This window comes from Nicotiana tabacum, chromosome 2 (genome assembly GCF_000715075.1).
Source record: "Nicotiana tabacum cultivar K326 chromosome 2, ASM71507v2, whole genome shotgun sequence".
Taxonomy (NCBI): domain Eukaryota; kingdom Viridiplantae; phylum Streptophyta; class Magnoliopsida; order Solanales; family Solanaceae; genus Nicotiana; species Nicotiana tabacum.
Window position 1 is genome coordinate 97,011,762 of NC_134081.1, and position 72,089 is coordinate 97,083,850.

Below are 72,089 nucleotides of genomic sequence, written 5' to 3' on the forward strand. Positions count from 1 at the left end.
TAACATAAATGTAGCTACAAGAAACTAATCTATCTAACGAAAACAAAGCTAAGGCAAGAAATTAGAAAAATGCCCGAAAAGTCTCCCCGGGCCCACGTCTCGGAATCGGGTAAAAGTTACCAAATATGAAAACTCATTCACTCACGAGATCACTCGTACCAAAATTATCCAAATCCGATATCTAAATCCCACTCAAAACTCAGAAATTTAGTTGGGGAACTTTCCCCCATTCTCCCAACGTTCTCACTCAAGTTCTTTAATTAAATGAAGAAAACAACAATAGATTAATGAAATATGATCAAAATCAAGTTAGGAATCGTTACCCCAAAGCTCTCTCTGAAAATCCCTCAAAGAATCGCCAATTTCTGAGCTCCCAAGTCCAAAAATGGAGAAATGAATCAAACCCTCGATTTTTTCCATTTTCTGCCCAGGAAATTCGCTCTTGTGACCTATTCATAGCACCTGCGGCACTGCACCTGCGAAAATTCCATCGCAGATGCGGAAATAACTTAAGGGACCTGGGACCTCTTCTGCGAGAAAATGGCGCATCTGCGCGTGCGCACCTGCGGAAACTGGTCCACTTCAGCGATCTCTCTTTGCACCTGCGCTCCATGGTCTCATCTGCGGGCCTCGCAGATGCGGAATACTACCTCGCACCTATGATCCCTGAGCTCCTCCTTCCAAACCGCTTCTGCGCCTGATCTTCCGCACGTGCGAGTCCGCACCTGCGGTTCCCCAACCGCAGATGCGAAAACACCAGCAACCAGAAATCTTCAGCAATTGCATAAGTCCAAATTTCAACCCGTTGAGCATCCGAAACACGCCCGAGGCCCCCGGGACCTCAACCAAACATACCAACCAATCCTAAAACACCATACAAACTTAGTCGAGCCTTCAAACAGTCACGACCCAAAATCCTTGAAAGGTCGTGATGGCGCCGGACTCCACTGTCATACAAGCCAACACTAAATAGTTAATTAAATTTTCATTTTAGTATTTTTGAAATCATAAATTTACTTCAATTTATCTAGTAAAAGATGAATTTATAGAATAAATAATAATGTTTTCAAATTCCAATAGTGAACATCCCATAATCATCCCAGAACCCGATGTCACAAGTGCATGAGCTTTTTGTAGAAATTTAAAATAAAATACAACAACTGTCTGGAATACAACTTGGACAGGAAAGAAAATACAATACTCTAAAGGAGACTCTGCTGGCTGCTGTGCGTCGTATAGAATGCAACTCACCTAAGTCCCCGCCATAATCGCACCTCTACACCCACAAGGCCGCTAAACATATGTGCACCTACACAAAAATGTGTAGCAAATGTAGTATGAGTACGTAAATCAACGCGTACCCAATAAGTATCCCGCCTAACCCCGAAGAAGTAGTGACGAGGGGTCGACTTCGACACTTACAATGGGCTATAAATGGGATATCACTGATATAATTAAGTATGGATTATATGAACGGTTGCAAGCTCAATATTTTGAAGTAAGCAGTTCTCTCATAATTAAGAAATCTCCAAATTTATCTCCCATAATTTAACAATTTAACTCAGGTCGATGAGGTAATATCATTATTTATAAATTTCAACGCAAGCAATACAAGCATGCGCAAATCATGCCAAGGTAGTACGGTCCGATCTAACAAATATTTAAACTGTGCAGTGCCAGAGGGTCGAATGGCGCGAATCATAGATGCATCTATTTAATCTGCCGAGGAGTTCGGCCCGTTCTACAAAGATAAACACATTCAAACAGTCAATCAAAACTTCATCAAGGGGGAGTTATCCAAGGAAATGGCAATTGCTCTCTTAACAGTCAAGAAATGATGTTTAGCTTTTCAGAAAATTTATTTACCAAGTTCGATACGATTTAGGCATTTTAAATTGACAACAAGGTTGCGAATATTACAAGTAGAGCATGCTTTTGGGTCCTAGACTACCCGGACTTAAGCATAATAGTAGCTACGCACGGACTCTCGTCACCTCGTGCGTACGTAGCCCCAACAAATAGGAGCACATATTGATTTATTTCATCTATGGGGTAAATTCCCTCTTACAAGGTTAGAAAGGAGAGTTACCTCGCTTCGAAGTTTCATAACCGGCTCCCAAGCCATTCAATCAACTCAAATCGATGCCCAACGCTCCAAAACTAGTCAATAAGTAAGCAAATCCATAAATATATACTCTAATACTTTATATAATCCTATTTACAACAATTCTCAACTCCGTTCGAAAAGTCGATAAAATCACACTCGGGCCCACGTGCCCGGATTCCGAAACTTTTTGAAGATAATTATTACCCATAGCCTTATGAACTCAAATATATGATTTATTCCCAATTCCATTCCCAAATTTCATGGCAAAAATCAAAAATACCAAGTTCTAGGTCTTTCTTCAAAATCTCAAATTTCTACTAGTTTTCATACTAAATCCGTATATGAACCTTGTATTTACCTTGCAATAGGTGGAAATCACTTACCTTGATGTAGATGATGAAGATGGAGCTCCAAAATCGCTCCAACACAGGCTCCCATGGAAGAAATGAAGTGCAAATGAGCCAAAACCTCGATTTTAAAAGAACACTGCCCAGGTCTTTCCCATTCGCGATCGCGAAAATCTACTCACGATCGCGAAGGTCAATCAATCAGCTGCCTAAAAGCTTCCCTTTCGCGAACGCGATGCCCAGAATGCAATCGCATTGCTCAGCTCCCTTCCATTTTCGCGATCGCGAACACCTCTATGCGATCGCATAGAACAACCTTCACCAAACGGGCCAGCCCCATTAACACAGCGCGTTCGTGATAGCCACGACGCGAAGGCGAATAACCTCCCGCTCGACCCTCCGTGAACGCGAACAATTATACGCGATCGCATAGAGTAAATATCCCACCATCTTCATGGAGGAAACTAGATGCCCAGAAACCAGCAATTTCTCAAAGTCCAATATCCGTCCGAACTCGATCTGAGACATACCCGAGGCCCTCGGGACCACAACCAATTATGCCAACACGTTCCAAAACACATTACGAACTTAGTCGAGCCTTCAAATCACATCAAATAATATCGAAATAATGAATCGCACCCCAATTCAAACTTAATGAACTTTGAAACTTCAACTTCTACAATCGATGCCGAAACCTATCAAATCATGCCCGATTGTCCTCAAATTTTGCACACAAGTCACATTTAACATTATGGACATACTCCCACTTCCGAAATCGGATACCAATCCCGATATCAAAAAGTCCACTTCCGGTCAAACTTCTCAAAAACCTTTAAATTTCTAAATTTAGCCAAATGACTCCAAAATGACCTACGAACCTCAGAATCCACTTCCGAACACGCTCCTTATACCAAAATCACCATACGGAGCTATTCCTAGACTCGGAATCCCAAACGGACATTGAAAACATTGAAATGCACTTCAACCCAAATTTATGAAATTCTTCCAAAATGCCAACTTCCACAATAGGCGCCGAAACGCTCCCGGGTCATCCAAAACCCGATCCGGACATACGCCCAAGTCCGAATTCATCATACAAACCTGTTGGAAACTTCAAATCCCCATTCCGAGATCATTCACTCAAAAATCCAACCTTAGTCAATTCTTCCAATATAAAGCTTCCGAAATGAGAATTTTCTTTTCAAATCAACTCTGAACTTTCGAAATTTTAATTCTGACCACGCGTACCAGTCATAATACCTGAAGTGAAGTTGCTCATGGCCTTAAACTACGGAACGACGCGCTAGAGCTCAAAACGACCGGTCGGGTCATTACATTCTCTCTCACTTAAACATACGTTTGTCCTCGAACGTGCTAAGAACTGCTCTGGGTTGTTCGAAATCACTGTTTAATACCTCATGCACTTACCCATGCTGCCACAACTTAGTTGAGTACACTAGCTCGAGCCAGTCTGAAGATTTTCCCTTTTTACTTAGCCAAATAAGCCTTAGAGTCCAATTCCAACATCTGAAATTCTCTGCCAGGCATGTTCCCATCATATGAACACCATATCAATCACTACACGATACACCGATACATGATTGCATACCTATATTGAATTCACACTATGCACTGCATAACTCACATGACCATAATAACGTCCTCTGATAACAATAGCTAAAATTCCGCGAATCTGATGCTCAAAATGCACCCCATGACATATATAAGTCTTCTTCCAACTCTTGCAATACCGCCACGGCAGAAGAGATGTATAGATATTCATTACCAACTGCAGAGTCAACAAATCATTGAATCTCTCCCTTTGTCTAGAATCATCACCCCATTATGAACCAAATAATGGTATTTGCTCTTTAATATACTTCATATAATCCGATCGCACTGATCCCAGATCCAAAAATCTCGTCTCACCCAGTATAAGCTGCTCCGGCAACAAGCCACTCCAGACATGACCAAAAGTCTCATATGATGTCGCAATATGCCAATAGGCTACAAACTCGGACGTGATACATAAGGAAAATGAATCTTTGGAAGGGACTACTCAACCCACACAACTAATTAGACAACCGAAAAAGTGTTATGAACCTTCCCCAAAAAATGGAAAACAAAACACACGAAACTAGATATAGGGGGCTGTAATCAACATCCCACTGTTGCGGCATGCAACCCGATCCAAACAACATACCCGTGGCGGCTTGCCACCTGATCCACACATAAAATCTACATAAAGAGATACTTACCGAGCTAGAATGCTCATTACTACAAAATACCCGAACATCGGCCACAAGAACGCTAAGTGCATAATACCATCCATGGGAGACAGATAGCGCCATACGCTACAAAGCTCAAGCACAACTAAGGTGCGATATATGATTTGAATCTCGAGAGCCATCCTGCTTACATAACACCATCGCTATGCGGAATCTCAACACATAAGAAATTTACCAAGCCGTTTCACAAGTCACACGGCACAATATAGTATTACATGAAATAGCCGAGGACGAAATGACATCCAACGTCCGAATACTCCTCCATAAGGAGCGCTATGCTGAAATGAACACATCTGGCCTAATATAGAGCCCATATTCATATTTAAATCCATCCACAGACCTCAAGCCGATTCTGATCGCACCGTACTAGGCTAATAACCTTTCAAGGATCCATAATAACCTTTTTTCCCATAACACGCAAGAACAACCACCATAACCGGAACAAACTTCTTCAGTCCATAACCAAGTGAACCGAGCGCCTTCCAGGCATAAATTCTCGAATCAGCGATATTACCACAATCTTCATACTTGGTTTCAATCTTCACTCAATCAAGTGACTACATGCCACTCTTACACAATCTTTCTGTGGGACACGCTCCCATGACCTTCCGCACCAGGTAACAAGTCTGCACATCCACACCACCAATCACACTAATGCTGTAAAGCATATCAAGAATCTGCAATCAGTATGCAAAGCCACTTACACAGGACACTGATCTCAGGTGATGCTGGAGACAATACTAGCTTATTCTAAGCATCTAAATTCCTTTTTCCTGCTCATCCGAGCTCGTGACATCCTTTTCAATACCGAACTGCAACCTCAATCCCTAATCTTTCAAATTTCATGCCGCTCACCACACCTATCTTACCAATACGCGAGGACCCAAGAATTGCATCATAGCTCCTAAACCACTAATAGGATACACACTTCACTTTATAGAAACCTTTCACTTTACTCGTTTCAGGAGAATCATTGCAACACATGACTGAATTCTCATAACCGTAGAACACATAAATCCTCAAGTAATGGTCTAAACCACTATAACCCTTTCGGGATCCGCCTACACATAACAGGCCATAATACTCAAATGCATCCAAATAAAATCAATGATGGCGGTCGTCAAGCCTCGCACGTCCTACCACAAATCACATGCATAATCTAATCACACTGGAGGAACTGATCACTGCCACCATCATGCTAATTCAACCATGGCTAACCGGTCCGACTTCTTCTAACCTATCCCTAACTTATCTTAGAAATAATAATAATAACTCCAGTTAACATATAACGAACTCAATCCGCATTCATCCTGAGTGGCCTTGAATCACGAGACCCTGCTGTCTCAAATCCCACGAACCATCTCTTACCCTCCTTGTGCGCATATTCGCATCTTCAACTGGTACACCCATTCTGATAATTTATCTATGAGTCCGAAGTTATTTTCTCTCATTCCTCCAATACTACACCACAGACCGAAGGTAACATAGAACACTCCAAGCCCCTTATCATAATCTGCAAAAGCTCGATACTCAACTATACGACTGGCTCGAAATCCTTAGGCACTGCACTCTGGAAAGAAAATTTGAACCCACTAGAATCATTGTTGCGAGTCACCCACTCCGACCTGGTCCCGAATATAATCAACTCCAAGGCTCTGCTAACACATGAACACTCACTTAATAAGCACCTAACTAAATCGCTTTCCTTGTACATTACATCTACACGAAACATAAACTCTGAGTCTTCCCAAAGCCTGAACATGAATTGATAAGGCCAATTATAGCACACATTCCTCAAATTCTTTGCCCAAATCACCACAGATGACCCTCTTCCTTAGTCATAATATCCTACTAATATGTCGATAACTAGAAATCTCACAATTATCCGACCATGCAATTCAACCGTAGGCGGTGGAACTCTCCCACTTAGCTTGAAGCTACCATTGCATAGCTCTAGAACCCCCAAGATTCTTTCTTCATCGTTGAACTGATCTTGCACAACCAACTCGCCAAATTCCTCGAAATCCTTCCATTTGACCTTTCATGAACACTCTGAATCACTAACCCTATTCACATATGCGACCTCTTACCGGATAACCAGTAGAATTCTTTTGTGACAGTCCCATCAACACCACGCAACCGCTAACTTGCTCACAAGAGATAACCCACCTGTGGAAATTCCATGCCGACATCATCCAATGCCGCTGCACTAGGTACAATAACTATGAAATCAGTAACCCATCCTGAGCCCGTGCTCATTCACCCGCTGTACAGGTCCGTTCACTCCTCATGGACATCAACTAAAGGTGTGACAATACATTCCAATCCAAAGTCATGTTGTATCCTTCTTCATATCAAGCAACTCGCTCTTGTCACACCCAATCTTTCACAATATAGCAGCTAATATTCCAAATTAAGTCCCTAGACCTAGTCACGGTCCACCATGAATCCCAAATCACTCTAAACTTTCTCAAGGCGTGTAGTCATCCTACCACAGAACCCACATGCTACTCTGCCACTCTTCCACTTTGGTCAAACTCACTCTTTTAAGTAACTACCCGACTCCTGATTCTCACGCTCGGCCTTCTATAAGTTTATCCACCGCGAGGCACCTCCCACATGCCCTTCCTCATCCTTCGCTGCCCAGTTGTTGCCTTAAATCAAAATCTACTTCCGTAGCAGTTGAACCGATAGATTTATACCAATTTTAAACCTTTCTCGAGCCATCAATACCAGGAATGTCGATTCGATCCTGAACCCTGCACACTGCGACCTCTGACAGCCACTTTCTCGGTACCATTTATAATACTCTGCCCCAAGGCGAATTGAAGGAAACCATAACACTGGCGTACTTAACGTATTCAACCAGGACAATGACACAACATCACATATGAAAATTCCACCCCGCTCGAAAATACCAAGTCTCATCACTCCATCAACCCAAACTTGAACATTTATAGTCCGATTTCCTTTCCTCCGCCGGAAATAAAATACTGAATTTCTGAATAATACACTAAGTAAACCTCATTTCAATTCATTCACTGCCCCGACACATAGACAAGTATCCTACCATCATATCAATACTATGTGATAGCAACTCATGAGCATCATAGCAACTTGTGCATAGCCTCAAAGTTCTCATAAGTACAGCTACTGAGCTGAAATAACAGAGTATCCTTCCGCAAGGCGACAACAATAGCCCAATCAACTACGTAGGGAGAAACATCCTGCATCGCATCTGTAGTACCATTACAATTCCTCAATTCTCGATCGATAGTAAGCGCTTCACGTCGCATAAGATTGAATGGGAAGGAAATGATGGCATAAGCCTCAAAGGAATTAAATCGCACGATGAGGAATCAAGAAGGGAAATGCTCCTAACAGTCTTGTAGCCTCTCGAAGATAAGTACAGACGTCTCCGTACCGATCCGCAAGACTTTACTAGGCTCGCTCATGACTCGTGAGATCTAAGTGACCTTAGCGCTCTGATACCATGTTGTCACGACCCAAAATCCTTGAAAGGTCATGATGGCGCCGGACTCCATTGTCAGGCAAGCCAACACTAAATAGTTAATTAAATCCTCATTTTAATATTTTTGAAATCGTAAATTTACTTCAATTTATCTAGTAAAAGAGGAATTTACAGAATAAATAACAATGTTTTCCAATTCCAATAGTGAACATCCCATAATCATCCCAGAACCCGGTGTCACAAGTGCATGAGCTTTTTCTAGAAATTTAAAATAAAAAACAATAATTGTCCGGAATACAACTTGGACAGGAAAGAAAAAACAATACTCTGAAGGAGACTCTGCTGGCTGCGGTGTGTCGTATAGAATGCAGCTCACCTAAGTCCCCGCCATAATCGCGTCTTTGCGCCCACAAGTCCGCTAAACATATGTGTACCCGCACAAAAATGTGCAGCAAGTGTAGTATGAGTACGTAAATCAATGCGTACCCAGTACGTATCCCACCTAAACCCGAAGAAGTAGTGACGAGGGTTGAATTCGACACTTACTATGGGCTATAAATGGGATATCACTGATTTAATTAAGTATGGATGATATGAACGGATGCAAGCTCAATATTTTGAAGTAAGTAAGAAGTTCTTTCATAATTAAGAAATCTCCAAATTTATCTCCCATTATTTAACAATTTAACTCAGGCCGAGGTGGCAATATCATTATTTATAAATTTCAAGGCAAGCAATACAAGCATGCGCAAATCATGATGAGGTCTTACGGCCCGATCCAACAATTATTTAAACTGTGCACTGCCAGAGAGTCGAATGGCGCAAACTATAGATGCATCTATGTAATCTGTCGAGGCGTTCGACCTGTTCCACAAAGATAAACACGTTCAAACAGTCAATCAAGACTTCATCAAGGGGGAATTATCCAAGGAAATAGGAATTGCTCTTTTAACAGTCAAGAAATGATGTTTAGCTTTTTAGAAAGTTTATTTACCAAGTTCGATATGATTTAGGCATTTTAAATTGACAACAAGTTTGTGAATATTACAAGTAGAGCATGCTTTTGGGTCCTAGACTACCCGGACTTAAGCATAATAGTAGCTACGCACAGACTCTCGTCACCTCGTGCGTACGTAGCCCCCACAAATAGGATCACATATTGATTTATTTCACCTATGGGGTAGATTCCCTCTTACAAGGTTAGAAAGGAGACTTACCTCGCTCCGAAGTTTCATAACCGGCTCCCAATCCATTCAATCAACTCAAATCGATGCCTATCGCTCCAAAACTAGTCAATAAGTAAGAAAATCCATAAATATATACACTAATACTCTATATAATCCTATTTACAACAATTCCAACTCCGTTCGAAAAGTCGATAAAATCACCCTCGGGCCCACGTGCCCGGATTCCTAAAATTTTCAAAGATAATTATTACCCATAGCCTTATGAACTCAAATATATGATTAATTCCCAATTCCATGCCCAAATTTCGTGGCAAAAATCCAAAATACTAAGTTATAGGTCTTTCTTCAAAATCTCAAATTTCTACTAGTTTTCATATCTAAATCCGTATATAAACCTTGTATTTAGCTTGCAATAGGTAGGAATCACTTACCTTGATGTAGATGATGAAGATGGAGCTCCAAAATTGCTCCAATACCGGCTCCCATGGAGGAAATGAAGTGCAAAAGAGCCAAAACCTCTATTTTAAAAGAACATTGCCCATGTCTTTCCCCTTTGCGATCACGAAAATCCACTCGCGATCGTGAAGGCCAATCAATCAGCTACCTAAAAGCTTGCCTTTCGCGAATGCGATGCCCAGAACACGATCGCATTGCTCAATCCCCTTCCACTTTCGCAATTGCGAACACCTCTATGCGATCACGCATAAAACAACCTTCTCCAAACAGGCCAGCCTCATTAACACAGCGCGTTCGCGATAGCCCCTACGCAAACGCAAATAACTTCCCGCTCGACCCTCCGTGAACGCGAACCATTATACGCGATCGCATAGAGTAAAAATCCCACCAGTCCACTTTACCTTTCGCGATCGCGTAAGAGAAAACCATATGCCCAGAAACCAGCAATTCCTCAAAGTCCAATATCCATTTGAACTCGATCTGAGACATACCCGAGGCCCTCGGGACCTCAACCAATTATGCCAACACGTTCCAAAATACATTACGAACTTAGTCGAGCCTTCAAATCATATCAAATAACATCGAAATAATGAATCGCACCCCAATTCAAACTTAATGAACTTTGAAACTTCAACTTCTACAATAGATGCCGAAATCTATCAAATCACGTACGATTGTCCTCAAATTTTGCACACAAGTCACATTTGACATTACGGACCTACTCAAACTTCTGGAATCGAATTCCAACCCCGATATCAAAAAGTCCACTTCCTGTCAAATTTCTCAAAAACTTCCAAATTTCTAGCTTTAGCCAAATGACTCCAAAATGACCTACGGACCTACGAATCCACTTCCGGATGCGCTCCCTATACCAGAATCACCATACGGAGCTATTCCTAGACTCAAAAACCCAAAAGGACATTCATAACATTGAAATGCATTTCAACCCAAATTTATTAAATTCTTCCAAAATGCCAACTTCCACAATATGCGCTGAAACGCTCCCGGATCATCCAAAACCCGATCCGAACATATGCCCAAGTCCGAATTCATCATACGAACCTGTTGGAACCTTCAAATCCTGATTCCGAGATCGTCTACTCAAAAATCCAACCTTAGTCAATTCTTCCAACTTAAAGCTTCCGAAATGAGAATTTTCTTTTCAAATCAACTCTGAACTTCCGAAATTTCAATTCCGATCACGCGTACCAGTCATAATACCTGAAGTGAAGTTGGTCATGGCCTCAAACTACTGAACGACGTGCTAGAGCTCAAAACGAACGGTTGGGTCATTACACAAACCACATCAAACAATGCTAAAATCATGAATGATCCTCCGATTCAAACTTAAAGAACTTAGAATTTTCCAAATTCGACAACAGATGTTGAAACCTAACAAAACAAGTCCGATTGACCTCAAACTTTGCACACAAGTCATATTCAACCCTACAGATCTATTCCAACTTTTGAAATCGGAATCCGACCCCGATATCAAATATTTCACTACCGGTCCAAAACTCCAAAAATTTGACTTTCGCCATTCCAAGCCTAAATGAGCTACAGACCTCCAAAACACAATTCGGACACGCTTTGAAGCCCAAAACGACCCAACGGAGCTAACAGAATCGACGAAACTTCATTCCGAAGTCATCTTCACACAGTTCCGACCACGGTCCGAATCCTAAAACTTAAGCTTTCCGTTTAGGGACTAATTGTCCCAAAACACTCCAAAAACCAAAACGAAACCTCTCGGCAACTCACAATAGCAGAAATAGATACGGGGAAATTAGTTAATAGGGGATCGGGGCTATAACTCTCAAGATGACCGGTCGGGTCGTCACATCCTCCCCTTCTTAAAACAATCGTTCGTCCTCGAACAAGTATAGAGACATACCTGAAGCTGTGAAAAGATGAGGATAATGGCTGCGCATATCCCGCTCGGTCTCCCAAGTCGCCTTCTCAACCGGCTAGCCCCGCCACTGAACCTTTACTGATGCAATGCTCTTTGACCTCAGATTCTGAACCTGCCTGTCCAAAATAGCCACTGGCTCCTCAATGTAGGATAGATCGTTGTCCAATTGGACTGAGCTAAAATCCAACACATGAGACGGATCGCCGTGATACCTCCGGAGAATCGAAACATGAAATACCGGATGAACTCCTGCTAGGCTGGGAGGTAAGGCTAGCTCATAGGCAACATCCGCAACTCTCCGCAATAACTCAAAGGGGCCAACAAACCTTGGGCTCAGCTTGCCCTTCTTTTCGAACCTCGTAACGCCCTTCATAGGCGAAACCCGAAGCAGGACCTGCTCTCCAACCATGAATGCAACATCGCAAATCTTCCGGTCCGCATAACTCTTCAATCTGGACTCGACTGTACGAAGTCTATCTTGAATCACCTTAACCTTCTCCAAGGCATCCTGGACCATATCCGTACCCAATAATTTGGCCTTGCCCGGTTCGAACCAACCCATTGGGGACTGACACCGCCTACCATACAAAGCCTCATACAGTGTCATCTGAATGTCGGACTGATAATTGTTGTTGTAGGCAAACTCCGCAAGTGGCACGAACTGATCCCAGGAACCTCCAAACTCCATCACACATGCACGGAGCATATCCTCAAGAATTTGAATAGTGCACTCGGACTGCCCGTCCATCTGAGAGTGAAAAGTTGTGCTCAACTCCACCTGGGTACCCAACTCTTTGTTGTACGGCTCTCCAGAATCGCGATGTAAATTACGTGCCCCGGTACGAGATGATAGATACCGGTACGCCATGAAGTCTAACAATCTCACGAATGTAAATTCGAGCCAGCTGCTCGGAAGAATAGGTAGTTATCAAAAGAATGAAATGAGCTGACTTGGTCAGCCTGTCCACAATCACCCAAACTGCATCAAACTTTCGCTGCGTCCGTGGGAGTCCAACAAAGAAGTCCATAGTGATCCACTCCCATTTCCACTCTAGAATCTCTATGTTCTAAAGCAACCCACCCCGACGTTGATGCTCAAACTTTACCTGCTGGCAATTTAGACATCTAGACACATACTCTACTATATCCTTCTTCATCCTCTTCCACCAATAATGCTACCTCAAGTCCTGATATATCTTTGTGGCACCTGGATGAATGGAGTACCGCAAGCTGTGAGACTCCTAGAGAATCAACTCACGCAAACCGTCCACATTGGGCACACATAACCTTCCCCGCATCCTCAATGCACCATCCTCCCCAATAGTGACCTCCTTAGTATCACAGTGTTGGACTGTGTCCTTAAGGACAAGCAGATGGGGGTCATCATACTGACGCTCCCTGATACGATCATAAAGAGAAGACCAAGAGACCACACAAGACAATACTTGACTGGCTAAGGCCTAAACATCCAATGCCATAGGCCTCTCTGCTGCTGGTAGATATGCTAAGCTTCCCAAACTCTCTTCCCGACGACTCAAAGCATCGGCCATCACATTGGCATTCCCGGGATGGTACAAAATGGTAATGTCATAATCCTTAAGTAGCTCTAACCACCTCCTATGACGCAAATTAAGATCCTTCTGCTTGAACAGATGCTGCAAACTCCGGCGATCAGTGTAGATCTCATAAGGAACGCCATACAAATAATGTCTCCAAATCTTCAAGGCATGAACAATAGCTGCTAGCTCAAGGTCATGGACAGGATAGTTCTTTTATTGCACCTTCAGCTATCTGGACACGTAGGCAATCACCCTATGATCCTGCATCAACACCGCGCCGAGGCCAACTCGCGACACATCACAATAAACTTTATAAGACCCCGAACCTGAAGGCAATACCAATATTAGGGTTGTCATCAATGAATACGATGACAAAAGAATCAATATAGGGCCGAAACACACTGTGTATCAAGTGCATAAAGGTTGTTGGCGCATTAGTCAGCCCAAATGACATCACAAGGAACTCGTAATAGCCATACCGAGTCTTGAAAGCAGTCTTCGGGATATATGGCTCCCGAATCTTCAACTGATGATAACCTGATCGCAAGTCAATCTTGGAAAACACTTTGGCACCCTGTAACTGATCAAATAGGTCATCAATACGAGGCAAGGGATACCTATTCTTCATCGTGACTATGTTCAACTAGCGATAATCAATACACATATGCATAAAACTATTGTTTTTCTTCACAAACAAGACAGAAGCACCCCAAGGTGACATACTGGGCCAAATGAAGCCCTTATCAAGCAACTCCTGCAACTGCTCCTTCAACTCCTTCAACTCAGGAGGAGCCATATGGTATGGAGGAATAGAGATAGGCTGAGTGCCCGGCAACAAATCAATGCTGAAATCAATATCTCTATCGGGCGTCATGCCTGGAAGACCAGCTGGAAACACATATGGGAAATCCCTCACTACTAGAACTGACTCAACTGTAGGGGTATCAATACTGACATCTCTCACATAAGCTAAATACGCGTCGCACCCCTTCTCAACCATTCATTGAGCCTTAAGAAATGAAATAACTCTACGGGGAGTATACTCTAAGGTACCTCTCCACTCTAATCAAGGTAAGCCTGGCATAGCCAGTGTCACGGTCTTAGCGTGACAATCAAGAATAGCATAATGGGGCGACAACCAGCCCATGCCCAAGATAACATCAAAATCTACCATGCTAAGTAATAATAAGTCGGCTCTGGTATCAAAACCACTAAGAGCAATCAAATACGACTGATACACGCAGTCCACAATAAGAGAATCTCCCACATTAGTAGACACACAAACAGGGGAACTCAAAGAATCCCGAGATACGTCCAAATGTGCGGCAAAATAAGAGGACACATATGAATACGTAGAGCCTAGGTCAAATAATACCGACACATCTCTATGACAAATTGGAACAATACCTATAATTATAGAGTCGGAAGCAACTGCCTTTGTACGAGCCGAAAGAGTATAATACCTGGCCTGGCCTCCCCCTCTAGGGTGACCTCGACCTCCCCGACCTCCACCTCGAGTTAGCTGAGCAGGTGGGGCGGTAGCTGGTGCTGGAATCATAGCCTGAGGACCCGGTGGAGCACGTGGTGGCTGAGAAGTCTGTGGAGGTACAACCCTCCTAAGTCCGGGGCAATCTCTCACTATATTCCGGGTGTCACCATACTCAAAACAACCCCTCTGAGGGTGTGGCTGTTGTGACTGACTCGGGCCAGGTCTGTTGGACTGGCCGCTAAAAGTACCCTAAGTAGGAGGCACACTAGATACTGGCAGTGCATAATAAGGCTCCTGGAGCCTAGAAGTGGCTGGAACACCACTGGCAGCTGGAAGAGCAGAATGAATGGGGCGGCCCACATAACCCCTACCATGGCCAGCTGCTGGGGCACGAGCTCCAGAATAAGAACCAGTCTCTCGAGACCTCTTGGCCTCTCTCTCCTCTCGATCCCGGGCAAGCATGCCCTCCAATCTCCTAGCAATACTCACAACCTGATGGTAAGGAATATCCATCTCCAGCTCCCTGACCATACTAATCCTGATACTGGGGTGGAGTCCCTTAATAAATCGTTGAACCCTCTCTCGAATTGTGGCAACCAAGGCCGGTGCATGTCGGGCCAAATCACTAAAGCAGACTGCATACTCCGACACAGTCATAGCACCCTGGCACAGTTGCTCAAACTCCGGGCACCATGAGTCCCTGAGGCTCTGAGGGACATACTCTCTCAAAAACATGTCCGAGAACTGAGTCCATGTAAGTGAAGCTGCCTCATCTGGACTACTTAACTCATAAGCACGCCACCAGTGATAGGCTGCTCCTCTAAGTTGGAAAGTGGTAAAAGCAAATGCACTCATCTCCGCTACTCCCATAGTACAGAGAATACGATGACACTCCTCCAGAAAACACTGAGCATCATCTGTAGCCAATCCACTGAAGGTAGGTGGGTGGCACTTCTTGTACCTCTCAAGTCTGAGCTGCTCCGCCTCAGAAGTGATTGTCCTAGTCTCATGCTGAACTGGGGCTACCGGTGGCATAAGAATGAACTCTGGGGCCTGATCAACCTGGACCCTCTGCTCAGGAGTGTGGGCTGTGGGAGTATGTGCCCCTCCCCCGGCATGAGAGGTGGCGGGAGCTAACGCAATCAATCCAGCCTGAGCTAACTAAGGCGCTGAACAAGCTCATGAACTGGGCTAGAGTCTCCTGGAGGGCTGGTGCAGCAATAGGAACCTCCGTTGCCTGCCCTCCAGCTGGAACTACTGGGGGATCCTCTATCGCGACTCGGGCGGGTGCTCTAGCTGTACCGCGTGGCCGTACTCTACCCTGGCCTCTAGCGGCTCTAGCAGGGGGCACAGGTGCCTAGTCGTCAGATCCTTCGGTACGGGTCCTCACCATCTGTGAGAAAGAATAGAATAGAGAATTTTTAGAATTTGATACCAATAACTCGCACGACAAGGAATCAAAAGAAGTATGTTTGTTCCTAACAGTTCTATAGCCTCCCGAAGATAAGTACAGATGTCTCCGTACCGATCCGCAAGACTCTAATAAACTAGCTTGTGACTCACGGCTCCTATGAACCTAGAGCTCTGATACCAACTTGTCACGATGCAATTTATCCCTCCGTGAGTTGTCGTGACGGCACCTAGTCTCTATGACTAGGCCGGCACCTAGTCTCTACGACTAGGTAAGCCTAACACTTTGCAAAAATGAGATAAAACTTGAACACAAACCACTAACAGCAACAAATATCTAATAAGCAACTGAATTCCACTCAGTATATACAATTATCACCTTTGAAATGTACCAAACAATTCCCAAAAACCGGAAACCTGCAAGTCACAAGCTACTAAGAAGTCTTAACTGTTCTATACATCATTTTTTCAAAAAGAGGAAAGAAAAAATGAACATATTGGGATAGAGGGGGACTCCGAGGATCTGCGGGAGCGAGCAAATGTACCTTGAAGTCTCCAATAAGTAGCAGCGACTGCTACTGGTGATGAGGCCGGTAAGATAAACCTGGATCTGCACACAAAAAATATGTGCAGGAAAAGGCATAAGTATACCACAACGGTACCCAGTAAGTGCCAAGCATAACCTCGGTCGAGTAGTGACGAGATCAGGTCAGGGCCCTACTAGTATAAATATACTAAAATAAGACAGAATGAAATATCGCAGTAAAAATAAATACGAAAATCTAACAGGAATAGAATCAATGAAAGACAATAGCTCATAACACAGTGATAACAACAAGGGATCTTCCGAGATACCGTCTCGTAGTCCCAAACGTAGATGTGCTGGGGGATCTCCCGGAATACCGTTCCGTAGTCCCAAAATAAATATACAAAATAGGGGGATCTCCCGAAATACCGTTCCATAGTCCCAAAGTAAATACGCAGTATAGAGAGATCTCCCGGAATATCGTTCTGCAGTCCCAAAGTAAATATGCAGTACATGGGGATCTCCCGAAATACCGTTCCTTAGTCCGAAAGTAAATATGCAGCAAAGGGAATCTTCCGAAATACCGTTCCGTAGTCCCAAAGTAAATATGCAGCGCAACCCATCGAAATAACAGTTACAGCAAGAAATCCTACAGTTTAGACTAAGGTCAAGTTAAGGAAAGCAGGTAATTTCACTAAACATGCTACACAGAGTTCAAATAGGCAGTTAAACAAGTAGGCATGCTATTCTAGTCTAAACAGGATATTTACTTATGCTAGTGTGTTTCAATTAAAAAGAAAACAATTTATGACTTTGTGAAAAATGGAGTTTTACAACAAATATCTTGTGTACGTACTCGTCACCTCACGTACACGGTGCTCACATATCAAACAGTACCAAATGCTAAGGGGAGTCCCCCCCCCCCCCAGGTTAGGCAAGCCACGTACCGTAAACCAAACTCAAATCAATCTATCACAATGCTCTTTCCACGAATATCCGTCTCCGAATGGCTCAAATCTAACCAAAACCAATTACATAATATAAATGTAGCTACAAGAAACTAATCTAGCTAACGAAATCAAAGCTAAGGCAAGAAATTAGAAAAATGCCCAAAAAGTCTCCCCGGGACCACGTCTCGGAATCGGGTAAAAGTTACCAAATATGAACACCCATTCACTCACGAGATCACTCGTACCAAAATTATCCAAATCCGATGTCTAAATCCCACTCAAAACTCAAAAATTCAGTTGGAGAACTTTTCCCCCATTCTCCCAACTTTCTCAATCAAGTTCCTTAATTAAATGAAGAAAACAACAATAGATTAATGAAATATGATCAAATCAAGCTAGGAATCGTTACCCCAAAGCTCTCTCTAAAAATCCCTCAAAGAATTGCCAATTTCCGAGCTCCCAAGACCAAAAATGTAGAAATGAATCAAACCCTCGAATATTTCCCTTTTCTGCCCAGCAAATTCGCTTCTGCGACCTATTCACTGCACCTGCGGCACCGCACCTGCGGAAATTCCATTGCAGGTGCGGAAATGACTTAAGGAACCTAAGACTGCTTCTGCAAGAAAGTGGCCGCAACTACGTGTGCGCACCTACGGAAACTGGTCCACTTCTACGGTCTCTCTTCGCACCTGCGCTCCAGGGTCGTATCTCCGGGCATTGCAGATGCGGAATATTACTTCGCACCTGTGATCCTTGAGCTCCTCCTTCCAAACCTCTTATGCGCCTGATCTTCCGCACGTGTGAGTCCGCACCTAAGGTACCCAAATCGCAGATGCGAAAACACCAGCAACCAGAAATCTTCAGCAATTGCATAAGTCCAAATTTCAACCCGTTGAGCATCCGAAACACACCTGAGGCCCCCGGGACTTCAAAAAAACATATCAACCAATACTAAAACACCATATGAACTTAGTTGAGCCTCCAAACCACATCAAACAATGCTAAAATCACGAATCATCCTTCGATTCAAACTTAAAGAACTTAGAATTTTCCAAATTCGACAACTGATGCTGAAATCTATCAAACCACGTCCGATTGACCCCAAACTTTGCACACAAGTCATATTCAACTCTACAGACCTATTCCAACTTCCAGAATCGGAATCCGACCCTGATATAAAAAATTCCACTACCGGTCCAAAACTCTAAAAATTCGACTTTCGCCATTCCAAGCTTAAATGAGCTACAGACCTCCAAAACACAATCCGGACATGCTCCTAAGCCCAAAATCATCCAACGGAGCTATAGTTTCGACCACGGTCCGAATCCTAAAACTTAATCTTTCCGTTTAGGGACTAAGTGTCCCAAAATACTCCAAAAACCAAAACGAAACCTCCTGGCAAGTCACAATAGCAGAAATAGATACAGGGAAATAAGTTAGTAGGGGATCGGGGGTATAACTCTCAAGATGACCGGTCGGGTCGTCACATTTGGATGTTGTGTATGAGGTGCAGGTGAAAGGCAAGATGATCCCATTTTCCTTGCAGGTGGCTAATCAGATCATGGGGTTCACAGAGCACTCTCATAAGTTGTTCCAGAGGTTGCTGCGTTGGCCCAACTATCCTGATATTAGGCGCCAGCTGTGTGGAGCTGATTCTCTTGCCACGTGGATGCGGGATACTAATGAGTTCCACAAGACATGAAGAAGATCAATTTCCAACATCCTGCCATGGTCCTTTTCCGGTTGATTAATGCAAAGATTATGCCTACACAGAATGACACTGTTGTCTCCAGGCTGAAGGTGTGTCTCATTTATGCCATCTTGACTCGGATGAAGTTCGATCTTGGCAAGATTATGCTTGAGCACATAGCTCGAGTACGATCACTTGGGGCCTGCCACCTGTATTTCCCGAGCATGATTACTTGGCTTCTGCAGATGCACCATGTAGAGGAGGAGTTCCATTATGATTGGACGATTCCGGTGCTGCGGCCTCCTAAGGTCTTTAATGTCACAGCTGTGATAGACCCCCCTACTATTGTTGTTCCTGTGGATCAGAGATCACTTCACGTCGAGGAGACATTGCATGTGCTATTTGCTATTATGGGGTGGGGGTGCTCTTATTTGGTTGTATTTGTTTGTTTTCTATTTGCAAATTGGCTTTATTTGATTTGTTTCTTGCTTTCTTAGACAATATGGTCTGTAATTATAACTCTAAATTCTATCGACTTGTAATAGTTAGTAATCATAATTGTTTAGTTTCGACTCTTCCCGATGATGGATTTTGTCGACTGACTTCTTGAGGGATTTGAAGTCTAACAAGAAAAATACAAAACAGAAAAATGAAAATTCAAAAATATGTCTTTTATTTTTATTTTACTTTCTTAGGTAGTGTAATAATTCCCCTTGGCTTTTCTTTGTGTTGCGGTTCTTTTTCAAGGGTTTTACTTGAACCTGGTGTAGTTAATTTTTTTAGTTTTATAGGAATAAAGAATCTTAACGAGGACATGACTCTCGATATAAAGGTGTGGAGGTCGAGAATTAGGATTGTAGGTTGATAGGTAGTTGAGAGTTTCTCCTAATCGTACTAGTAGTATTAGTACAATTCTTACATTTTCGCGCTCATAGATCTTTGTTATCCCATATTGTGTCATTCTGTGTCATTCTTATCAGTTTTGTTAATACTTAGTAGTATTCTTGTACTTATTACTTTTAGATCTTTGTTATTACACATAGTGTCTTTATTTTTTCTTGTGTTGTTATTGTTGGTTACTTTTTGTTTGTGTTTCTTAAGCCGAGGGTCTATCGAAAACAGCCTCTCTACCCTCACAAGGTAGGGGTAAGGCCTGCGTACACACTATCCTCCCGATACCCCACTTATAGGATTACACTGGGTTTGTTGTTGTTGTTAGGAATATAGAATCTTGAGTCACTTTGCTAATTTGAAGCAATTTTTCTTGACTGCAAATGCCTCGAGAGTGGTGAGTGCCTTAGTTGTGACGCCTAGGCTCAATTCTGGACTCATGGATAAGTACTTTAAATGGTGTGATTGTGACTTTGCTTAACAGCTTTGGCTAGAGAGTCGGAATAGATCCGATCATAAGTGAGTTATGTACCAATATGTGAGTAAGATTTGTGTTGATGTACTGTGCATGTCAGTTGATGTCTAGAACTTGCCCCCTGTGTTTACAAAGCGAAATAGCAGTCTTGTTCAATCTAGAAAGTGATATAAGAATTTCTTTGTTGAGCCAATTATATGTCTGTGACCCGCCTAAATGTTGTGCATTCTAGTTAGCCCTTTTGAGCCTCTAATTCTATTTTCTTTGGCAACCACACTATAAGCCTGACCCCTTTGTTTGAATTGATTATCTGTTTAAACCGTTTACCTCTCTTGAGCACTTAATATATTATAAGCTTGTTAAAAGCTAAGTGGAGGTATGATTGGATTTTTGAGTAGAACTATAGAAAAGGAGAAAGGTGCACTATTTGAAAAAACAATTGGGAGAGCCACTGGTAAAGAAATTAAGAAAAAAAAAAGAAGAGAAAATCTGAATCTAGAAAAGAGAAAAAATTTGGTGTTTGTATTCATTATAAATAAAACTATTCCTTGCTAGTGGTAGATCTTGCTTTGTCTATGGTTAAAGAAATTGGGAGCTTGGGGTTAATATGATGTGAAGGTTGAGGTTTGGTTCAACATAAGTATGGGGTTTGAATTTGTGAAATTGTATGTATTAAAGTGCTCAGGGAGGTATAGCCACTATTATCCAAAGTGTATCTTACCCGTCCCGCAGCTTGCATTGCAACCAAAATTAAGTCCTACTTGATTTTTGACTGAGTGAGCTCAATTAGTAGAGTATTATACTACGGGCAAGCCTACGGTACGTCTTCTGTGGAACATGAATTTTGATTCTAAGAGTGAGCGAATTTTGTCTATTTGAGTTCCTATTTGTTCGTGAATTTTATTGTGTGTGGAACTACTCTCTATTTTTGGTGTGAGGGAATATGACTTGCGAAGAAAAGGTAATGACATTGACTTCTATGTTAGAGTAAGTGAGCAGGTTGTGAAAAATGCGTAGTGTTTTTGAGTCGAGTCTTGAGGCTAGAATGTTATGATAGGGTGTTTAGTCTGCTTTAAATATTCTTGGCACAATGTGCCAGGGAGCTTGTTTGATGAAAAGGTCATCCCTAGGTGAAGTGCAGTTTGATTGCTCGAGGATGAGCAATGGTCTAAGTGTGGGGTGTTGATGGTAGGTTAGAAACCCGTGTTTTAGCCGTAGTATTGCACTCTAATTAGTATATTTTGCATGTGTTTGAGCTTAATTGATAGTGAATTACACTTATTACGTATTTTATGCCTTGCAGGAAGTGATTCCGAGTTAAAATGTTAATGTGGAGCTAAATTGAACAAGTTAGAGCTTTGAAGTCTGAGTAGAAGCCCAAGAAATTAAGTCGGGATCACATTCGGGGGTTGAGGACCAAGTCCGGATGTCAAAAAGCGGAAGAAACAAATTACTCTGAGAAAACAACATCGCCACGCCGCATGGGGTGCCACATCGGACGTCGCATGGCGTGGCGCGTCTATGTAAAAGTGGATTGCATGTTAGATATTAGCCCTCTGAATATCCTCACAAGCGCGCCGCACCCGCCGCGCATATACAAGTTTCTTAGAGTTGTTTCCTGTTTCGGCTAGGAAAGGGTAGTTTCGTCCGGCCACTCCTACAAGGTATAAATACACCAAAAATATATTTTTGAAGGGACTTTTGACCTATGAAAGATTTGAGAAGCAATTGAGGCAAGAAGACACAAGAATTCATCAAGATTTTAACCAAAGATCGGTGCATTACGGGAGTTTGTATCGAATCATTAGCATTGATGTTTTCTATGTTTTTATACCTTATTGAGATGACTTCTTCCATTGCTAGTTTCCATTAGGGCGTTGACAGATACGGTGTTTTGATAACTTGAATAGGGATTCGATTCCTGATAATTGTTTGAATTAATTGATGGATTTTTAATTCATATTGTGAAGTAATTTCTTATTTTGCTTAATCGAAAGACAAACTTTATATTGAATTTTTTTACATCTTGTGCTCTAGTTTAAATTCTTGATTCAAATAGGTAATCAAAAAAGCCTATTGAATTATAATCGAACTAGAAAATAGGGAAATATTCATGAAAAGTTACCCTTTAGATCATAACCATCATTTTATTCGTTGTAATTGTTTACCATGCTTCAATTAGATTAATTACTAAAATTAACGTTTAATCGAAAGAGGAACATTAACTTCAAGTGTAATCTAATTATCTGTTGAATTCATGAGAATCAAAAATATTATAGAATGAACTAACTCAAGAATTGGGTCCCGAGTTAATTATCTTGCACCGGTCTAGTCAATTACCCTTATTTCTCTCATTGATATCTCTTTGTTGCTCATCTGCTATCTTTGGTGATCAATTGTTAGTTGCTTAATTTTTAGTAGTTAATCGTAGTTGATAAGCAGTAAATCAAGTGTTAATTTTTCTGGATAGTAATTAACTAAAAATTATTTGAACACGTTTAAATTCAATCTCTGTGGAGATAATAATTAAACTATACTATCTTTGACTTGCGAGTAATATTTGTGTTGTGTTTTGCACTCCTTAGAACACCACAAAAAAATGATGTTGCAGAACATATGAACAGAATGCTTTGTGATAGGGCACGAAGCATGCTTTCACACTCATGTGTTAGCAAGGTTTTTTGGGCTGAAGCAATTAATATAGCTTATTATTTGGTCAACAGATCTTCATCCACAGCCATTGAGTTCAAAATTCCTTTTGAGGTATGGTCTGGTTCGCCTGCTGATTATTCAAATTTAAGGATATTTGGTTGTCATGATTATGCTCATGTAAGGGATGGAAAACTTGAGTCGAGGGCAAAGAAGTGCATATTTCTAGAGTATGCAACTGGAGTGAACGGTTATAGGTTGTGGTACACATATCAAAAAACTCCCGGGCTAATTATAAGTAGGGATGTAACATTCAATGAATATGTCTCACTGGACAGTTAGAGGGAGAAGGCAATAGCGGAAATATAACGTGATATCAGTGACTGCATAAAACTAGAAATTGAATCTCCACTAGCTCAGCCCAGTAGTTCTAAAGTAGAGAAAGTGGAGGAGGTGCAAGATATTGATCGAGATGATAATGTTGATACAACTGCGCAACAACAACCATATAACATTGCAACAGGCAGAGAGAAGAGAGTGATCAATCGACCGCAAAGGTTTGTAAACGTAGTTGATGGGAATCTTCTTGGATATACAAATCCTGTGGGATTTTCTTTGGTAGTTGTAGAGACTCTTAATGTGTTTGAGTGTTATAGCTATCCCAAAGCTATTTCAAGTACAGAACCAAATCGACAGATTAGTACTATGGCTAAAGAGATTGAGTCTCTTAACAAATTTAGGCATTTCCTAGACTTGGTTGATATGTGCAGCAATGGGTAGAGCCCTTGCGAGGGCTGAGGGTAAGGTAGAGAGACGTTGTTCCTGTTAATGAAGAGAATTCAATCCAAGGGGAAGATTTGCTATTTTGTGGCTTGAATTATTTTTTTGTATTTTTAGAAAACCCATAATCCCTATGGGTTTAAGGTTTAGGAAAACCCATTGTCTTAATAGATTTGGGAAATAAAAACTTATTGTCCTTATCAAATTGAGAAACCTTTCTCTTATTGGTTTGAGACTATTTGGGATCTACATATAAGGGTTGTAGTTGGAGATTTTATAGATGGTATTGTGGTTTTTTTCTCATTCATAGTGGAAAACTCTCTCTGCTTCTTCCCCGAGGCTTAGGCTTAGTCAAACCTCGTTAAATTCTTGTGTTGATTTTTCTTCTCTATTTACTTTGTGTATGATTGTGTGGTAGTTAACCCACGACCTTCGCAACAAAAACTTATACCGCTCCCTCGGCCCATGTATTCTAAGCATCTTTCAAAGATTAAGAGATGATCTTTTTTAATGTTAAGTTGTTTGGTGGGAAGGTCAAAGATGAACGAAAGGAAGCAGGGAGTTTTGTTTTGTGCGAGAAAGTTGTGCATGTGCATATATATGGTAGAAATTGAGACGTTAGTGAGTTCATAATTAGTTGACCTTGTAAATAGAAAGGAAGGATTCGAGACAGGGCCAGTGTCGCGTCCTTACTCGTGAACTAAGAACAGGTGCGACATCTTGCTCACGATCTTGATATGCCAAGTCAGCCTAAAATTCTATACTCAAGATCGCTAAGAGAATATTAGATAAGAAAGACGAGAGAAATTTTTCAAATGAAGATTTTTATTCTAGAAAACTTGATTGTTTTTCTTGACGAATTACAAATCAATAGCCCCCTTTATATACTAGTCTCCTTCGGGTTAGTGAGTAAATAATAATTATTACACAAGGCCTTTATTATTTACAAGTAAGCCCCTTCTCTAGAATTTTTTACATAGCTAGAATCTTCTAAGGACTTTCCTAGCAATTCCATAGGGTTCTAAGGTCTTCCATGAGAAATCTCCATATTTCTCTAGAACTTTCCCACATGTGCTAGTCTATTTCATATATACGCTTTTCATATAGTAAAAATATATACCAAGTGATACCTACGTGGTGTGATAATGTGGCGGGCCATGACACTCTCCCCCACCCAATTTTGGGCCACCCTCGGCACAAAGCATAAACACGTACGCGCACGTCTCGCCTTAGTATCACCGGAGATCTTTGTCCATTAGCCATAATGCCCTATGGAGCGGTTCGCCTTCCCATGTCACAAGGTACTAATCAACTTTCTTCTTTCCTTATTTGAACTTTGGACGGCCGCCTCGATCCTCTCCCCATCGGATGCCTCTCCTTGCTCTTGGCCTGAAGCTCACCATCACTACTACAAAATAGGCATATGGTGGCAATTATTAAGTCACAATAAATTAATTGCCAGTAATTAATTCCATAAAGGCCAATATTAGCGGCAATTGAATAATTGCCAAGAATAAGCACTTTTTCCCGGCAATTAAAAAAATTGTCACTAAGATCTTATGCCTTGTACCGAGCGGGACTTTTTTTGCCCTCCCTCAAAATTATTTTTTGTTTCCCTCCTTAATTTTCATAATTCAGTATTTCATTCTTTTATTCCCTTTTTATCGAGAATGAGATTGAAAATCCAATGAAACCCTAATGCCCAAAATTCTAATTCTTGCTCAATCGATTACCCACTTACTCATCATCGACTTCATCTTCTTCCTAAAAATATTACTCGACAAAGATCTTTTATTCTTCCTATTAATTAATGAAGGAACATCAGAATATTTGAGGCTTTGTTCTTGCTACATCAATGTCAACAGTTGCAGTTCTTCTTTTTTATCTTCAGTATGGGATTAGAAGCGTTGTACACTGAACACGCCATTTTTCTAAAAATTAAGAAGCCAAGAGCTATGTCTCTGAGGTCATGGTCCTTATAAACTTTTTTGTTTTATGTATCTTGATAAATTTCAATTGTCAAACACTTTTCGACATCAGGTGCTTTGTGGAATGTTATTGATTTTCTGAGAAAATTATTTTTATTTGATTTTATAGTCATGTTCTTTTGATTGTTGCATTCTTTGCTTTAGGAGAATGAAATTTAATCTCGAAATACTATATATCTAAAAAGAAATAGCAAATCTTGAGATACTGTAGCTAAAAGAAGTATTAAGATAGAAAGCTTCAGTATGTTAGTAGAAACAAAGAACTATAGCTATGTAGTTGCTATGAATCGTTCTAAATTTTCTTATTGTTGCTAAGTCAGATAAAATAAAGGAGGACAAACTAATAAATTATTTGATGATTACAAAACAAATTAAATATGAGACAGAAAAGCCAGTGTTGAGGTCTTATGCAATATTTACTCTCAGATTTAAATTTGCTCTTTTGATGAATTATATGTTTAAATTACTCTTCTCGAACAAGGGAATATACTGTAGTTTCATATGAATGCTTCATATTGGGGGATAAAGAGGATGAAAGTTAAAAAGGCATCATACTTTTACTTATAGTTGAGGTGATGTGATGTGGCAAAGATTTAAGTAAAATTTTCTAATCTCAATGTATTACATAAAGCAGTTTTTACGAGGAAACCTGGTGTCCATTAAATGTCTTAGGAAGTTGATTGCCTTTTTGAACACTTTGATGCATTAACTTAAAAAGTAATGGCAAAGTAAGTTAGACTTCCACTCCAAACAACTTTACACATCCATTTTATTATGTGTTAAATATGATTTTGGTACCTTTTGATATGAAAATCACCTATTGAGTAAGCCATTTCCGATTCTATTTTTAGGTTAACTTCACATTCTTCAAAGGGGTACTTTGTTCTAATTGTCATGTACTTTTTTCTTCAAGGGGTACTTCTAATTGGCATGTACTTTTTTCTAATTGTCTAATGTAGCTCTCAATAAAGTAAGGATTGAAGATCGTGAGAATTTTGTTCTAATCAGAGATATGTTGTTCTGTTTCCATTCTTGCATAGGTAGATGCAAAAATTATTACAAGATACTAGGGAAGCTATTTTTTGTTCAGTGCAAAAGTTGAACACTTATTTGTTGTACTAGGTTATCGTGTGAACTTGGAAACTTAATGTAACGACCTAATCGATTATTTTGCTTTCTAGATCTCTGTTTTTCTAAATAAGACTCTCTGTATATGCTTTTATTATTTTATGACCTGCGGGGACGGTCGGTTCGGGTTTGGAAGGGTTTGTATTGAAATCGGAATACTTGGTTCCTTAGTTTGACTTTTAAAAGGCTAAGTTTGGCTTTTAAAATGCTATATTTGACTTTGGTCAATATTTTGAATAAATGATATTAGAACCGGGATTTGACGGTTCCAATAGGTTTGTATGATAATTTTGAACTTGGGTGTATGTTCGGATCAGATTTTGGATGACCCGGGAGTGTTTCGACGCTTAATGTTGAAAGTTGGCTTATTGAAAGTTTAAAAGTTCTTTAAATTTGGTTTGGAGTAGGTTTTGGTGTTATCGAGGTCCGTTTGGGATTCTGGGCCTGAGAATAGTTCCGTATGGGAATTTAAGACTTACAAGCAAAATTTGATGTCATTCCGAGTAGCTTAGGCATGAGTCGGCGCGTTCGGAGCAAATTGATGGAACTTTAAGTTCATAAGTTGATTCGATTTGGTTTGGGGTGTGATTCTTAGTTTTGGTGTTGTTTTTCGTGTTCTGAGGGTTCAAATCTGTCTTATGTTTTTGGACTCGTTGGTATGATTGGACGGGGCATCGGGTGAAATTGGGGCGATTCACGGATTGAATTAGGGTAAAAGGGCTGTTGGTGCACCAGTTTTGGTGTTCCCGAACCTACGAGCTTTTGGTTGCAGATGCGTGATTTTGGCCGCAGAAGTGGAGAAGCACACGCAGAAGCAGCCTCGCTTCTGCGTTGGATCGACCGCATGTGCGAAGGGGCCGCAAATGCGCTTCACCATCCGCAGAGGTGAGACCGCAGAAGCGGGATCCCGTCCGCAGAAGCGGCCAGCGCTGGGCATGCAGAATTCCACAGAAGCGGATCAAGTTCTGCAGAAGCGGTACCGCAGATGCAAAAGTCCTGCTGGGCAGATCTTTTATTTAAGTCGGGACTCAAACATTTTGGGTTTATTTATTGCATTCCTTGGGCGATTTTTGGAGCTCTTAGAGTGTCACGACCGAAAATCTAACCATGGTCGTTATGGCGTCTATCGTGTTACATGGCAAGCCTATTTCCCAAAATATTACTACTAAATCGATTATAAGAATTTAATAAAATATTTTCAACATTTGAATTTTTCATAAACTAAATCAACTCTAAATATAATTATAGAAAATACGAAAACGAGCCCCAAACATCGGGGTGTCACTAAGTCATGAGCGTCTAAAACTATAAACTAAGATATATAAACTGTCTAACTGTCCAAAAGAAGAAATGCCAAAAGGAGTAACAAGGTCCTGGGACGCTAGCAGCTACCTTGCAATCTCCACATATAGTCGGCCTGAACTCAACGATCGTCGCGCTCTAACTCACCTGGATCTGCACATAAAGTGCAGGGTGTAGTATGAGTACAACCAACTTAGCAAAGAACAGAAATAACTAAGGAACTTAGCAGTAGTGACGAGCTAAGAAGAATAATCCAATTATTATTTCCACAATTAAGTACAAACAGGAGTAGACAGGTAATTTCATAAATCAGTAAGACCATAAGGAAAATTAACAGGTAAATGCAGCAACAGCAAAAGTAAATGCAACCTCACAGCAATGTCACTCCATCACTCAGCACTCGCACTCAGCACTCAACGCTCAACACTCTACGCTCACTGGGGGTGTGTACAGACTCCGGATGAGCTTCCAAAACCCAAGCGCTAAGCACGGATAACTCACGTGCCATCATATCAATACCTGGATCAGCACGGTCAACTCACGTGCTACGCGGACAACTCACGCGCTATGGTATCAATACCTCAACCCGCATGGTCAACTCACGTGCTACGCAGATAACTCACGCGCTATGGTATTAATATCCTCAAAACCAGGCCCTCGACCTCACTCAATCATGTACCTCACTAGCCTTACCATCATCAACAAATAAGGGAACACGACCCACATCAAGTATCACAACATATTAGAAAATAATAGAGACTTAGGTAAACATGTACAATAATTTCTTTGACTGAGTGCAAATAATGTGAGCATGAATAAAGCCTAAGCATGATCTCTAACATGAAGGAAGATAAGTTCAACAACAAGAAACTACGTAAACATAGATGATGGCCATGAGGCCTCACGGGACGGACCAAGTCTCAAACCCTCGAGTTATACACCCACACGCCTGTCACCTAGCGTGGGTATCACCTCCAAACAGTCACACGATATCAAATTCTCCGGGTTTATACCCTCAAAGCCAGAGTTAAAATTGTTACTTACCTTAACAACGTAAAATCCTACTATGGGATGCCCTCGTCTCTAGACTCGATCTCCAAAAGCTCCAGATCTAACCATAATCAGATTAATACTATAAACATAGGCTAACGAATCGAATTTCACAATAAAACTACAAAATATGCCAAAAATCTGAAACCGGCCAAAAACACGGCCCCTGGCCCACGTCTCAAAATCAGTCAAAAATGGCAGAATAATAAACCTCGTCCTCTCCCAAGTTTAACCATATAAAATTCATAAAAATCGGACTCCCTTTGGTCCGTCAAATCCTCACTTAAACTCTCCAAAACTCAAACTCTAACTCCCTCAATTTCACTTTGAAATCATCAATCAAAACCCAAAAACGAATTTGGATTCATGAAATATAACCAAAACTGAGTAGAGAACACTCACTCCAATCCTTATGGTATAAATTTCCCCCAAAATCGCACAAATCCGAGTTGCCCAACTCAAAATATGACCGAATGAACAAACCCTCGTTTTATATATTTTTCTGTTAGTTATTCTGCCTCGTTTCTCATGACAAATGATCCTGAAACTCGTTTTTATGCCTCCACTGGATTCCTTGTGAAATTCTAGTCAATATAGGCTTTTGAATCACTCAATTTGACCTTATAATAAAGGAGATATGTTGGTTTCAATATCTGCAAATAGTGCAGATTTTTAAATACGCCGTCAGTGGTAATTTCGTAATTAATCTGACAAATCTGGCAGCCTAATTCTTAGTAAAATGGTCATAAACTCCTCATACGATGTCCAAATGCGATGATTCTTTTTGATACGGGTCCATAATTACGATACGGATCTAATGCTTCAATCGGAAAAAAAAAAAATCGAAGCTCATTTGTTCAATATGATATCATTTATGCTTGAACAAACGACGTGGAAACATAAGAAAAATGAGCGCAACACAATCCAAACCTCTCCGAAACTCACCCAAGGCCTTCGGGACGTCAACCAATAATTCCAACAAGTCATATATCACTACCCGGACTTAGTCGAACCTTCAGAACACCCAAAACAACATCAAATTAACCTCATATTCAAGCCTAAGAACTTCTAAACTTCCAACTTTTGCCAATTCAAGACTAATTCTACCATGGACCTCCAAATTATATTTCGGACACACTCCTAAGTCTAAAATCACCCAACGAAACTAATCAAATTATAAAAATCCAAATCCAAATTCGTTTACTCATAAGTCAACTTCCAGTTGACTTTTCTAACTTAGCTTTCTAACTAAGAGACTAAGTGTTCATTTCACTCCAAAACTACTCCAAACCCAAACCTACCAACTCGATACAACTCAACACAGCTGAACAACACATAAATAAGCATAGATGGGGGGAAATGGGGCTATAACTCTCAGAACGAACGACTGGGTCGTTACATCCTCCCCCTCTTAAACAAACGTTCTTCCTCGAACGAGCCAAGAGTTGTTCTCAAAATCATCAAACCACCCAAAGAACTAATCATACCCATCCATGCCGATCCAACCTACTACCAAGATGTCCTATCTATCCGAGTCCCTTCTGAATTACCTTTAAATTGATACTTCACCCCGCCATAACACCACAATCCTCAACCCAGACTCACCATACGAGACCCAAGCATAAAATCACTCCGCCCTAAGGCTCATAAGCCGCTGAATACTCTCTTAAATATCCCCAAAAGCACCACAAGCACGCTCACACAATCAACATCTCAGTGCTCAAGGTATAGTCAAACCCCGGCCTCGAGTCCTCCGGACTGGCCCAACATCAACACACAGAAATCACATCTCACACCTCATCCAGGGAATCACAAGCCGTCGAGGCACAACTGATACCCAGCGCTCATGTGCGCATACGAATGCGTGGAAGGAATTCAAGGAATTATGCTCCAAGCTGAATCAATTCTGCATGATAGAATACAAGAAAGTGAAATTTTTCTAAGAGTTTTGCAGCCTCTCGAAGATAAGTACAAACGTCTCTGTACCGATCCACAAGACTCTACTAAACCCGCTCATGACTCGTGAGACCTATGCAACCTAGAGCTCTGATACCAACTTGTCACAATCCAAAATCTAACCATGGTCGTGATGGCGACTATCGTGTTACAAGGCAAGCCTATTTCCCAAAATATTACTACTAAATCGATTATAAGAATTTAATAAAAAATTTCCAACATTTGAATTTTTTGATAAACTAAATCAATTCTAAATATAATTATAGAAAATAAGGAAACGAGCCCCAAACATCGGGGTATCACTAAGTCATGAGCGTCTAAAACTATAAACTAAGATATATAAACTGTCTAACTGTCCAAAAGAAGAAATGACAAAAGGAGTAACAAGGTCCTGCGGACGCTAGCAGCTACCTTGCAATCTCCACATATAGTCGGCCTGAACTCAACGATCGTCGCGCTCTAACTCACCTGGATCTGCACATAAAGTGCAGGGTGTAGTATGAGTACAACCACCTCAGCAAGTAACAGAAATAACTAACGAACTGAGAAGTAGTGACGAGATAAGCATAATAATCCAATTATTATTTCCACAATTAAGTACAAACAGGAGTAGACAGGTAATTTCATAAATCAGTAAGACTACAAGGAAAATTAACAGGTAAATGCAGCAACAACAAAAGTAAATGCAACCTCACAGCAATGTCACTCCATCACTCAGCACTCGCACTCAGCACTTAACGTTTAACACTATACGCTCACTAGGGGTGTGTACAGACTCCGGAGGGGCTTCCAAAGCCCAAGCGCTAAGCACGGACAACTCACGTGCCATCATAGTAATACCTGGATCCGCACGGTCAACTCACGTGCTACGCGGACAACTCACGTGCTATGGTATCAATACCTGGACCCACACGATCAACTCATGTGCTATGCGGACAACTCACGCGCTATGGTATTAATATTCTCACAACCAGGCCCTCGGCCTCACTCAATTATGTACCTCACTAGCCTCACCATCATCAACAAATAAGGGAACACATCCCTCATCAAGTATCATAGCATAGTAGCAAATAATAGAGACTGAGGTAAACATGTACAATAATTTCTATGACTGAGTACAAATAATGTGAGCATGAATAAAGCCTAAGCATGATCTCTAACATGAAGGCAGATAAGTTCAACAACAAGTAACTACGTAAACACAGATGATGGCCATGAGGCCTCACGAGACAGACCAAGTCTCAATCCCTCTAGGTATACACCCACACGCCCATCACCTAGTGTGGGTATCACCTCTAAACAGTCACACAATATCAAATTCTTCGGGTTTATACCCTCAAAGCTAGAGTTAAAACGGTTACTTACCTTAACAGCGTAAAATCCTACTCAGGGATTCCCTCATCTCTGGGCTCGGTCTCCAAAAGCTCCAAATCTAATCATAATCATAATAATACCATCACTATAGGCTAACGAATCGAATTCCACAATAAAACTATAAAATATGCCAAAAATCCAAAACCGGCCAAATACCCGGCCCCCGGGCTCACGTCTCTAAATCAGTCACAAATGGCAGAATAATAAACCTCGTCCTCTCCCGAGTCTAACCATATAAAATTCATCAAAATCGGACTCCGTTTGGTCCCTCAAATCCACACTTAAACTCTCCAAAACTCAAACCCTAACTACCTCAATTTCACTTTGAAATCATCAATCAAATCCCAAAAACGAAGATGGATTCATAAAATATAACCAAAACTAAGTAGAGAATACTTACCCCAATCCTTATGGTAAAAATCGCCCCCAAAATTGCCTAAATCCGAGTTCCCCAACTCAAAATATGGCCGAATGAACAAACCCTCGTTTTATATATTTTTCTGCCAGATATTCTGCCTCGTTTCTTGTACCAAACGATCCCTAATCTCACTTTTTATTCCTCCAATGGCTTCCTTGTGAAATGCTAATCACGTTAGGCTTTTTAATCACTCAATTTGACTTTATAATGAAGGAGATATGTTGGTTTTAATATTTGCAATTAGTGCAGATTTTTAAATACGCCGTTAGTGGCAATTGCGTAATTAATCTGAAAAATCTAGCAACCTAATTCTTAGTAAAATGACCATATAATCCTCAAACGATGTCCAAATTCGACGATTCTTTTTTGCTAAGGATCCGTAATTATGATACGGATCTATTGCTTCAATCGAAAAAGAAATCAGAGCTCATTTGTTCAATATGATATCATTTATGCTTGAACATACGGCGTCGAAACATAAGAAAAACGAGCGCAACACAACCCAAACCTATCTGAAACTCACCCGAGGCCATCGGGGCCTCAACCAATAATTCCAACAAGTCATATATCACTACACGGACTTAGTCGAACCTTCTGAACACCCAAAACAACACCAAAATACCAAATCAACCTCGGATTCAAGCCTAAGAACTTCTAAACTTTCAACTTTCGCCAATTCAAGCCTAATTCTACCACGGACCTCCAAATTACATTCCGGACACACTCCTAAGTCTAAAATTATCCAACGAAGCTAATCGAATCATAAAAATCCAAATCCGAATTCGTTTACTCAAAAGTCAACTTCCGGTTGACTTTTCTAACTTAGCTTTCTAACTAAGAGACTAAGTATTTATTTCACTCCAGAACTACTCCGAACCCAAACCTACCAACTCGATACAACTCAACACAGCTGAACAACACATAAATAAGCATAGATGGGGGGAAATGGGGTTATAACTCTCAGAACGAACGACCAGGTCGTTACATAGAGAGCGATTTTCACTAGCTATTTGAGGTAAGTAATTTCTATCTAATGTAAGTTAAATACATAGATTATGGGTAGATTTTAACATGTAAATTTGTGAAAATTATGGGTTTAGATGAAAAGGCTAGGTTTTGATAAAAATAAAATTTTACCACGAAAATGATTATGGAATGGGATGAAAATTACATATTTGAGTTCGTAAGGTTATGGGTAACGATTTTCTTTGAAAATTTTCGGAATCCGGGCACGTGGGCTCGGGGGTGAATTTTAGGAATCTTCCAATTTGATTTGGGTAATTACTCAATTAGCTAAATTATGAACTTTTGAACATGTATTGATTAGATTATACAACATTTGACTAGTTTCGGATCTTTTGGCACCGAGTTGAGGCATTAGAGTGAATTTGAGGCAGGAAAGCAAGCTTTCAGACAAGGTAAGTCTCTTGTCTAACCTTGTAAGAGGGAATTTACCTTATAGGTGATTTTTAAATTAATATTTGCCTCTAATTGTGGGGGGCTACGAACGCACGAGGTTACGATAGTCCGTGCGTAGCTACTATTTTTTCTTACATCCGGGTAGTTTAGGACCCAAATCATGAATTACTTGTAATGTTTGCACCCTAATTGTTAAATAAAGTGCCTAAATTATATTAGAACTTGTTAGAGGAATTGTAAAAGTCCGAGTTTCACTTGCTTTAATTTTGAGATGATTACTTGACCATTAATGAAAATTGTATTGCATTGTGTATTAGCCTTGTAATAATGTTTAAGTCAAATGTTAATAAAGTATCATTTCTTCTTGTGGAGCAGGCCGAACGCCTCGGCAGTCGATAGATGTATCTATGGTTTATTTCGTACGACCCTCGGTAGTGTACACATTATTCTGGATTGGGTCATACGTCCTCGACATAATCGTGCGTGATAATACTTGGTTTTTAATTATTTATTTGATATCATATCATGGCTTGAGAGGTTAAAATAATATCAGACAGAAATCTATTTGAGATTTAGCATACGTAAGGAAATTATTTGTTTCCTGGTTGCTATTGAATTGTCGTAGTTATATACATAACCCATGCTTATTTGGAGCTTCTTTATTTTTATTGTTGGCCAATAGTAAAAGTCGATGTCGACCCCTCGTCACTACTTCTTCGAGGTTAGACTTGATACTTAATGGGTACATGTTGTTTATGTACTCACGCTACACTTCTGCACTGACCGTGCAGGATGTGAGGCAAGTGCATCTAGCGATCACACCGGCGCGCATCCCTATTACCCAAAAGCCTAGTGGTGAGCTGATTCCTGAGCCGTTTCACAACACCTAAAGTCTCTCCTTTGCATTCATTTCTGTCTATTTTTATTTCAGACAATAGCTAGAGTTTTGTATAATCTATTAGTGCTCATACACTTGTGACACAAGGTCTTGGCACACATTAGTAGACTTTGTGGTTTTGGATTATTACTATGATTATGATTGCACTCAGCTGCTTTCGTATTATTTATTTAAATATTTTATTTGTTAATCTTTTAATTAAGGAAAATTTAATTACTTGGAATTTATTAAAAAGAGGAATCACGTGGTTAGTTCAATATTGGCTTGCCTAGCGGCGGCGCTGGGCGCCATCATGGCCTATAAGAGGATTGGGTCGTGACAACATGGTATCAGAGCACTAGGTTCACGTAGGTCTCACAAGTTATGAGCAGGACTAATAGAGTCTTGCGGATCGGTGCAGAGACATCCGTACTTATCTTCGAGAGGCTATAGGGTGTTAGGAAACTACTCTTTCTTCATCTCCTATCATACAATTGATGTTGTGCTAAGTATCTTTCTCTTATTCCTTCACAGATGGTGAGAACGCACGTGGTGGATGTACCCTATAATGGAGGAGCTTCTCCCCCTATTGCTAGAGGACGAGGCCGAAGCCCAGGGAGAGCTCCAGCTCGTGGTAGAGGACGAGGGCATCCTAGAGTTGCTCCAGTTATGCCACCAGTAGATCCAGTAGAGGATCCTATTATTGAGGAGCAGGGCGAGGTGCCTGCAGCAGAGCTAGCCCCGGTAGTTTTCATGTCCGCACCAGGATTCCAAGAGGTCATGGGCCGTATGCTACAGTTCATGGATTCTATGACTCGGGCTGGTTTATTTCCAGCAGAGCCAGCCACATCTCAGGCGGGAGGGGGAGCACAGACCCCTATCGCTCAGGCTCTAGGGCATTCAGCTACAGTGTATCAGACCCCGGGCGCACTGCCCATGGGCGGAGCCCAGCCAGTAGCAACAGAAGCTATTGGACAAATGGACCAGGCTTCATCCTCCTGTATTTGGAGGTGAGTGACATGAGGACCCCTAGGACTTTATTGATCGGTGCAGGATAGACTACACAACATGAGGATATTGGAGTCCCATGGGGTGGATTTTGCTACTTTCTAGCTGGAGGGCAGGGCCCGTAGGTGGTGGCAATCATATCTTCTCGGCAGACCATCAGATTCTCATTTCATGACTTGGGACCAATTCACCCGTATTTTTCTGGATAGGCATATTCCGTCCTCATAGAGGGAATAGTTACGATTTCAGTTCGAGCAGCTCCAGCAGGGTCAGATGTCAGTGACCGACTATGAGGCGAGGTTCTCTGAGTTATCTCTCCATGCACTTATGATACTTCCCACCGATGCAGAGAGAGTTTGGAGGTTTGCACACTAGTTTTCAGGCCACCATGGCCCGAGAGGTTGAGATGGGGACTTCTTATGAGCTAGTTGTAGAGATATCTCGGGGGATCTAGGGTGTACATCAGAGTAGCCTAGAGCAGGCTACGAGGAACAAGCAGTTTTGGTATTCTGGAGAGTTCAGAGGTGCCTTGGCAGAGGGCAGAGTCCAATTTGTGAGGGGTCAGTCTAGCAAGCCCACATATTTAGTATCGCCACCTCCTCGGGGTGCTCTAGTGTGACCTTATTTCAGTGCCATGTCAAAGAGTTCCTACAGCCCACCAGCTATTCAGGGTTCCTCCAGTGGGTATTCAGGCCATTAGGGTCAGACTTCAGGTCAGTAGTCCACCGTACCGAGAGGTTATTTCCAGTGCGGGGATCTCAGTCATGTGTGGAGATTCTGCCTCAGGATTTGGGGCAAGGAAGTGTAGTAGGGTTAGCAGCCTATGATTCCAGCACCAGCTATCCCACCAGTTATCTGACCACCCAGAGGCGGAGGGTAGGTGGGTAGGGGTCGTCCTAGAGGTGGAGGCCAGTCAGGTGGCGCTCTAGCTAGGTTCTTTGATTTTTCGGATAGACCAGATGCAGTGGCCTCAAATGCTGTGATCATATGTATTATTTCTGTCTGTGGTAGGGATGTTTCGGTACTATTTGATCTGGGGTCTACATATTCATATGATTCATCTCTGTTTGCCCATTTCTTGGGTGTTCCTCGTGAGACCTTGGGTATTCCTGTTTATGTGTCCACACCGGTGGGCAATTCTGTTATTGTAGATCGGATGTATCGGTCCTGCATTGTTACATTTTGTGGTTATAAGACCAGAGCAGATATTCTATTGCTCGATATGATCGACTTTGAGATCATCCTGGGCATGGACTGGTTATCTCCATATCATGCCATTCTTGATTGTTATGCCAAGACCGTTACCTTAGCGATGCTAGAGTTGTCTAAACCAAGTGGAAGGGTTCGTTTGTCAGTGCATCTAGTCAGGTTATTTCTTTTCTGAAGGCTCGACACTTGGTCGAGAAGGGTTGTTTGGCTTATCTAGCTTATGTTTGGGATACTACCACAGAAACTTCGGCGATTGATTTAGTGCCCGTGGTCCGAGAGTTCTCCGATGTATTCCCCTCTGATATTCCAGGCATGCCACCAGATCATGATATTAATTTCTGTATTGATTTGGCTCCACGTACCCAGCCTATCTCTATTCTACCGTACCGCATGGCTCCGAGAGAGTTAAAGGAATTGAATGAACAGTTCGAGGAGTTGCTAGAAAAAGGGATTCGTCAGTCCAAGTGTATCACCTTGGGGTGCATGAGTGTTATTTGCGAAGAAGAAAGATGGGACTATGCGGATGTGTATTGATTACCGCCGGTTGAACAAAGTTACTATTAAGAACAAGTACCCGTTGCCGCATATTGATGATTTGTTTTACTAGTTGCAGGGTGCCAGGGTGTTCTCTAAAATCAACCTAAGATCGGGATACCATCAGTTGAAGATTCGGGATTCAGATGTTCCAAAGACGGCTTTCCGGACTAGATATGGCCATTATGAGTTTCTAGTGATGTCCTTTAGCTTGACTAATGCCCCGGTGGTGTTTATGGATTTGACGAACCGGGTGTTCAAGCCATATATTGATTTATTTTTCATTGTCTTCATTGATGACATTTTGATCTACTCGAGCAGCATGGAGGAGCACGAGCAGCATTTTAGAGTAGTGCTTCATACCTTACAGAAACAGAAGCTATAAGCTAAGTTCTCCAAGTGTGCGTTCTGGCTGGATTATGTGGCGTTCTTGCAGAATTTTGTATCAGGCGAGGGTATTAATGTAGACCCCAAGAAGATCAAGGCAGTTCAGAGTTGGCCTCGTCCTACCACAACGACTGAGATCAGGAGCTTCCTGGGGTTAGTAGGTTATTATCGTCAGTTTATGGAGGGCTTCTCATCTATTGCTGCACCTTCGACTAGGTTTCCCTAGAAGGGTGCTCCATTCTGATGGTCCGATGATTGTGAGGCGAGCTTTCAAAAGCTCAAGACCGCATTAACTTCAGCACTAGTGTTAGTGTTGCCTTCCGGTTCAGGGATGTATATTGTGTGTGATGCTTCATGCGTTAGTTTGGGTTGTGTATTAATGTAGGAGGGGAGAGTTATTGCATATGCTTCATGTCAGCTGAAGCCCCTCGAGAAGAATTACCCCGTACACGATTTGGAGTTGGACGTGATTGTTCATGCTCTATAGGCATTATCTTTATGGGGTGTACTGTGAGGTTTACACCGATCATCGCAGCTTGCAGTATTTGTTCAAGTAGAGGGATCTCAATTTGAGGTAGCGCATGTGGATTGAGTTACTAAAGTATTATGATATTACCATCATATATCATCCGGGCAAGGCAAATGTAGTTGCGGATGCCTTGAGCAAAAAGGCGGAGAGTATGGGCATTTTGGCATTCATATCAGTGAAGGAGAGGCCACTAGCTTTGGACATTCAGTCCTTAGCTAACAGACTTGTGAGGTTGGATATTTCAGAACCCAGCCGAGTTCTTATATGCGTTGTCGCCCAGTCTTCACTATTGGAGCAGATCAAGGCTCGCCAATTTAAAGATCCGCACTTATTAGTCCTCAGAAAGATGATACTACAGGGTGGTGCCAAGGAGGTTATTATCAGTGAGGATGGTGTGCTGTGACTCCAGGGTCGCATATGTGTTCCTAATGTTGATGGATTGAGGGAGAAGATTCTAGAGGAGGCACACAGTTCTCGGTATTCTATTCATCCAGGTGCTACAAAGATGTATCGCGACTTGAGGCAGCATTATTTGTGGCGGTGGATGAAGAAGGACATAGTTGAGTATGTAGCGAGGTGCCTAAATTGCCAGTAGGTCAAGTATGAGTATCATAGGCCAGGTGGCCTACTCCAGCAGATGACTATACCTGAGTGGAAATGGGAGCGCATTACTATGGACTTCATAGTTGGGTTGCCACGGACGTTGTGGAAGTTTGATGTAGTTTGGGTCATTGTCGACAGGTTGACCAAGTCGGCACACTTCATTCCGGTGGTGACCATGTATTCTTTAGAGAGGTTGGACCAGATTTACATTCAGGAGATTGTTCAGTAAAGGCCCTCAGTTTACTTTGCATTTCTGGAGGGCAGTACAGAGTGAGTTGGGGACCCGGGTGGAGCTCATCACAGCTTTTCATCCACAGACCGACGGACGATCGGAGCGGACAGTTCAGATCTTGGAGGATATGCTCAGAGCATGTGTGATTCACTACGGAGGCCAGTGGGATTGATTCATGCCTTTGACCAAGATTGCTTACAACAACAGTTATCAGTCCAGCATCGAGATGGCTCCATTTGATGGTTTATATGGTCGGCGGTGTCGTTCGCCCATCGGATGGTTTGAGCCTGATGAGGCTAATTTATATGGTACTAATTAGGTAAAGGATGCCTTGGAAAAGGTAAAGTTCATTTAGGAGCAACTTAGGATAGCACAATCCAGACAGAAGAGTTATGCGGATCAGAAGGTGCGTGATTTGTCATTTATGATGGGCAAGAAGGTTCTCTTGAAGGTCTCACCGATGAAAGGAATCATGAGGTTGGGGATGAAGGGCAAGTTGAGCCCAAGGTTATTGCCCATTTGAGGTGTTGAGACGAGTTGGGGAGGTTATTTATGAGCTTGCTTTGCCTCCCATTTTATCAGGAGTTCATCCGATTTTCCATGTGTCTATGCTCCGGAGGTTTCATGCTAACAGGTCGCATGTGTTAGAATTCTGCACGGTTCAGTTAGATGAGAGCTTGGGTTATAAGGAGGAGCCAGTTGCCATTGTTGATAGGCATGTTCGCCAGTTGAGGTCCAAGAAGATTTCTGCGGTAAAGGTTCAATTGAGGGGCCAACCAGTCAAGGAGGTGACTTGGGAGGCCGAGGAGGACATACAGAGCATATACCCACACCGATTCAGCACTCCAGGTATGATTCTAGACCCGTTCGAGAATGAACGTTTGTTTAAGAGGTGGAGAATGTAATGACCCAACCGGTTGTTTTGCTCTCTAGATCCCTATTTCCCTAAATAAGACTCCTCGTATGTGCTTTTAATATTTTATGACCTACGGGGATGATTGGTTCGGGTTTAGAAGGGTTCGGGTTGAAATCGGAACACTTTGTTCCTTAGTTTGGCTTTTAAAAGGCTAAGTTTGACTTTGGTCAACATTTTGAAAAACATGACCTTGGAACCGGGAATTGACGGTTCCAATAGGTTCGTATTCTGATTTTGGACTTGGGCATATATTCGGATCGGGTTTTGGATGACTCGAGAGCATTTCGATGCTTAATATTGAAAGTTAGCTTATTAAAGGTTTAAAAGTTCTTTAAATTTGGTTTGGAATAGGTTTTGGTGTTATCGAGGTCCGTTTGGGATTCCAGGACTGGAAATAGTTCCGTATGGTGATTTAAAACAGGCATACAAAACTTGGTGTCATTCCGAGTAGTTTAGGCATGATTCGGCGCGTATGGAGCAAGTTGATGGAACTTTAAGTTCATAAGTTGATTTGATTTGGTTTGGGGTGTGATTCTTAGTTTTTGTGTTGTTTTCCGCGTTCCGAGGGTTCAATCAAGTCCGTCTTATGTTTACGTACTTGTTGGTATGTTTGGACGGGGCCTCAGGTGCAATCAGGGCGACGCACAAAATGAATTAGGGAAAAAAGGCTGTTGGTACACCTACGAGCTTTTGGCCGCAGGTGCGTGCCCGCAGATGCATGATTTTGGCCGCAGAAGCGGCTTTGGGGCAACTGGCCAGTGGTCCGGAGAAGCGGAGAAGCACGCACAAAAGCGGCCTCTCTTCTGCGATGGATCACCCGCAGGTGCAAAGGGGCCGCAAATGCACTTCACCGTCCGCAAAGGAAGGACCGTAGAAGCCGAATCCCGTCCGCAGAAGCGGCCAGCGCTGGGCCTAAAGAATTCCACAGAAGTGATACTGCAGATACGACCCAGGGACGGCATATGCGAAAGTCTTGCTGGGCAGAACCTTCATTTAAGTCGGGAATCAAACATTTTGGGTGCACTTATTGCGTTCCTTGGGCGACTTTTGGAGCTCTTAGGGAGGGGTTTTCACTAGCTATTTGTGGTAAGTAATATCTATCTAATGTAAGTTAAATACATAGATTATGGGTAGATTTTACATGTAAATTTGTGAAAAATATAGGTTTAGATGGAAAACCTAGGTTTTGATAAAAATGGAATTTTACAACGATAATGATTATGCAAAGGGATGAAAATTACATATTTGAGTTCGTAAGGTTATGGGTTACGATTTTCTTCAAATATTTTTGAAATCCGGGCACGTGGGCCCAGGGTGAAATTTAGAAATCTTCCAATTTGGGTTGGGTAATTACTCAATTAGCTAAATTATGAACTTTTGAACATGTATTGATTAGATTATACAATATTTGACTAGTTTCGGATCTTTCGGCACCGAGTTGAGGCGTTAGAGTGAATTTGAGGCTGGAAAGTGAGCTTTTAGACAAGGTAAGTGATGGTAGGCTATAATCTCGTATTTTAGTCGCTTATTACACTTCAATTTACTGCTCTTTAATTGAGTTTGAACTTTAAACGCTAGTGGTTTGCACTAATTGTGTATTTTATGCCTTGTCAGAGAATTCCGAGCTATGTAAATGTTATGGAGATAATTTGAGTTATTTGGAGCTTTGAAGTCTGAGTAAAAGCCCAAGGGATTAAGCTGGGATCGCGTTCGGGGGTTGAAAACCACGTCTGGATATCAAAAAGTCAAGAAAAATTGGGACTCTGAGAAAACAACACACCTGCGGCATGTGGCGTGCCGCGCCTGTACATTTTCAGGCTGCCTGACAAATTTTAACTCTCTGAACTTTCCCACAACCGCCCCATGCGGCGTGCCTGTGTAATATTTACAGAGTTATTATCCCAGTTCGCGCAGAAATAAGTGTTTTCATCTGGGGCGACCCTACTTAGTATAAATACATGTAAAAACGTTATTTTATAGACTTTTGACACATCTTAGACCTAAGTAAGCCAAGGAAGAGGTGGAGAAGCAAAAGCTCAAGGATTTCATCATTCAATCCTCACTCAAGACAAGGGTTTGGATTGTTTTATGTTATTCTTTAACTTAAACATTATTATGATGAATTACTCCATATCCATGGAGTAGTTCTCTTTAGGGTTTGATGGATTTGGTGTATTGATATTGTTTGTGGATAATTAACTCTAGTTTTATGTATTGAATCGTTTTTGATGTTTTAATTGTTGCATCTATATTCACTTGTTCGAGTAATCGAGAGAGGCATAACTTCTGATATTGTTGCATTATATTTCGTTGGTTGAAGTCATTAATTCTTGATAGTAATAGGAAGAGGCTAGTTGAATTGTTGATTAAACTTAGTTAGGAGGATAATTGAGAGAGGTTCCCCTAAAGACCAATCCATTACGAATTCTTGCATATCTTCACGTGCTTAAAATTGGTTCATCTTGTGAGGTTGAGACTTAATGTCACGACCCAAATACCTAACCAGTCATGATGGCGCCTATCGTAGAACTAGGAAAGTCGACATTCTCAATATGCTTTCAATTTATAACAGAAGAAAGCTAAAGCAATTAAACTAACTGAAGGTTTACATAATGACGGGGTAAAAACCCAAAATACCAGTGTGGAATAATATCCCGACATCGGGGTGTCACTAAGTCATGAGCATCTAACAACCAATCTAGAAATAGAATCTACTACAGTCTGTGCCAAATGCCAATACAAGAGATAAAAGATAATAAGAAAGGAGAAACAAGGACTGCGGACGCCGGCAGCTACCTCGTAAGTCTCTGATAATCAGCTCTCGCACTAACTCAGCCCTCCGTTAGAACTGTACAACCTGGATCTACACATGAAGTGCAGGGTGTAGCATGATTACAACCAACTCAGCAAGTAACAGAATTAAATAAGGAACAAAGAAGGAGTGATGAGCTATATAAAAAAATACAAATCATTTCAAAAGTTTTCAATGAAGGGTGAACATGCTTTCAAATCCGGTGGTATAAGTCAAATCAGTTCGAGCTCGAGTAAAACAGTTATGAATCCTCCAGAAATTTCACAACAACAATAGATAACAACTAAGTGCAACAATAAATAAAAGCAAGTACAGCCTTTCAAGGAAGCAGTCACTCAACTCATCTCAACAGCTCATACTCTCGGCTCTCAGCCCTCAATACACACTCTCAATAGGTACTTGCGCTCACTGGGGGTGTGCAGACTCCGAGGGACTCCTTTCAGCCCAAATGCTATATCGCTGCAGCGTGCAGCCCGACCCAATAATATAAGTAGCCATAAGGCTCGTTGCAGCGTGCAACCCGATCCACAATCCATAAATAGCTAAAAGGCTCGTTGCGGCGTGCAACCCGATCCATATAACCTCACATAACTCACAGCTTTGCACTCAGGCCCTATCTCAGTCACTAACCTCTCCAGCCCCTCAGGCTCACAGAACATCATAATAATCAGCCCAAACAGAGAATACAACAAGTATCAACAAGAACTGAGAGGGAACAGAGATATAACAGACAAGTAAGACTGTGACTGAGTACAAGACAGCAATTAGTAGTCAATTCAACAAGTATACGACCGATGTGGGTCCCAACAGTGATATCATATGGCCTAAGCATGGTTTCTAACATGAAAGGCAGTCAATTGCTCAAGACGAGGAAAAACAAGTAAAAACAATGGTTATTCGACTTTACAGTCTCACGGGACAGACCAAGTCACAATCCCTCACGGTGCACGCTCACACGCCCGTCACCTTGCATGTGCGTCACCTCCAAACACTCATATCATACCAATTCTCGGGGTTTCATACCCTCAAAGCCATTTTTAAGACTGTTACTTACCTCAACCGCATAGAAATCCTACTCCGCAATGCCCTTTCCCCTCGAATCAATCTCCAAACGCCTCGAATCTAGCCACAAGCAGTACGATATAATTAATGTAGGCTAAAAGAATCAATTCCAAAAGAGAAACATGAAATTATAAGTCAAAATCCGAAATAGGCTCAAACCGGCCCCCTGGCCCACATCTCAAAATCCGACAAAAGTCACAAAATATGAACACCCATCCATTCACGAGTCCAACCATACAAGAATTACTCGAATCCAACCTCAAATCACCTTCCAAAACTCAAAACTTTAGCCTATGAAGTTTCTATCATGTTTCCTCAAATTTACAACTCAAATCCCTAATTAGGTGATGGAAATAGCAATAGATTCATGAAATTAGTCCTATCCGAGTTAGAATCACTTACCCCAATAATCTTCCTGAAGAAACCTCGAAATATCGCCTCACACCGAGCTCTCAAAGTCCCAAAATCGAAATGGGAATAAAACCCTCGAAGTTCCATTTTCTGCCCAGTTCTTCCGCACCTGCGGAAATTCCATCGCAAGTACGGATCCCACTTAAGTTCCCAGACTCTGCATCTGCGGTCACTCATTCGCACCTGCGAGTGTGCACCTGCGGGCCCTTCCCGCTTCTGCGATCCTTCCCACTCAGGCCTTCTTCCGCATCTGTGATCCCCCTTCCGCATCTATGATTTCACATATGCGCTCCTAACCTTTCACATGTGCTTCCAGTCCAACCTATCCTTTCCCGCATCTGCGTCCTCCTTTTTGCTTCTGTAGGGCCGCACCTGCGGGCTCCCACCATAGGTGCGAAACACCAGAACACCAGAAAATAACCACCAATGCTTAAGTCCAAATTTCCTGCCGATGGGCATCCGAAACACCACCGAGGCCCTCGGGACCTCAAAAAAATATACCAACAAGTCATATAACCCCATGCTAACTTAGCCGAACCTTCGAATAACTCAAAACAACATCAAAATACCAATTACACCCGGATTTAAGCCTAAAGAACTTCTAAACTTTCAAATTCCACTAACGATACCGAAACCTACCAAACCACGTCTGATTGGCCTCAAATTTTGCATACAAGTCATATTCAACATTACGGAGCTATTCCAACTTCCGGAATTGGAATCTAATCCCGATATCAAAAGTCAACCCCCCGCTCAAACTTCTCAAAATTCGACTTTTGTCATTTCAAGCCTAAATTAGCTACATACCTCAAATTCATAGCCCGGACACGCTCTTAAATCCAAAATCACCCAACGGAGCTAACGAAACCGATAGAACTCCATTCCGGAGTCGTCTTCATACAATTCTGATTAAGGTCAAAAATTACTGAGACTAAGCTTCCATTTTAGGGACTAAGTGTCCCAAAATACTTCGAAACCATAAACAAGACCTCCCGGTAAGTCACATAACCAGAACAAATATGGGAAAATAATAAATAGGGAATCGGGTCTAATACACTTAAAACTACGGGCCGGGTCATTACATCCTCCCCCTCTTAAAATAATCGTTCGTCCTCGAATGAGCATAGAGACATACCTGAAGTAGTGAAAAGATGAGGATAATGGTTGCGTATATCGTGCTCGGTCTCCCAAGTCGCTTACTCGACCGGCTGACCCCTCCACTGAACCTTCACAGAAGCAATACACTTCGATCTCAGCTTTCAAACCTACCTATCTAAGATCGCCACCGGCTCCTCAACATAAGATAAATCTTTGCCCAACTGGACTGAGCTGAAATCCAACACGTGAGACGGATCGTCGTGATACTTCCGAAGCATAGAAACATGGAATACTAATGAACTCCTGCTAGAGTGGGAGTCAAGGCAAGCCCGTAAGCAACCTCCCCAACACGTCGCAATACCTCAAATGGACCAATAAACCTCAGTCTCAGCTTGCCCTTCTTTCTGAACCTCATAACACCCTTCATGGGTGACACCCAAAGCAAGACCCGCTCTCCAACCATAAATGCAATATCACGAACCTTCCGATCTGCATAACTCTTCTGTTTGGACTGGGCTACGCGTAGTCTATCCTGAATTACCCTAACTTTCTCCAGAGCATCCTGAACCAAGTCTGTACCCAATAATATAGCCTCGCCTAGCTCGAACCAACCCACTGGAGACCTATACCGCCTACCATATAGAGCCTCATACGGTGCCATCTGGATGCTCGACTGGTAACTGTTGTTGTAAGCAAACTCCGCTATAGGCAAGAACTGATCCCACGAACCCCCAAACTCCATCACACACGCACGGAACATATCCTCTAATATCTGAATAGTGTGATCGGACTGTCTGTCCGTCTGAGGGTGAAATACTGTGCTCAACTCCACTCAAGTACCCAACTCATGCTGTACGACCCTCTAGAACCGTGATGTAAACTGCATACCCCGGTCAGAGATGATAGATACCGGTATGCCATGAAGCCTGATGATCTCACGGATATACACTCGAGCCAGCTGCTTGGAAGAATAGGTAGTCATTACAGGAATGAAATGAGCTGACTTAGTCAGTCGGTCCACAATCACCCAAACTGCATCAAACTTTCGCTGTGTCCGTGGAAGCCCAGCAACGAAATCCATAGAGATTCACTCCCATTTCCACTCTGGAATCTCTAACTTCTTAAGTGACCCACCTAGTCGTTGATGCTTATACTTCACTTGTTGGCAATTTAGGCATCGAGCTACATACTCCACTATGTCCTTCTTCATTATCCTCTACCAGTAATGCTGCCTCAAGTTCTGATACATTTTCGTGGCACCCGGATGAATAGAATACCACGACTCTGAGCCTCCTGGAGAATCAGCTCACGCAAACCATCTACATTGGGCACACATAGCCTGCCCTGCATCCTCAATGCACCATCATCCCCAATAGTGACATTCTTAGCATCACCGTGTCGGACCGTGTCCTTAAGGACAAGCAGATGGGGGTCATCATACTGACATTCCCAGATACGATCATAAAGAGAAAACCGAGAGACCACACAGGCCAATACTCAACCCGGCTCAAAAATATCCAATCTAACAAAGTGGTTGGCTAAGGCCTGAACATCCAATGCCAATGGCCTCTCTGCTGCTAGAAGATATGCTAATCTCCCCAAACTCTCCGCCCGGCGACTCAAGGCATCGGCTGCCACATTGGCCTTTCCGGGATTGTACAAAATGGTGATATCATAGTCCTTAAGAAGATCCAACCACCTCCGCTAACGCAAGTTAAGATCCTTCTATTTGAATAGATGCTGCAAACTCCGATGATCAGTGTAAATCTCACAATGGACACCGTACAAATAGTGCCGCCAAATCTTCAAGGCGTGAACAATAGTTGCTAACTTAAGGTCGTGGACATGGTAGTTCTTCTTATGGGGCTTCAACTGGCACGAAGCATAAGCAATCACTCTACTCTCCTGCATCAGAACACACCCAATGTCCATCCGTAAGGCATCATAATACACTGTGTAAGAACCAGTAGCTGATGGCAGAACTAGAACTGGAGCCGTAGTCAAAGCAGTCTTGAGCTTCTGAAAGCTCTCCTCGCACTCATCCGACCACCTGAATGGGGCACCCTTTTGGGTTAATTTGGTCAAGGGCGATGAAATAGATGAGAAACCCTCCACAAAACGATGGTAATAGCCTGTCAAACCAAGAAAGCTCCTAATCTCCGTGGCTGAGGACGGTCTGGGCAAACTATGCACCGCCTCTATCTTCTTCGAATCCACCTGAATACCCTCACTAGACACCACGTGCCCCAAGAACGCCAATGAACTGATCCAAAACTCACACTTGGAGAACTATGCATAAAGCTTCTCCTCCCTTAATCTCTGTAACACAATCCTCAGATGCTAGGCATGCTCCTCCTGGCTACGAGAGTACACCAGGATATCATCAATGAATACAATGACGAACGAGTCCAAATATGGCTGAAACACATTGTTCATCAGATGCATGAACGTTGTTGGGGCGTTGGTCAGCCCAAAAGACATCACAAGGAACTCATAATGACTATATCGGGTCCTGAAAGCTGTCTTAAGAATATCTGAGTCTCGAATCTTCAGTTGGTGATACCCTGACCTCAAATCAAGCTTGGAGAACACCATCACTCCCTGAAGCTGGTCAAATAAATCATCAATACGCGGCAAAGGATACTTGTTCTTGATTTTGACCTTGTTTAACTGTTTGTAATCAATGCACATTCTTATAGTACCATCCTTCTTCTTCACAAATAGAACCGGTGCACCCCAAGGTGACACGCTAGGCCAAATAAACCCCTTATCAAGGAGTTCCTGAAGCTTCTCCTTCAACTCCTTCAACTCAGTCGGTGCCATACGGTAGGGTGGAATAGAAATGGGTTGAGTGCCCGGCACCAAATCAATATCCCTGTCGGGCGGCATGCCCGGCAGGTCTGCAGGAAACACATCCGGGAAATCTCGCACCACCAGATTAGAATCAATAGCAGGGGCCTCTGTACTAATATCCCTCACAAAGTCCAGATAAGATAGACAACCTTTCCCAACCATTCGCTGAGCTTTCAAGTATGAAATCAATCTACTGGAAACATAGTCTATGGAACTGCTCCACTCAACCCTCGGCAATCCCGGCATCGCCATCGTCACAGTCTTAGCATGATAATCTAGAACAGCATGACATGTAGACAACCAATACATACCCAATATCACATCAAAATTGACCATATTGAGCAGCAAAAAATCAACTCTGGTCTCTAAACCACCAATGGTTACTACACATAACCGATATATGCGATCCACAATAATAGTATCACCCACAAGAGTAGATACGTGAACAGATGAAACTAAAGACTCACGAGCATATCCAGAAAATGAGCGAAATACGAGAAACATATGATTAAGTGGAACCAGGGTAAAATAAAACAGAGGCATCTCTGTGGCAAACTGAGACAATACCTGTAATCACAGCATCCAAAGCAATGGCATTTGGTCTGGTAAGAAGAACATAGAAACGAGCCTGGCCACCCCCTGATCGGCCTCCCCCTCTCGGGCGACCTCTAGCTTACTGGGCTCCACCCCGAGCTGGCTGGGCGGGTGGTGAAGAAACTGGTGCCAATATCATAGACCGGCTCCTCTGCTGAGTCGGACCTCCCGTAAGGCGGGGACAATGCCTCCTGGTGTGGCCAAACTCTCCACACTTATAACAACTCCCCAGTGCTGGTGCTGGGGACTGAAGGGAACCCCGAGTACTAGGATAACTGGCAGAAGGACCCGGCATAGATGAACCTTGGCCCGATGGAGCACGGGATGAACTTTAAGCTGGGAGGGCACTGAGAGATGAATGGCCTTGCCGATAACCGTGTGAACCATGGCCAGATGATGCACCACGATGAACTGGGCGAGCCGTCTGAGCATGTCTGAAATGATGACCCCTACCGTGGTGGAACTGCCCCCAGAAGGAACACCGCTAAATCCACCCTGTCTACGAGGCCTCTTGGCCTCTCTCTCAACCTGCTCCTGGCTGCGAACCATCTCAATCTGACGAGCAATGTCGACAACCTCATCAAAAGTAGCACCAGACACTCTCTCTGGTCATAAGCAATCGCAGCTGAAATGTGAGGCCATCTATAAACCTCCTGATCCTCTCCCTGTCTGTGGGAACCAACCGGATAGCATGATGGGCCAACTTTGAAAATCTCATTTCATACTGCGTCACGGACATATCACCCTGACGAAGTTTCTCGAACTGCCTGTGCAGATCCTCTCTGCGGGACTGTGGCACAAACTTCTCCAGGAATAGACCGGAGTACTGTTGCCATGTAAGGGGTGCTGCGCCGACCGGCCTACGCCTCTCGTAAGCCTCCCACCAACTGAAGTCATCCCTAGAGAACTGAAAAGTAGTGAACGAGACCCCACTGGCCTATAGAATACCTATTGTATGGAGTATCCTCTGACACCTGTCCAAGAAGCCTTGTGCATCCTCTTCCTCGGTACCACTGAAAGATGGAGGCTGGAGTCTCCCCAACCTCTCCAATCGACGCTGATCATCATCAGTCATAACAGGAACCACATTGTCCTAAGAAGCTGCAACCGGCTGGGCTGGTGGTGCCCCCGGTGTCTGGAATCCCTGTACCACCTGCTCTGGTGTGCGGGCGGCAGGAGTCTGAGAACCTTCCCGGGCCTGAGAAGTGGATGTTGTGGCCGGAACAGAGACCTCCTGAGCAAGACTGGTACACATGGTCAGAATATGAGCTAAGGCATCCTGAAGGCCTGGAATCACAATAGGCACAGGTGGTGCCTGTGCTGGTCCCACCGGCTCATCCACAACTAGAGCATGTTCCTGAACTGGGGCAACTGGTGGATCTGCAGGTGCTGCCCTAGCTACGGTGCGAGCTGCACCTCTGCCCCTACCACGACCTCTACCGCGACCTCGGCCTCTCGCGGCCCTGACTGGTGGTACTGGTGGTTGTCCATCATGCCCCGTAGTACGCATCCTCACAATCTGTGAGAGAATTAGAACAATAGAAATTTAGTTGCCAGAATCAAAAGATTGCATGACAAGAATTCAAGAATGTGAAGTTTCCTAAGGGTTTGGCAACCTCTCAAAGATAAGTACAGACGTCTCCGTACCGATCCGCAAGATTCTACTAAACCTTTTTATGAATCGTGAGACCTATGTAACCTAGGCTCTGATACCAACTTGTTACGAACCAAATACCTAACCAATCATGATGGCGCCTATCGTGGAACTAGGCAAGCCGAAATTCTCAATATGCTTTCAATATATAACAAAAGAGAGCTAAAGCAATTAAACTAACTAAAGGTTTACATAATAACGGGGTAAAAACCTAAAATACCAGTGTGGAATGATAACCCGACATCGGGGTGTCACTAAGTCATGAGCGTCTAACAACCAATCTAGAAACAGAGTCTACTACAGTCTGTGCCAAATACTAATACAAGAGAGAAAAGATAATAAGAAAGGAGAAACAAGGACTACGGACGCCGGCAGCTACCTCGTAAGTCTCCGATAATCATCTCTCGCACGAACTCAGCGACCATCAAAACCGTACACACCTGGATCTGCACATGAAGTGCATGGTGTAGCATGATTACAACCAACTCAGCAAGTAACAGAAATAAATAAGAAACTGAGAAGCAGTGACGAGCTATATAAAAAAAATACAAATCATTTCAAAAGTTTTCAGTGAAGGGTGAACATGCTTTCAAATCCGGTGGTACAAGTCAAATCCGTTCGAGCTCGAGTAAAACATCTATGAATCTTCCAGAAATTTCACAACAACAACAGATAACAACTAACTGCAATAATAAATAAAAGCAAGTACAACCTCTCAAGGCAGCAGTCACTCAACTCATCTCAACAGCTCATATTCTCGGCTTTCATCCCTCAATACACACTCTCAATAGGTACATGCGCTCACTGGGGGTGTGCAGACTCCAGAGGGGCTCCTTTTAGCCCAAGCGCTATATTGCTGCGGCGTGCAACCTGACCCAATCATATAAGTAGCCATAAGGCTTGTTGCGGCGTGCAACCCCGTCCACAATCCAAATATAGCCATAAGGCTCGTTGCGGCGTGCAACCCGATCCATATAACATCACATAGCTCACAGCTCGACACTCAGGCCCTATCTCAGTCACTAATCTCTCCAGCCCCTCAGGATCACAGAACATAATAATAATCAGCCCAAACAGAGAATACAACAAGTATCAACAAGAACTGAGAGGGAACAGAGATATAACACACAAGTAAGACTGTGACTAAGTACAAGATAGCAATTAGCAGTCAATTCAACAAGTATACGATCGTTGCGGGTCCCAATAGTGATATCATATGGCCTGAGCATGGTTTCTAACATGAAAGGAAGTCAATTGCTCAAGACAAGGAAAAACAAGTAATAACAATGCCTATTCGACTTTACAGTTTCACGGGATGGACCAGGTCACAATCCCTCGCGGTGCACGCTCACACGCTCGTCACCTAGCATGTGCGTCACCTCCAAATACTCACATCATACCAATTCCCAGGGTTTCATACCCTCAAAGCCAGATTTAAGACTGTTACTTACCTCAACCGCGCATAAATCCTACTCTACAATGCCCTTGCCCCTCGAATCAATATCCAAACGCCCCGAATGTAGCCACAAGCAGTACGATATAATTAATATAGGCTAAAAAGAATCAATTCCACAAGAGAACCACGAAATTATAAGTCAAAATTCGAAATAAGCTCAAACCGGCCCACGAGCCCACATCTCAAAATCCGATAAAAGTCATAAAATATAAACACCCATCCACTCATGAGTCCAACCATATAAGAATTACTCGAATCCAACCTCAAATCACCTTACAAAACTCAAAATTTTAGCCTATGAAGTTTCGATCATTTTCCTTCAAATTTACAACTAAAATCCCTAATTAGTTGATGAAAATAGCAATAGATTCATGAAATATAGTCCAATCTGAGTTAGAATCACTTACCCCAACAATCTTCTTGAATAAACGTCGAAACAATGCCTCACACCGAGCTCTCAAAGTCCCAAAATCAAAATGGGAATAAAACCCTCGAAGTTCCATTTTCTGCCCAGTTCTTCCGCACCTGCGGACATTCTATCGCATCTGCGATGCCGCACCTGCGGAAATTCCATCGTAGGTGTGGATCCCACTTAAGTTCCCAGACTCTGCATCTGTGGTCACTCATTCTCACCTGCGAGTGTGCACCTACGGGCCCTGCCCGCTTCTGCGATCCTTCCCATTCAGGCCTTCTTCCGCATCTGCCCCCCCTCCCCTTCTGTATCTGCGATTTCACATATGCGCTCCTAACCTTTCACCTGTGCTTCCAGTCCAACCCAGCCTTGCCCACATCTGCATCCTCCTCTTCGCTTCTACGGGGCCGCACCTGCGGGCTCCCACCGCAGGTGCGAAACACCAGAACACCAGAAAAAAAACCAGCATTGCCTAAGTCCAAATTTCCTTCTGATGGGCATCTGAAACACCCCCGAGGCCCCCGAAACCTCAACCAAACATATCAACAAGTCATATAACCCCATGCGAACTTAGCCGAACCTTCAAATCACTCAAAACAATATCAAAACACCAATTATACCCGGATTCAAGCCTATAGAACTTCTAAACTTTCAAATTCCACAAACGACGCTGAAACCTACCAAACCACATCCGATTGGACTCAAATTTTGTACACAAATTATATTCAATATTATGGACCTATTCCAACTTTCGAAATCAAAATCTAACCCCGATATCAAAAAGTCAACCCCTTGGTCAAACTTCCCAAAATTCGACTTTCGCCATTTCAAGCCTAAATTAGCTGCAGACCTCAAATTCACAGTCCGGAGACGCTCCTAAGTTCAAAATCACCCAACGGAGCTAACAAAACTAACGGAACTCCATTCCAAAGTCATATTCATACAATTCTGACTACGGTCAAAATTCCTAAGACTAAGCTTCTCTTTTAGGGACTAATAACCAAGTGAATTCAAGAGACTCACTTGAACATTAGAAGTGAATTATCTAGCGTTAAATCCCAAATATTTATCTTGCACCTATCCTATCAACCATATCTTCTCCCAATTGATAACTTCCTTTGCTCAATACTTGCGTTGATTGTCATTAGTTGATAGTTTAGACTCTTAGTTAATTTTAGTTTAAATCACATAAATCTCCATTGTTGATTCTAACGAGCATATTTTAGCGTGTCTTTTGCGCTCGTCAGTAAGTCTCTTGTTTAGCCTTGTAAGAAGAAATTTACCCTATATGTGATTTAAATTAATATTTGCCTCTAATTGTGGGGGGGCTACGTGCGTATGAGGTGACGAGAGTCCATGCGTAGCTACTATATATGCTTACGTCCGGGTAGTTTAGGACCCAAATCATGAATTACTTGTAATGTTTGCACCCTACTTGTTAATTAAAGTGCCTAAATTATATTAGAACTTGTTAGAGTAATTGTAAAAGACCGATTTTCACTTGCTTGAATTTTGAGCGGATTACTTGACCGTTAATGAAAATTGTATTACATTGTGTATTAGCCTTGTAATAACTTTTAAGTCAAATATTCATAAAGTATCCTCTCTTCTTGTGGAGCGGGCCGAACACCTCGGTAGTAGATAGATGCATCTATGGCTCGTGTCGCACGACCCTCGGCAGTGTACACGTTATTCTGAATTAGGTCGTACGTCCTTGGCATAATTGTGTGTGATAAAACTTGGATTTTAATTATTTATTTGATATCATATCATGGCTTGAGAGATTAAAATAATATCAGACAGAAAGCTATTTGAGATTTAGCATGCGTAAGGGAATTATTTATTTACATAACCAATGCCGATTTAGCCTTGTAATTTGTTGTAGTTATATACATAACCAATGCCTATTTGGAGCTTCTTTATTTTTATTGTTGGCCCATAGTAAGTATCGTTGTCGACCCCTCGTCACTACTTCTTCGAGGTTGGACTTGATACTTACTGGGTATATGTTGTTTATGTACTCACGCTACACTTCTGCACTGACCGTGCAGGATCTGAGGCAGGTGCATCTGACGATCACACCGGCGCGTACCTCGTTACCCAGAGGCCTAGTGGTGAGCTGCTTCCTGAGCCGTCCCGCAGCACCTAGAGTCACTCCTTTGCATTCATTTCTGTCTATTTTTATTTCAGACAGTAGGTAGAGTTTTGTATAATCTATTAGTGCACATACACTTGTGACACGAGGTCTTGGCACACACTAGCAGACTTTGTGATTTTTGATTATTACTATGGTTATAATTGCACTCAGCTGCTTTCGTTTTATTTATTTAAATCTGTTGTTTCTTAATCTTTTAATTAAGGAAAATTTAATTACTTGGAATTTATTAAAAATAAGAATCACATGGTTAGTTCAATGTTGGCTTGCCTAGCGGCGGCACTGGGCGCCATCACGGCCTATAAGAGAATTAGGTCGTGACACTTAAAAAGTTTATTTTCCATCCATGGTGCTTCTACTGCAGTTATTAGATAAATTTCTGCTACCGAGCATGAATTAGTTAATCTTTCAATGGGATACTTCTAGTGTCAATTGATCTTCTTCTTCGTTTTCTCTTTATTAGTGTTATGCCTATGTCATTAAGATGTTTGATAGAGGAAAACTAGCTCGTAATATTTAGCTTGATTATTGACATAGACAAATCTTTTTTAATTTTTCCTTCTTTATTTTTCTGAAGTTTAGATGCAAGTTTTAGTCGTAAAGAAACCTGAATGAAAATTAGCTCATAATATGAGAATTTCTACTCTCAAACTACCATTTTCCTCGATGTTCCACTTCTAAAGAAAAGAATATATATTCTTTTTATTTCATAATAGCACTACTTTGAAATGACATCTACGAGTTCTTGCAGCTAAAGTGCTTTCTCATGGAGAACAAAATATGTGAACCTGATTTGGCAATATGGCCAGTGAACCATATGATGAAGAAGTGCAGTCTTATAATAACCTTCAGTTTTATATTTATTTTCAGCTAGTAGCAACTGCAATTTTTATTTGTGTTCAGTTTGGTGGAGATTTTTCTTTAGTCTCTTATTGAAGGTAGGTTTATTATTTATATACTATAATATAATTAAGATACTTACTTGGTCCAATTGTATCCTAATGTGTTGATATTTATAATAGGTCCCTGATGATCCATCTCAAGAAAATATAATAGATCCCTTATGCAAATAGTGACCTCGAACGAGCAACACAAGGACTACTACTGGCATTTCAAAGTACAAATTTCTTTTCTTTTTGGTATTTGAATATATGTTGCTAATCTCCGCTCTGCAGCTTCCTATCTGTCCATGGTATAATAAAAGAAATATTTGATTATTAACTCCTTATCTTCAGTCCTCTCGTTTGAGTAATTATTTAATTGTCCTACAAAAAATAGTAGAACTTGTTTGCATTGGTGATCATCAAATATAGTAATCTCTTATCTGTCTTTTCTTAATTTTCTATTATCTGGCTTATTTCCATTTTTTAGGAAATATAGTACTTTATTAGGACTTACATTGTGCCATATTGAATATGCACCTCTTTCTTTTTGTTTACCCTAACATGATGTACCATTTTTCTACACAAACAAAGTGAGATGAAACCTATCTTGGCACTCTCAACTATTCTTTCTTTCCTGCACATGCTCCACAAAGTAATGTTAAACAGTTTTAGGTCTTTCTAATACATATTAGTTCAAACATGGACATTTAGTTTTAAAAGAAAAAGTATTTTTAAGAGAAATATTAGTCACACATTGAAGGTTCTGTATGTGATATAATATCAGCTGGTTGTATCCCTAATGTCAAGAGCTTTCATGCGTAACCATACGTCCTACCTGGTGTTCTAATCATTCAGAATGTAAGATATCCAAGAGATTATGTCTTCCTCAGAAAATTTCCTTTACCCATTCTAGAGGAGATGGAAAAGAGCATGAAGCAAGCATCAAACAATTATACACAAAAACATGAGTAAATTTATAAAGTAAAACAGAAAAGTGTAGTAATGGCATCTATCTTATTGATAGTTCAGATAGGAAAAAAAATTCATGAGATTGTCAGCTTGGTCCGGATTCAATTAGGATTTATGCCATATCACATAGTTGTAGTAGAGTGGCAGCCCGAGCATGAGATCTTATTAGTTTAGAGCCTACGTATTTTGTCTAGTAAAAATTAACTTAAACGTATTGCTGCTCTATTTCTAATTTTTGTTCTTAGATAGTGCAGTTGTAAGTTTGTTTCTACGTAAATAAATTTTTTGAAATATTTAAAGATTGTTGAGATCCTCAAAAATCTACCTTCTTGCTCTTAATTAGAACTTGTTTTGAGACTCTATTTTCGCCTATTGTGATGGCTTAAAATCCTGCAGGTGAAACAGAGAAGTCAATGACGAACCTAATGCTTTGACACCCACCAAAATCTTTAGTGCATGCTTTGTTGCTTAATTTCAGAAGTGCTCGAGGCTATTTTATGATGATTGGTTTTAAAGTACTTGTGCAATATCACACCATTCATGGCTTACTACCACAACAAAGGAAATGCTAATTTCATGCTTTGATTTTTTTCCGGTAAAGGTACCGAGATATGCAAGGCATATATCTTTGGAGTTGTGCGGTAGTATATGGTCTTAAGAAGGCAAACAACTATTACTGGAACGTTTAGCCAGAGATTAAGTGGATCTTCAGACATTTTCTATGTGGAAGACTTCATCATGATCAAGAGTTGGAGAAAATTTAATGCGCATTTGTTATATAGTTGTAACGATCCGACCGATCTTTTTGAGCATTTGCACTTCACTCAGTAGTTTGAGAGCATGAGTAGCTCTGTATGATGTATTATGACTTATGTGAATCGTCGGTTTTATTTTTCAGATTATTCGGAATCGATTTGGAAGAATGAATTTCATTGTTGAAACTTTAAGTTGGATGAGTTGACCAAGTTTGACTTTTGTGAATTTAACCCCGAAACGAAGTTTTGATAGTTCTGTTAGGTCTGGATGGTGATTTTGGACTCGGGCGCATACCTGGATTTGCATTTGGATATTTCTAAAAGGATTCAGCATTAATTGGCAAAACTGGGAAATTTGAAGGTTTGGAAAGTTCATAAGTTTGATCGAGAGTTGACTTTGATGATATTAGGCTCGGATTGTTATTCCGAAAATTTGAATAGCTTCGTTATGTCATTTGGGACTTGTGTGCAAAATTTGGATTCAATCCGGGTTGATTTGATATGTTTCGACGCGAGTTTTGGAAGTTCAAAGTTCAAAGTTCATTCTAGTTCGAATTGAGGTGCGATTCTTCGTTTAGATACTGTTATGTGTGATTTGAGGCCTTGAGTAGGTTCGTATTATGTTATGGGACTTGTTGGTATATTCGGACGGGGTCCCGAGGGGCTCGGGTGAGTTTCGGACGAGGTTCACATCATTTTGGAAATTTTGGCTAAGGCTGGATTGGCAGAGATTCTAGTATGACCGCATCTACAGAGCTATGGGCGTGTAACGACCCGGCCGGTCGTTTTGAGAGTAATAGCCCTAATTCCCTATTTATTGTTTCTCCCGTATCTTTTTCTGCTTATGTGACTTGTCAAGAGGTTTTATTTTTGGTTTCGGAGTGTTTTGGGACACTTAGTCCCTAAAACGGAAGCTTCTGTCTTAGGATTTTGACCGTAGTCGGAACTATGTGAAGACGACTCCGGAATGGAGTTCCGGAGGTTCCGTTAGCTCCTTTGGGTGATTTTGGACTTAGGAGCGTGTCCGGGCTGTGAATTTTAGGTCTGTAGCTGATTTAGGTTTGAATTGGCGAAAGTCGAATTTTGGAGATTTTGACCGGTAGTGGTCTTTTTGATATCAGGGTCGAATTCCGATTCCGGAAGTTGGAGTAGGTCTGTAATGTTGAATATGACTTGTGTGCAAAATTTGAGGTCAATCGGACGTGGTTTGATAGGTTTCGGCATCGGTTGAGAAAATTTAAAGTTTCAAGTTCTTTAAGCTGGAATTGGAGGGCGATTCGTGATTTTAGCATTGTTTGATGTGATTTGAGGGCTCGACTAAGTTCGTATGGTGTTTTAGGATTGGTTGGTATGTTTGGTCGAGGTCCCGGGGGCCTCGGGTGAGTTTCGGATGCCCTACGGATCGATTTTTGGACTTAGGAGGCTGCTGAAGTTTTCTGGTGTCTCAGTTCTGGTTTCCTTATACGCGATCGCGTGGGGTGATCCGCGATCGCGTAAGCTAGCTGGACGAGAGGATGGAATTGTTCTTCGCATTCGCGGACAGTCACATGTGAACGCGTAGTGAAGTGAGGTGGTGCTTTGCGAACGCAGAGACAAGGTCACGTTCGTGTAGAGTTAAGTGGACCAAAGTTGGGCCACGCGCTTTGCTCATCGCGAATGCGTGAGGACATTCGTGATCGCGTGAGTCTGAGAGCCAGAGCATCGCTTTCGCGTAGAGTTAATTTTTGGGGCAGCAAAGTTGTTCTTCGCGATCACAAGGCTATTTTCGCGATCGCGATTAAGGAATCACTGGGCAGTATTAAACATTTCAAAAATGAGAGTTTGGCCATTTTTATCAAAACGTGAGTTTGGGAGCTCGGATTTGGACGGGATTTTAGGAAGATTTTCAGAGACATCGATTGGGTAATGATTCTACACTCTATTTTGGTTATATTCCACTAATCTATCATTAATTTCCTCTTTAATTTCGGATTTTTGGGGTTGAAATTGGGAAATATAGGAAGAACTTTTTCAACAAAGATTTCGAGTTTTGAAAGGGGATTTGTGGTCGGATTTGAGTAATTTTTATATGGTTGGACTCGTGAGTGAATGAGTGTTTCTATTTAGTAACTTTTACCTGATTCCGAGACGTGGGCCCGGGTCGACTTTTTAGGGCGAATTTCGGAAGTTTTGTTAAAGTATTGATTTCATTAATTAGATGAGTCTATTATGGTTATATTTATGATATGTAATTGCTTTTGGCTAGATTTGGGTCATTCGGAGCCGGATATTCGTGGAAAAGGCATTGTGACCGATTGATTGAGCTTGGTTCGAGGTAAGTAATTTGCCTAACCTTGTGTGGGGGAAACACCCCTTAGGATTTGGTATTGTTTTGATATGTGAGCGCCGTGTACATGAGGTGACGAGTACGTACACGGGCTATTTATTGAAAAACCTCGTTCTTCACTAAGTAATAACATATTTTCTCCTTATTTGAACTACACTAGCATATGCAACTATCCTGTTTAGTTTAGAATAGCATGCCTACGTGTCTTAACTACCTATCTAAACTCTGTGCAACTTGTTTAGTGAAATTCCTGTTTCTTTTCCTTGACTTGAACTTAATCTCAATTGTAGGTTTTCTTGCTGTAACTGTTATTTCTGTTGGTTGAGCTGCATATTTACTTTTGGATTACGGAACGGTATTTCGGGAGATCCCCATGTACTGCATATTTAATTTGGGACTACGAAACAGTATTCCAGGAGATCTCCTTGTACTGCATATTTACTTTGGGACTATGGAACGGTATTCCAGGAGATCCCCATGTTCTGTATATTTACTTTGGAACTATAGAACAGTATTCCGGGAGATCCCCATGCACATTTACGTTTGGGACTACGAGACGGTATCTCAGGAGATCTCCTGTTGTTATCTCTGTGTACTGAGTTGTTATCTTCTATAAATTCTTTCTTTTAAATTTTAGTCTTTATTTTACTGCGATATTTCTTTCTTGCCTTGCTTTATTATTATTTATACCATTAGGTGCCTGACCTGACCTCGTCACTACTCGACCGAGGTTAGGCTTGGCACTTACTGGGTACCGATTGTGGTGTACTCATGCTAGTCTTCTGTACATATTTTTCATGTGCAGATCCAGATGCTCCTTATCAGTCGCACTATCAATGAGCCAGGACAGTTTTGGAGACTTCAAGGTATATCTGTCGTGTCTGCAGACCTCGGAGTCCCCTTCTACTCTTTCCTATGTCCATTATCTTCTGTATTTTTCTTTTGTTAGACTCTGATGTATAGAGACACTAGACTTTCCTTCTGTAGTTTGTGATTCACGATGTTTCGAGTTTTAAAATTTTTGTGTATTTTTGAATAGTTGGTTATTGTACACGCCAAGCGGCATGGTACCCAGTTATGTTGTTATTGCTACAGTTAGTTGTTAAATTTATGTTTTTATTTCATTATCCCGCAAATGTTTGGCTTACTTAGTCGTAGAGACTAGGTGCCGTCACGACATCATACGGAGGGAAAATTGGGTCATGACAGGGCGCATGTGCGGAGACGCAAAAGCGACAGTGTCATCGCAGAAGCGAGGTGTGACCTGGGCAAGAAAGATTGCAGGAGCTGAAATTGGGTCGCATCTGCGGCCCCGCAAAAGCGATGGTCTTGGGCGCAGAAGCGAACTTGAGCGCAAAAGCGCGTTTAGCTTCGCACCTGCGGTTGCGCAGAAACGGATGGAGATCCGCAGGTGCGAGGTGTCAGGTAGCTAATGGAGTCCGCAGAAGCAGAGCTCGTGTCGCAGAAGCGGCTCGTGTGTCCGCAAAAGCAGAAATGGGTTGGAAGAAGCTTTTAAATCGAGAGTTTGGTCATTTTATTAATATTTGGAGTTATAGACCTCGGATTTAGACGATTCTTGAAGCGATTTTCACCACATGGGTTAGGGTAAGTGTTCTACACTCGGTTTTGATTATATTTCGTGATTTTATCTTCATATTTGGTAATTGGATTATGAATTTTAAAGAGAAATTAGGGGGTTTAGCCTAAAGTTTCTTAGAGTGAAATTTTGAGTTTTGAACATTGATTTGGAGTCGGATTTGAGTGAAACTAGTATAGTTGAACTCGTAATTGAATGGGTTATCCGATTTTATGAGTTTTTTCTGAAGCGTGGGACCAGGTTGGACTTTTTGGTTGATTTGGGCTTTTGAGTAAAGATTCGACCTTTATCAATTGAAATTATTTTCTTAGGCTTTATTTGATGTATTTGCGTTGTTTTTGGCTAGTTTCGAACCGTTCGTAGATCGGTACGCACAGGATGGAATTTTTGGAGCGTTGTTTCGCTTGCTCGGTGTTGGATTTGACTTGTTCGAGGTAAGTAACACTTCTAAACTTGGTGTTGAGGGTATGAACCTCTGAATATACATGATATGTGTTTGGTGTGGAGGTGACGCACATGCTAGGTGACGGGCGTGTGGGCGTGCACCGTGTAAATTGTGACTCGCTTATTTTTGTGGTACTGTGTATTTACCTAATCTTATTTGTATTTATGAAATCTCTATGTGCTAGAATAATTGAGTTGTGACCCATGTTAGAAACCATGTCTAGGCTATATGTTTATCCTGTTGGGACTCACTGATCATTTATGCTGTTGAGTTATTTGCTTACATTGCAATTACATACTCAGTCATACGCATTCATTTGCGTATCATATCTCAGTCTCTGTTACCATTTATTGATACATCACATCATCATGTTGGGCTGATTTTTATGACATTGTGAGCCCGAGAGACTGGAGAGATTGATGACCGAGTGAGACCAAGGGCCTGATGGTGAGGATTTATGATGGGATCGGGCTGCACGTCACAGCATGTTGTATTGATTTATGCCATGATTGGCTTGTTATAGCGCTTGGGCTGAAGGAGCCCCTCCGGAGTCTTTACACACCCCCAGTGAGTGCAGGTACCTACTGAGTGCGAGTGCCGAGTGCCGAGCGATTGGGAGGATTGAGTGACTGTGAGGACTGAGTGACTGGAAGGACTGGGTGAATTGATAATCTGAGAGATTGCGTATGATTTTATCACTGAGTTGCATTGCATTCGACATGCACACTTGACATGTAGGCATATAGATGCACTTTTCTCATATTGTACGACATTGCGTCATTTATGACTTCACATACATATTGACATGTAGGCATAAAGATGTACTTTCCTCATGCCATTTGAAAATGAATCATTTACCTGTTGAAAGTTTTGGAAAAAATCACAGTTTTACAAACGTACTCATATTTTAGTGATTTCGGTAAAAGATTTGAGTTTTCACTGACATTCTTGAAAAGCATGCCTATTTTTCTAGAACTGTGAACGAGCTGAGCACTATATATCTGAGTTACTTCTTTTATCACTTTTATTATGTTGTTATGAATTGTTGTTGTCTATTGATGTTGGACTCTGACCTTTGTTCCAGCCCTTCACTACTTTCAATCTAAGGTTAGGTTTGTTACTTATTGAGTACATGGGGTCGGTTGTACTCATACAACACTTCTGCACCTTGCGTGCAGATGTTGGATGTTGATGTTGCTGTGATCGACGTGAGCTGGATTTGAAGACGTACCTGCGTTCCAGTGGTAGTTGCCTCTTATTCATGGTAGCCTTAGATTTATAAAAATCTGTTTATGTACATTTCGAACAGATGATGTATTTATTTATTTCATGTAAGCTTTGTAAATTCCAATCTTATAAGCTCATGATTTGTACTACCAGTCCTTGGGAATTCTTGTATAAAAGCAGTTTTATTATCATTTTTTTCTTAATAAATCTCATTTAAATTGGATAGTTGTTAATTGGCTTACCTAATGGGTTGGGTTAGGTGCCATCACGACTAGGTGAATTTTGGGTCGTGACAATAGTATTATAGCTATTTGATAATATTAGTTATTAGACCAAATTGTACTAGCTATTAGATTCAAACGGTTTACCTTTTTGGTTATGTAGTTGCACTATGAAATTATGGATTAGTAATTGTTTTGCTCAGGATTTAATGTAGTGCATTAAGCTCTTTGGAATGGATCTTATTATTATCGTTATTATTATTATTATTATTATTATTATACTTGAATTTAAATATGTATAACTTGCAATAGAAAATCATGAAAAAATAAACTTTGGTGGCAATAAGATCGATCTTTACTGGAAATAACAAAAGTAGTATATGGATAAAGACCAATTGGCATATAGTTTTGGTGGCCATTACATTTGCTGCTAAAAGGGTTCTTTTTGAATGGTCTTTATCGGCACTTAAATGAAGTTTACCGGTAATAACAAAAGCCATATGATATATGGCTTTGGATATTCTAGGGAGTTTTAGTGGCCATATTAGTTACCGGTAAATTATTGCCGCTAGAGCTCATGGACTTTTAGCGGCAATAAAGGGAATCTGTACCAGCATTTGTTGTAATGGTCGCCAAAACCTTTAGCGACGCTGGATTCGCAGTCCAATGATTAATTGCCGGTAAATATTTTTGCGGTAATTTTTATTGCCACTAAAGAACATATTAATAGCCTCTAAAAGGCATCTTTGTTGTAGTGCCATGACTCAACCCAGTGTAGTAGCTTCTCAAGCATTTGGTCCATACTTCCACTCCCTATTTGGCTGCCCTCTGTGGTCCCAGCCTTGCTAGCAAACTTGACCCCTCTGCTTGGTGCATCGTCTAAGTACGATAGCGTTCCATCACTTTGTAACTTTTCATCCTCTTCAACTATGTCTGCCTAACTTTTCTTGCTACCACCATGGTCCATTTGCATGACACCAACATAGGCTTTGAAATCTCTTACTTTTGGCTTAGATTCCAAACGCATCCCCCTAATGCAGGAGATCCTTCATGTGCCACCCTTGTGTGCCTGAGCAAAGTTCCCGACCATTGTTGAAGATTCCCTAACTCTAGGCATTCACTTGCCCGATATGATCCTTTACAGAAGTAGCACCCTCTCTTAAGCACGTACTCGCTACCGTTTTCCGGCCCCTTGTCGTTTCTCTTGGACCCATGTCTGTTATGGGGTGGCCCCTTGTCATTGCCCTTATATACCTAAGCTGTGCTGTTCCCTTTGTCCTTGTCATGATCTATCCCACCTCTCTCGGCTTTGCCTTCTTTGGACTTGGCAGGCTCTATCTTAAAGTCAACGAGCGACTCGGCTACCGTTATGACCTCGTCCATGTTGGTTACTTGATGTCTTCTTAACTCCTGCTTTGTCCAATTGTGTAATCCATCCATGAAGTAGAAGAAGGAATCTTTCTCAGACAATGACGTAATTGATTCAACAATTGGATTATGGGAGTTATCGGGTTATTAGTTTAGGATTTACTTTTTTAACCATAGGAATCCTTTCGGGAGTGGTATTAGCTAATGAAGCATGGGGGTCGTATTGGAATTGGGACCCAAAAGAAACTTGGGCATTTTTTACTTGGATCGTATTTGCAATTTATTTACATACTCAAAGAAATAGAAATTTGCGGGGTTCAAATTCTGCAATTATAGCGTCTATAGGCTTTATTATAATTTGGATATGCTATTTTGGGGTCAATCTAGTAGGAATAGGGTTACATAGTTATGGTTCTTTTCCATCGACATTTAATTGAATTCAAGACAAGTTATTACAAATACAAGAGCAGGCGGCGCATTGTATGAACCAATGTGCGGACTGTGTGAATCAAGATTTGCAGCATTAAGGTAGTGAACTCACGCATATACTCCCGAATTACGACCGTCCGTCGGAGTTCCCTTAGCTTCCACCTAGCCTCGTATACCACATTCATCGAGTAAATTTGCTCTTCAACTCCTTCTTGAACTACTCGCACGTCTCAATATTGCATAGCCTTTTTCTCATGTTGGCAAAGTTCTGATGCCACCCCAGCACGGCAACCTCGGTCAAGAACATTGAGGCGTTGCATACCTTAACAACTTCGTCATCCTCGACTACCTCAAAGTACTTGTCCATCCTCCAAAGTAAGTCGTCCACCTCGTGGGTGTCCCGTACACCACCATACTCCTTTTGCTTAGGGACCTTTACATTTGTCCCTTTTGCAACTACCACACCCTTGGTAATCCCGACCATGATTCCCTAAAAGCTTCCTTCTAACAATCTCTTGTATTATTTCTAACATTCCTTTAGTCACAACTTTTGCTCTGATACCACGTTGTCATGTCCTTAGTCTTGAACTAAGCACACGTGCGGCACTTGACAACTTCCTCATGATCCTACTTGATACGACTCAAAATCTAACTATCTGTAATGACACTTAACCTCACCCACTAGGTAAGCCAAATAACAACAATCTGATTCAATTAATATTTAACTGACTCTAATACACTCCCTAAGGACTGGTAGTACAAATCATGAGCTTTTAAGATTAGAATTTACAAAGCTGGTGTGAAATAAAAATACATCATCTGTTTGAAATATATATATGAACATATTAATAATTCTGGAGCTACCACGAACAAGAGGCATCTATGACCGGAACAAGAGGCAGCTATTCCCGTCATACACAGCAACATCAGCATCAGAAATCTGCACGCAAGGTGCATAAGTGTAGTATGAGTACAACCGACCCCATGTACTCAATAAGTAACAAACCTAACATTTGGTTGAAAGTAGAAATGAATTAGGACAAGGGTCAGATTCTAACTCCAAGAACTAATAACATCTCATAACAATAAAATATAAAGCGACATAAGTAATAATAACTCAATAATAAAATGCTTAGCTCGTATAAAATTCCGGAAAATAAACATTTTCTTTTCAATATAACAGTGAAACTCGAATCTTTTGCCGAAAATCACCGAAAATATGAGTAAGTCTGAGATCTGTGATTTTTCTCAAAAACTTCAACAACAGATAAGAAATCTCATTATCAGATGGCATGAGAAAAAAATACTTCTCTATGCCTACATATCAAGTATGCATGTCTAATGCAATACAGCACAGTGATGAACTCATGTACTCACAGTGATGGCAACTCCATGCCCAGGGAACTCCATCCCAAATATAATGTATAGGGCAACTCCATACCCAGGGAACTCCATCCCAAAAGTGAATATATATGGCAACTCCATGCCCAGGGAACTCCATCCCAAATATAATATCCACTGCGCTCACTGTGTGGGGTGCATACTCCGAAGGAGCTCCTTTAGCCCAAGCGCTATAATAAGCCAGGTCCATGCATAAATCAATAAAATATGCTACGATGTGCAGCCCGATCCCATGATAATAAAATATATAAAGCCAATATGGCATGCTGTGGCATGCCGCCCGATCCCATAAATATCCTCACAATCAGGCCCTCGGCCTCACTCAATTATCAGTCTCTCGGGCTAAAAATATCGTGAAAATCAGCCCAAAAATGATGATATGATGTATCAATAAATAGCAACAGAGACTGAGATGTGATATAAAATGAATGAACATGACTGAGTATGAAATTAAAATTTAAACAAATAATTCAACAGCAACATGACCTTTGTGGGTCTTAATAATACTGCATATAGCCTCAACATGATTTTTAACATGATTCTCAACTCAATTTCTTTAACATACGAAAGTACATGGACAATGCCAAGATTATTTGACTACACAATTCTACAGAATCAATTACGTTACAGTTTCTACGGTGCACGCCCACACGCCTGTCACCTAGCATATGCGTCACCCCCAAACAAATCATATAACATGTATTTTCGGGGTTTATATCCTCAGCTCCAAGTTTAGAAATGTTGCTTACCTCAAACCGTACATTTTTTTATTTCAATAAGCCTTTTTCTCGCGATTTTGCCTCCAAACGTCTCGAATCTAGTCACAAATAATTCAATATACTCAATAAAAATTATAGGAATAAATTCCATACAAAATGCTAAGTTTCCAAATAAAATCCGAAAAAGTCAACTCAAAAGTCAATAGTGGGGTTAACATATCGGTACCTGACGAAAGTTACAAAATTCGAACGCCCATTCAACCACGAGTCCAACCATACCAAATTTACCAAATTCCGACATCAACTCGACCTCCAAATCCCCAAATCTTATTTTCAAATCCCTATGCCCAAATTCTCGAATTACACCTCAAAATCACGTAATCTAGTCGGAATATTCAACGATAATTCAATAATATGAAGTAAAAATGATCACAAGTGACTTACCTCAAGAAGTCCCGTGAATTCTCGCTTAGAAATCGCCCAAACCGAGTTCTTTCGTCCAAAAATATTGAAATGAGGTTATAAAACAAATGCTCAATAAAAACACTAATCTGGTCGCCAAAAGCCCAATTTCCATCTCAAAAAGTGCCAAATCTGGTCGCTAAAGGTGCGCACCAGAACCTGTTGCACCAGTAATTTATTTTTCACTAAAAAGGCTCTAACTTCATCATACGAAATCGGAATTCGATGATTCTTGTTTCTATGAGTCACAAATAATAATACGAACCTAGTCGTTCAAGCAAAACTCAATTCAAAGCTCATTTTCTCAATACGATACCAATTTTGCTCGTTAAATAATTAACTCATGCTTTGCTGTAAAAACTCAATCGCGATTTGATGAAATTAGACCAAACATTCCAGATTATTCCTATAATTCATTATCAAACTCCTGAAAGCCTCGAAATCGAATTTTGATCTCTAGAACTAAAAATGGACCTTTGGATCATTACATGCTTATGCTAAAACAAATGTCAAAACATCAAGCACGTTAAAAAAACTCATCCAAAACTCATCCGAGCCTCATGGGACCCCAACCAAGTATACTAACAAGTCTCAAACCATGATACGAACTTACTCGAAGCCTCAAATTTCCTTTAACAACAATAGAATCGCGAATCGCGCATCGATTCAAGCCTAAGAAACTTATGAACTTCCGAATTTCAAAACTAATGTCGATTCATACCAAACCAACTCCGATTGACTTCAAATTTTGCACACAAGTTATAAATGACAGTACATACCTATTCCAACTTTTGAAATTGAGATTCGAACCCGACATCAATAAAGTCAACTTCCGGTCAAGCTTTCAAGCCTTCCATTTCCTATTTTTGCCATTTCAAACCAAATTTAACTACGGGTTTCAAAATAAATATTCGAACATACTTCTAAATACGAAATCCCCATACGGGGCTATTGGAACCATCAAAATTCTATTATGGGGTCCTTTATACATAAGTCAACATCCGGTCAACCTTTTCAACTTAAACTTCCAACCTTGAGATTCATTCTTCCGAACACATTCTAAAATACCTGAAATCCACAATCGACGATTCACACAAGCTATAATACATCATATGAAACTGTTCAAGACTTCAAATAGTAGAAAGGAGAGTAAATGCCCAACACGACCGGTCGGGTCGTTACACTACTATGCCAAGTCAGCCTAAAATATTACACTCAAGATCGCTAAGGGAATGTTAGATAAGAAAGACAAGAGAAATTTGCCAAATGAAGCCTTTTATTGTAGAGGAGTTGATTGTTTTTCTTGACGAGTTACAAATCAATAGCCCCTTTTATATACTAGTCTCCTATAATTATTACACATGGCCCTTATTATTTATAAGTAAGTCTCTTCTTTAGAATTTTTTACATATCTAGAATCTTCTAAGGACTTTTCTAGCAATTCCGTAGGGTTCTAAGATCTTCCATGAGAAATCTCCATATTTCTTTAGAACCTTCCCACATGTGCTAGTCTATTTCATATGTAAGCTTTCCATATGACAAAAATATATACCAAGTAGCACATACGTGACATGATGATATAGCGGCCATGACAAAAGTCACTGAACTATTATAGTCTATTTGGAGGGATTAGGAACATTGCAGCAAAAGAAAAGAAAAAAAGGGAAAGAAAATAAAGTTTCTGTTTGGGCTATGTAACGACGTTTACTAAAGCGTGGTCTCTTTGAAACTGGATACAGCCGAGCGACACGACAACTAGGAATTTTAAATACAGATGATACCAGGTGGCCATTTTATGGGATTGCTATTTAGGAATTAGTCAGTGTGTTCTAAATTTCAGTTTTTCATTTCAAATTTTCAGGATAAAAATATTCTGAATTATCCTGAAATTAAGATTTTTAGTTTAAAATTTCATAACAAAATAAGTGACTAATCTCTAAATAGCATCACTGAGAATGACTATCTGTGCTTGCCCCGAATTTTAACCCTTATTAGAGCATATGATTATTGAATGGCACTTCGAATCTATGAGGGCAAAATACCAAATCACGTTGATTCCTAATGTTGATAAATTGGATTTTTAGTGATAAAGATTTTAGTAAAAATTGCACGGGGCGCCCTATTTGGTCGCCCCCATTTAACCTATATCCATATTTTTAAAATTATTTAACATATATCCTAATTTTAACAACTTCAAACGCCTTATTTTCTTCCTCCTGACCTATGCGCTCCTTTCTTCCTGCTCTTCTTGTCTATCAAATTAATTTTTCAACCACTACTTTAATATATTCACTAATAAAATTTGAAGTCAAATTAACAACTTAACTTATATTTGATCAAATACTGTCATAAAATAACAAAACATAGTATTGTTATCGTTCTCTATTTGAATTCAGAAACCCTGTCAACAGAAAGTAAAACGTGGGCTTTTGCAAATTTTACAATCTTTTATTTTGCAAGCTCGAGATACAAATCCAAATGCATCGAGAGCGCAACAGATATTCTCTAGTTCATCTTGTTATGTGTTTATCTCATACTGAATATACAGAAGTTCCAAATCCAATATGAAGAACATGAAGAATTCCCCATGAGGTAAACCCCGATGTGATGCCAAACCAGTTCTTAGTTACAATGAAAAGTTAATTTGTCCTGAAGTTTGCACTACAAAATAAAAAACTTCAGACTAATTTGTCTGAAGTTTGCACTATGAAGTGAGGGGAAGCTGAAGTTTGCCCTTGCACTATGAACTGAAGTTCCTGAAGTTTGCACTACAAATTGAAGAATTTCAGACTAATTTGTCTGAAATTTGCACTATGAAGTGAGGAAAAATTGAAGTTTGCCCTTGCACTATGAACTAAAGTTCCTGAAGTTTGCACTATAAATTGAAGAACTTCAGACTAATTTATCTGAAATATGCACTATGAAGTGAGGGGAAAATGAAGTTTTTCCTTGCACTATGAACTGAAGTTTGCGTGATTGCCTTTGCAAGTCAGGCCAAACTTCAGGCAAAAATATCTGAAGGTTTGCTTTGATAAGGCTACACTTCAGGCAAAAAATTCTGAAGTTCAAACTTCAGACATAAATTTTTGCTACTTCAGGCTCGTATGCTTGAAGTTACCTGAAAAGTGGGTACACTTGTAATTTTTTTCACAAAGCGGATATAGGTTAAAATGTGACCCAAAAACTGGGTATAGATGCAAATCCCCCAAGATTTTATATCTAAACATCCATAAGACTTGATTCTTTTTCAAATATCTATATTTATAAAATAAAGTTCCTTTAACAATTGCATGTGTGAGAAAAAGTTTTTCAAAACTAAAATTAAAAAATTCACCTAAGAACAACAATGTCTCAAGACAAATTAAATGGATTAACCTATTAATCAGTTAAAAAAGACTTAATAGAAGAAATCAATTATTAAAAAAATATATGGTAATTTTACATCTTAAAAGTTAGGAAAATACACTTCAAAAAAAAAAAATACAAATTCTCTTTTCTTTAAAATCTCCAAGCCTCTTTCTTATCAACGTTTGACTTTACTCCTCAATGTTATTGAATCGTCTCAATACACCCTTAACGAGAGGAATACACAATGAAGTCACAAGTAGCTTGATGACAAAATAAGGGCAATCACACGGCTCAATACTTAGTATAGTTGTGG